This window comes from Vigna angularis, chromosome 3 (assembly GCF_016808095.1).
Source record: "Vigna angularis cultivar LongXiaoDou No.4 chromosome 3, ASM1680809v1, whole genome shotgun sequence".
Lineage (NCBI taxonomy): Eukaryota > Viridiplantae > Streptophyta > Magnoliopsida > Fabales > Fabaceae > Vigna > Vigna angularis.
In genome coordinates, this window is record NC_068972.1 from 24,996,159 (window position 1) to 25,068,247 (window position 72,089).

The window sequence follows — 72,089 nt, forward strand, 5'->3', positions numbered from 1 at the left end:
TTCTTGAATACTACTTGGCAATACTGAAGTTGCCTTGAAAAGTAGTATTAATTTGATAGCTTCAACGACAGCCTATTAATAGGTCTTCCAGATCTTTGAGTAGCCTGCAAAAATAAATAGCAATTACTCAATACTTCATCAAAAATTAAAAAATTGATGAAGATTACAGGAAGTATATATCCATAGTAAAAAGTGAAAGCATCGTGATTCTTACCACTCACTCTTGTTCATGCGCATTGCTCTTAGATTTCAATAACTTATTATTAATTCTTGGATAATATGCAAAAAACAATTTAAAAATATTTCTTAATTGTAGAAATATAACGAAAATGTGTCCAATATAAATTACCTAAATCATACCAAGATGAAGAAAGTAATAACATCGCGCAAGTACGCAAGCATGGTTTGGATTCTTTAAGCCATCATATAGTAATAACATTTCAACTGTCCTTGTGAAGTTAAGAAAAAAATTAACAAGTGATGGGATCACTCCTCTCTCACTAATACCCAACTACCAAATACAGACATTAAACATAAAATATTTATGCATTTTTAAGTTCTGCATCCAAACCAAATGGACTAAGAAATTCATGTCTGCAGCAGAGAGTAAAAACATTTCCCGAATATGTTCAATATAATATTGCAAGGAAAATTAGCACCGGGGCCTCAAAATTTATGAGCCAGCCTGTCCAATCACATCATAATACCACAGTTCTGATTTCCCAAAGAAGCTAAGATGTAGACCAGTTACCCAACTGTTGAGAAATAATCACAAGGACTTGCACAGTTGAATGAGAACCCATTTTACTCCACTCCATTTGAAGATGCAGGAGTTTACATTTCTCTTCTGTTTTGAATGGATTGTTCAACAATATACCTGTTATCATCATAACACCAACCATTATACAAAAAGAAAGGAGAACATATAACTAGAGGTTTGTTTGAGATAACCCAAACAACTCACTAATCTTGGAGACCAAGATTTTTTATATAATAACTGCTATTATTCTAAGTGTAGCCTGCAAAAATAAATAGCAGCTACTCAATACTTCATCAAAAATTAAAAAGCTGATGAAGATTACAGGCAGTATATATCCATAGTAAAAAGTGAAAGGATCATGATTCTTACCACTCCTGTTCATGCGCATTCCTCTTAGATTTCAATAACCTATTATTAATTCAAAGAAGTAAACAAAATGAATATTTCAATTGACGAGAATATTACCATTGACGAGCATATTTCCATTAGGCCGTGAGACATGATGTCTAAGTTCATCTCTATTTTCCTCTCCTCGAGTGGCTGATACCTTCCAATATTAATATATGTTATCAACCACAAGTATAAAACTCTGCATTCATAACTTTGATTCCAGAACAACATATACGTATTAATATTACCAGTGATTCTATCATACACATAAGCCGCGGATTCTCCATCTGGAAATCCGTAGAAGAAACAGCCATAAACCTGTCGAAGTGCCTTTTCCACTCGCATCTTTTCTCTGTTTTGAAAATTCACTTTTGAATCACCAAAAGTATATATTCGTTCCTCTTCTCTCTCGTAAGATTCTCATTGTGCCTGATGATCATAGCCAGTCGGCAGCCATCCACAACGAACCTACCATGCGCCTCCAGCAGCAATCACCGCAACTTAGCACCACCACTAATCATCTTCACCGTCAATGTCGTCGTCATCAAACCCTAATTCGCACCACCACCATCAACACAGACGTGCAATTAGAAAAACCTCAATCAAAAGTCGTCACACTCATCTTCTTCACCAGAAACCTCCATTGACGCACCATCACGAAGCTCTGTTCATCACCACCTTGCGTCGTCGCCAACCTCCATGTTCGTCTCTATGGCGCAACCCCGTTCAACCTCCATTCATCATCAGGCAACTTCAACCTGCAAAATCAAACCAAACCCAAAAATAGATAAATCCCAAATCCCAAATCCCAATTCGCAAACGCTAACCCCTAAATTGCAAGAACAATTTGCAAGCACAGAAACCCCAACTTTAGGCCACCCATCTGCAGAGAAGAACAGAAACCCAGAATCCCAAAATCAAAAACCCTTGCCGCGAAATCGCCTCCCTCCTAGCGAGACCGAACTAGCAACGAGAAGGGAAAGAGAGTCTCCCCTCCCTATGAAAACCGCGTCTGAACGGGAAAAGAAAGAAGGGAAGAAGAGAGCCTCCCCTCTCTTGTCAAAGACGAACTTAAAACGGAAAAAGAAAAAGGAAGAAGAACGGTCAGTGTGCCACCACGAGTCACCACGAACGAACGCCGCCTGGTCGCGCCATCTCCCCAACGTTGTCTTCATCACAACGAGGCCATTGCACGAGCCAGAGATAACCCCCAAGATTGGGTGGTCCGCAAAAAGAAGAATAAGAAACCAAAATTAGGGAAGAAAAAAAAACATGAAGGCCAAGGGTTTCCAAAGTTCTGATGGCTCTTGGGAGGAAATAAAGAAGATTACATAGGGTTAAGAGATCCAGAAAAGTCCCACTACCTCGGCTCTTAGCTTGACCAGTGCCTAAACATTTAAGTAATGCCATTTTCGAAATTTAATTTACCCTATATGCCTCGGTTAGGCGCCCACCCGAAGCCTAAAGACCCTATGTGCCTCGGTTTCAAGAAACCGAGGCCGTATCTAATCTTGGGAGTATCTCAGAGGGAGCAGGTTTTTAGCAGGCATATATGCCTCGATGACTGTAAGAACCGAAGTAGTAGCTTCTTTAGTCATTTCTTTAATCATTTCGCAGTGGTAGCAGGATATAGCACAGGTGTCAGTTGAAAAGCTTGAGTTATAGGCCTCGTTTTTTGGTGATAACTGAGTTAGTGTCTTTGTCTCTCAAAACGTGACAGCTGAAAGAGGGGTTATATGCTTGGGTTAGCCCTAGAAACCGAAGTAGTATGGGTTTTAGGCTGCTAGTCTATAGGAATCGAGGCATATAGAGTGGTTAGAATTACAAGATTATATTGTTATCACAATAAGATTAAACACTTACTTAAGTAAGGTAAATGGGTCACTAGCCTAAGCTTAGGCCTATCCAGGTAAGGGTCCACAAGCATAAAAAATTATATTATAAATAGCATAACGATCAAGGTAATTTATTTATGTTCTCAATAAATACACATTTAATGCTCTGCTAAAGTGAGAGACTGACTTAAGTGTCAGAATGTCTTTTACACGCAAAATTCTCATTCATCTTACGAAAGATGAGTGTTGAGAAGGAGGAGGACAAGCACTTTGGAGATTGAATTTTGGAGACATTAGAGGAATCGTTGAAGTCTTTACAAGTACGTCTTCGGCTCTATAAGAACAATTGGCGTCTACCGTGAGGCCAAGTAGTATTTTGTGAAGAAACTCTTAATTCAATTATGGAAGCAAACACTATGGTATCCACAAGGAGCAAAGTGGTTAGGGATAGAGAGATGCAAGACCCTTCTGCGTTGAAATAGCCACTATAGAAATGGATGCCTTAGAGAAAAGAATGCAAGGTTGAAAACGAGGGATGAGCTCGAGTTCATGATCGACAAGGAAAAGGAGAAAGGAGTTGCTAACAACTCGATCTCGGTGCAAAAAACTCCTTGCACCGTTCCTATCCACGAAAATGAAGAAGATAGTGAGTACAACCTCACTCCCAATATGCACCACTCCTTGATAGTCGAAGGCAACCGCTAACGTCCCTTCATAGATGACATCACCGACACTCCCCTTCATAAGTAATGAAATGCTCTTACTTAAGACCGATATGATGGTAGCACCGACCTAGATGAACATGTGGTTGTCTACATCACTCAAGTTAGTTTGTACTCGATTGACAATGAACTCATGTGCAAGGCCTTCACTTCCACTCTCATGGAGAACAACCCCGAAATAGTTTACTCGCCTCTCCCCTTATTCAATTGACTGCTTTGACATGTTGGTGTCACCCTTCACCACCTAGATCGCCATGAGCCACCATCATCATCTCACCCACCAAACGTCAACATGGAAAGGTAATGTAGGTACCACTACAACAATGGTCACATAATAGGCGAGTGCACCACCCTTAGGGATAAGGTTAAAGAGTTGGTATGAGTTTGACACTTGAAGCGATTTGTTAGGCACCACGACGAAGGGAGCTGCCGCTCCATATATCAGAGCTCGCGCTCCCTACGAATATAGAATTGATTTTCAAATACTTGATTCGTATGAAGACTCTAAAAGATTAGTAAAATGAAATGCAATGCTCAAAAAGGAAAACTGAAAATCTATGCTAATGAAATTAATATTGAAGAATGTTTTGAGTTTAATCGAAGATCAAATAAGAAACTTAGAAAGAATAATAATAAAATAGGCTAATTTCACTGCTTTTTCAAAATAGATTCATCATTGATTCCACATATTATTGTTCAATTAATTATTGTTCGAGTTTCAAAACAATTAAAATACATTCTTAATTAATTTAAGGGCGATCTTACAATTAACCAAAGTAAATTCTCAATCAAAATCATGAACTTTCTAGATTATTCACAATAAATTAAACCAAAGTACATTTTCAACTAAATCCTATTATGTTTAATCATGTCTATTCTTTAATCTCTTAACCAAATTAAAAGTTAATTAATCAAAGTAAATTATGAATTAATTATTATTAAAGTTCTTACCACTAATCAAAGTACATTCCCAATTGGTAGTAAAAATTCATTATATCATATGAAAGTTCCTAAATTTAATCAAAGTAAATTCCCAATCAAATCTAAAAACCTTTGAACTCATATGATTGATATGCATGTAGATTCAAACACCTTATGGTGCAAAAATTATTACTTTTGCCGTGATTGAGAGATGAAAGACATAGAAGAAGGATAACCCAAATCAATAATCAAAAGAAACAAAGACATTTAATTCAACTTAACCTCAAAATTCATAATGAAATTACAGTAGAATAACCCTAGAAGCTTAACCCTCAATGAATGAAGTTGAATACATGATGGAAATAAAATGAGAGGAGTGGTGGATGATTGCTTCCTAGTGGAGGAGTCTAAGTGAATGAATTATGAGTCGTATGCTTCCCCTGAGTCTCTTTATATAGGAATTGATTGAACTTGGATTATGAATATTCTGTTCATAAAATCTTTCAAATTGTAGTGCAATATCTTCCAAATAATTAACAGATTCTAGATAATTATAAAAATATTTAGAAGATATTTTTTGTTGTTATTTTAAGATATAATAATATTTAATAAATTATGATCAACTGAACTTTCCCAAAATTCAAATTTAGCCCTTCTTATTTTGCCCAAAATTCCAGAGAGGCCCATAAGCTTTTCATATTTGCATTTAAACACCATTTTTATTTGACCAGAATTAATCTGTTTGACCAATGAAGACTTGTTGATTGTCCACTTATGGCAGTCCCCTCCTTCCACCCAAATTAGAGTTTTTGATGATTAAGAATGCAAAGGAAGCTTGCATCACAAAAGAGAAGGTGGAGGCGCGACTTGGTCGCGTGAAGAAGCTTACGATGGTGCGATTTCACGGTGGAGGAGATTGGGGATGAAGGTTCACGATTAATGGTGGCAAGCCTTACTAGCGGTGGATTTGATGGTCTGAAGGTTGGCGAAGACTAGCGGTTAATGGCATTGACGATGGTAGGAAGAGAGTTAGGGTTTTTGTGGAAGATGAAGATGACATGGCAGGGCTGATGATGTGGATGCCTTCCATTGGTTGATTTGGTGTGTAGAGGGTCATGGGTATGTAGCAGAATCTGATTAGCTAGGAGTCGAAAACTGATGGTGTGGCCCATTGCTGGAAAAGGGGTTGTATTTGTAAAAGCTAAGGGTATAAGAGAAAATGCTAACTATTTCGGCCCATTTTAGAAAAAGGGAGTGTATGAATGAAAAATCAAGGGTGCATTCAACTCCTTGTATATTGCTTTCTTGAATAAACTGATTTTTGGCCTTATTTTGCAACATTGACAATTTAATTTCTCGCTTTAAACAAATCAATCTTTAATTTAGTTGCATCAACAAACATTAGACTATCCAAAAATAATTTATGCAACTAAAAATCACTTTTTAAGACCTTTTCATTCCCAAACTCGATAAATTCAAATGTCACAAATGTTATTCAAATCAATCATTTAAACACAAGAAGTGCATCAGAAATTTGAAATTCAACCTAAAAGGGTTAAATATGTTTTTAGTCCTTCAAGTATCACACGATTTTGGGTTTCATCCTTATTTCAAAGCTTTGTTCATTTTCATCTTTTTCCGTAAGAAACTTAAATTTTTAGTCCTAAAAAAGTAACGGTGTTAAATTTTCTCTGAGGTGGCTAACGGTATGTCACGTCTAATGCCAGCTTTCATTTAAGTGTGTGCCACATTTATTTTTGTCTTTTAAATAAGAACAGGAGTTTCTTGAAAAATTAGATTCTTTAGTTATCTTCAATCAAACCAAAAAAAAGCTTCACCGGCTTCGACGAAGCCTGAACCGTTTGAAAATTCACTATATTGATCACCTCTGTAATGGACCAACGTTCTTACCTAAATTAGAAGAAAATGTTTCAATCTTTGAAGGTTGATCGCTCTCAGCCTTCGTCATTGACGAAATGGGACTGCTCAAAACGCTCAAGCTCGACAGATTCTCATCCTCATGCTTCACCAGTCATGGTCGTTTCCTCTTCAGAGCTGTAGAGTTAAATCGAAAGGACTGTCATTTCGAAACCAAAAAAAAGTAAAATAAAAAGAAAAAATAAAAACAAAATTGCCGAGAGAAAGTCGCACCATTAGTAGACATGGGCATGGTAGAAGAGCTCGAATTTTGGGGGGTTGGAGATCGGTGACTTTGCATCAGTGGAAGATTTATTGGGTTCTCAGGAATCAAACTTAGAGGATTCGTTGGCGATGATTTCTTGTTTCAACGGTCCCTGAGGTTGTCTCATCATGTCGTACAATATTCTCGGAATTGGTTCTTTAGTTGTGTTCAACATGCTAGCGCTGGCGTTTGGCCAAATTGTTTCTCAGAGGGGACCACTTCAGTCCAGTAACACCCCTTCGATTTGTGCTTGGATAGACCCTTCGGTCGATCACCTTCAGTTTGTGCTTGGATAGACCAACAAGCCATCCTCTACTTCCTCTGATTCTCGCCATTGATTTCAAAAACACATAAAAGATCCCAACTTTGTTTTTCGCGAGGTTCTTTCTCACGACCCAATTCTTAAAATCTCAATGGTGTTCCTCCTTTTTCGTTTCTCTTACTCAGTATTTTTTGTTAATGTTATTTTAGGGCTTGTGGGTTGCATTGAAGATGACTCAGTTGGTAAAGAGAACAAGCTTTTGGAATATTAGGTTGAATGAATTTTCAAGAGAACTCAATTGATAAAGAGAACATTGCTTTTCTTCGTTTAATTCATTGAAGATAAGGAAAGAACCCTAATTTTTCAAGAAACCCCAATTCTGGTTTTAGAAAAAAAATTGAAACGTGGAAAACACTTAACATGAAAGCTGACATCAGGCGTAGCACACCGTTAGCCACGCTCAGGGAAATTTTAACATTACTTTTTAAGGACTAAAAATTAGAATTTCCTAACGAAGAGGATGAAAATGAACAAAGCTTTGAAAGAGGGACGAAACCCAAAATCACGTGATACTTGAGGGACTAAAAACATATTTAACCCAATCTAAAATGTGGGCATAAATGTGTAATCATCAAAGGGATACATAGATGGACGAGAAAAGAGACGAGACAACGCAATGCGAGGATAGGCATTGTGATGCTAGGTATCCTTTGAAGGGCACCATCAACACCATATCTAGAGGGGCCGCGAGAGGAAAATACTCGTCCTCGGATATGAAGAAACATCTCAAGGCAGCACAATCAATGAACATGGTATCTCGAAACTATCGACATAATAACATATCTCCTATCACGTTCACAAATGTGAATTTTAATGCGTAGACCTAGATCAAGACGACCCCATGGTCCTAATCATGGAGGCAAAGAACTTCGTAATCAAAAAGGTCCTAGTCGACAAAGGTATCTCAGTAGACATGCTCTACTGGAAAACCTACCAGAGCTGAAGCTGACCGAGGAAATAGTGACGCCTTTTGACAAACCTGTACGACTTCTCTAGAGAAAGGGTGTCTGCTAGAGGTTACGTTTAGCTCCACACAAATTTTGGTGAAGGAAACCTAACCAAGACCATACCAATCCGGCATTTAGTCATAGATGTCAGCACGTCATACAATGATTTATTGGGTCACCCATCGCTAAACTTGTTGGATGTTATGGTCTCCACCCTACATCTGGCCATGAAGTTCTCGTTCTCATTTGGGAAAATCATCACAATCCACATCGACTAGAAGATGGCTAGGAAGTTCTACATCGCAAGCTTGTGATTCTCAACTCCCTTGCTTAGTACCAATAATGTTGAATGGACAATAACAACCACTGCAATCATAGTAGATGAGCTCGACCCCCAAAATATAGGCAATGATGCAAGGATAGAGCCTCACAGGGATCGACCTAAAGGTAGCCTCCCATAGGCTATCCACATTCAATGAGGCGAGGGTGATTTTGTAGAAGAAGAGGAAGTTGGGAGAGAAAAGAAGGTAAGCTGCCAAAGCTGAGGTTGAAAAGTTGTTGCAAGCCAGTTTCACCAAGGAGGCAAGATACATAATGTGATAGGGCAATGTTGTTCTAGTAAAGAAGGCGATGAAAAATGGTGAATGTGCATGAACTACACGAATTTGAACAAGGCATGCCCTAAATATGCCTATTCCTTACCCAGGATAGACCAGTTGATAGACAAAGCAATTGGCCACAATGTCCTAAGCTTCTTGGATGACTACTTATGATGAAACTAGATTCCTATGGCTAAAACTAAAAGGTTGAATATTGTATTCATCACGGAAGAGACCAACTATTATAATGAAGTCATGCCTTTGGCCTGAAGAATGTTGGATCCATGTATCAAAGACTATTGGACATGTGTGTTCAAACACCTGCTAAATAAGAATGTTGAGATCTACATGAACAACATGGTGGTGAAGTCCCCAACCCCATCCCAACATTCAACAGACTTGTCTGAACTGTTCTCATCCCTAAGAACGTATGACTTGGGATTAAACCCAAAGAAGTGTGTTTCGGGTAAATGGTGGCAAGTTCTTGGGATTCATGTTAACACATAAGGGGATAAAGACGAATCCCAAAAAATGTTAGGTAGTTATTGACATGAAGAGCTTCATGAATGTTAAAGAGGTGCAATGACTCGTAGGAAGGATGACAACCATTTCCCATTTCCTTCCTCGGTTAACGAACAAAATTCAGCCTATGATAAAACTCTTGAAGAAATTCGCGAAGTTAGTTTGGGATGACCAATGCTAAGAGAAGTTCAAATAGCTTAAGCAAATTCTAATTAATATCCCCACCCATCTTGTGCAAGTTGGATACTACCTAACCTCTCCTAGTATGCTTAGCAGCCATAGAAGATGTTGTAAGCGTCACCCTTGTCCAAGAGGCTGACAATGAGCAGAAACTGATCTACTTAATCAATAGAACCCTTTAGGACGTTGAAACTAGATACTAGATAGTAGACGACTCCTCCAATATGAAAGGAGTAAGAGTTGGCACAGTCCTAGAAGGCCCAAATGATGTCTTAATAAAGAAATATCTGCATTTTAGCTTTAAGATATCAAACAACCAGACTGAGTATGAAGTCATCATAGTCGACCTCACCTTGGCGAAAGAGATGGGAGAATAATATGCCAAACAGACTCTTGCCTTATAGTTGGCCACCTCATAAGTGACTACCAAGTCAAAGATGTACTTTTACTACAGTACTACCACCTCGTGAGAAACCTAATTGGCATTGTTGTTGAGGTTAAACTCTAACATATATCCTGGGGAGACACCATAAGAGTCGATTTGCTTTGTAAGCTAGCCAACATTAAAAAGAATGAAAGGTACAAGTCTTTACTATAACAAGTATTATCATCATCATCCATTGATAAAATGTACGAGTGTATGCATGTCGACACTAAGGAAGCAACATGGATGACACCCTATATTCATTACCTCAAGATTGGAGGTATCCTGGAAGGAAAAGACAAGGGCTGGATAAGAAGAGTTGTCCACTAGATGGTGGTGGGTGATATGACCTTTTCAAAAGGGACTATAGTCAGCCTCTCCTAAAATGTGTTACTTTGGAGCAGGCTAAGTACATACGTGAAACACATGAGCGTATATGTGGGTATCACTCTAGGGTGAGAACCATGACGACATGAATTCTTCAAGTTAGGTACTTCTACTATACCATGGAAATGGGTTGTGTTACTTACGTCCCAAAATGCATATCTTGCCAAAAATATTAATAATCTCACACACGACAAACAATAGGAGATACACCATATCTTCTCCTTGTAGCCTTTTGCAAAGAGGGGGTTGATATTCTTGGTCCTTTTGATCCACGCAAAGGACACGTTCTTACTAGTCTACATCAACTAATTTAGTAAAAGGATTGAAGCAGAACTTCTAACTACCATCACGACTTAACTAGTTAACGCTTCATTTGGAGGAACATAAAATGTCGATATGGAGTGTCGCATATTGTCATAATCAACAACGGATGGCAGTTTATAGACATAAAGCTAGCCAAAATTCTATATCAGACTCTACATAAAGCACATAACCAACTTAGTGGAACATCCTCAATGTAATAGGTAGGCTAAAGCCGCCAGAAAAGTCATCTTAGTTTAATTGAAGAAGAGACTAGACTTAACCAAGGATTGATGGCTAAAAGACTTGTAAGAAGAGTTGCGAGCATACTACTACACTTCTCAATCTTCAACCTAAGAGACCCCCTTCAACTTAGTATACGACACCAACATCATGATCCTATGGAGATTGGAAAGTCATCTCTACAACAACAATAATACGATGAATATCATAATCAAGACTTGCTCAACACTAGTCTAGATCATGCATTTGTTGTTGTAGCCCTTGAAATAACTTTATCAAGAAAGAATCTTCATGACTTAGCCTTAGGTTCAATGTTTGAGGTTTCCCTCCAAATTGGGTTTCCTCGTGTGACTCAAGTCTCAAAATTACTGTTTAGCTGCGCCAATGTTAGATTTGTCCAAAATTACTTGGATTTCCTTCATTTTCTTTATTTTTCCACTTTGACTCTCTATAGTAATCAAAATCTGCAAAACAATTCAAATTGGGGTGTTTTCTAAAATTATTTGACAAAATTAAAACAAGATAAGTGCAAAATTGGTCTCAAAATTAACTTGTATTAGGCATTTATCAGCTGTCAAAATAACCATCATTAAAAGTATAAATGATGATGGTTATATAGAAAATTGTCGTTAAAAGTGGCATAGACGAGAAATAACGATAGTTATATAGAGAATTATCATTAAAACTTTAAAAAATGACAATGGTTATAGAGAGAACCATCTTCGAATGTGTATTATTTTCATACAAAAATATGTGCCTCTTTCTCTCGCACGACTTTCATTTAAGTGTTTCCTCTTTCTCCCACACTTTCATTTTCTCTTCCCCCTACCTTTTCATTTTCAATTCCCCTTGCATCTCACAATGGCCACCAGCGGTGAACCTCTGCAGGCCTCCACCAATTGTAAATTGTTCTGCACTATGAGTCTCCTCCTCACTTACGGTTGGTACTTTAGATTTATTCAAGGATTTATTTACTTGTTTCTGATTTATCCTACAACTTCACAAGCAAGTAAATGGTTAACCAATGAAAAATTTATGTGCCTTTTAATACTCAGATGAAGATGTTTTTCTTCTTTACATTGGTAGGTTCACTAAAAAAATATTTAATTTTAGTGGCGGTTTTTTTTCAAGTTACTAGCAGTTTTAACCCCACCTAAATACATTTTCCGTAGTTACGAAAACCGCTGGGGAAAGCAACGTCGGTAATAATTACCGACGATTTTTTACCAGGAGTTTCCAAAACTGCCACGCCAGTAATTACCAGGAGTTTTCAAAACCGCCGGTAATTATAAGGGTTGTCAAAAACCACAGGTAATTACAAGGGTTGTCAAAAACTACCGATAATTATCAGAGATTTCTAAAACCGCCAGTAATTACGAGAGGTTTTCAAAAACCGCCTTTAATTAATAAAATATTTTTTCAATAAAAAATTAATAAAAGCAAAACATGTACTGATGTGATTAATTCCTAACTGGGTAGTCCATTTCACCTATCGAACCGTCTATGAAAAAGCATACATTTTGACTAAGAAAAACAAAGGAGCTTTATTTCTAAACTGGTAAATGACTAATTTTGTGTTTAATATTAAATAATAAAAATTAATCTTAAAATAATATCTTATGAATCAAATAATTCTGTAGTAACAATAACATATATTTTAGATATATGAGACACGGTAAATTTAATTCTTGAAAAAGATAGAAGCTTTTATTTAGTTTTCTAAATTGATATGAAAAGAGTATAGTTTACAAAACTTAATAATAAGATATTGTTACAGGAATTTGGATAATTTTAGAAATTAAAATAATATTTTAAATCTTTTTGTTAAATCAATCATACAAATTCTAGTATATTGATTGAGGACCCAGGCATGAATGTAGATTGACGATCAAACCCCTCTTCCCATTATTGGTCTTCAATATTTTAATCTTTCTCAGAGCAGACACTACATTACTGTTTAAAAAAATCCAAGAATTCCAAATTAACGTTAATCTCTGCCTTTGTTGGATGTTATAGATAATTTGGAATAATCTAACCATGTTTTATGGAATAACATAATTATTATTGAATCTGAGATGAGAATCAGAATACAATACCATATGGATAAACTATGCCAAAAGCTAAACAATGGAGTCCCTTGATACTCTTACAAAACAACCATTTTGTTTAGTTTTCTTTCCTAGTTAGTGTTTGCATCGGTGAGGTTGCAAATTCTAAAATAAAATCTCACTCTGAATCATGTTCTTTTCAATATATTTACTTTTTCAATCATGCTTCAAAAAGTGACATCTTATGGAGTGTTTTTTCAAATACAAAAAACAACTGCGCATTATTTTCTACATTAACCAATATAGAAACAACACTTGGTAACATACATAGCAGGAATATACAAAACAGTCTTTAAGTTTTGGTGTATGCATGCTCTCAAGGATCATAGTCGAACCAAAATTATAAATAATCACAGCCTTACAGCTTCACAAAGTTTGCAAGCAATACAACGTTCCTCCCCTGTTGGATATCTTTTGAGAGCATGTTCACCACGAAAACGACGGCTCAAAGGTCCTTTCTCAAATGGATAATTGATCTGCATTAAAGATGACATTCAACATTTAATTACGACGGTTGCGCAGACATCGCTGACAGGGGCAGGGTGTGAACATCGCAAGATGGAAACGGTGAGACACGAAGGTTGTGAACATCGCAAGATGGAAACAGTGAGACACGAAGGTTGGGAGATGGAAATGGCGAGACACAAAAGTTATGCGAATCACAAGCTTCTCAAAAGCGCCATCAGAGAGCTCCTCAAAAAGCATTCGCAACGTCAGTGAACTCCTGAAGCTTGGGTTTTCAGAATTAGGATTTGGAAGAGGAAAAGGCAAGGAAACTAGGGACGGCAAAGTGACGAAAGATTATGAAGACGAAGAAGTCAAGAAACGAAGGCTGAAGATAAAGAAGTCGAGAGGCGAAAGTGAAGAAGGAAACGACGTTAAGAAGAAATTTAAGAATACCCGAAAAAGAAACGACACGGGGATGAAGATGGAAAACAAACATTTGCGTCTGGAAATATATTTATAAAATTAAATAAATTATATTTAACTGCTATTTTTCTTTAAAATCATCGAAAAATCACGATAAAAAAAATAAAGAAAAAGTTGCTGCGGATTTATACGAAAATGTAGATAATTAGGAGAGGTTTTTAAAACCCCGGAAAACAAACCCCTACTATATTGCTTTATTTTTGTAGTGGTACATTTGTCTTTATTAATCTACACATCATTTTTTTTTTCTTTTATTGGATGACTTTTACCATTGGTTCAAGAACAACATTGTCCATCATCATTTAAGACTTTTAATCACCATTATTTTAGCCTTTGTCATTTTTGTTGGACTTTTAATGACATCGATGTCTATGATGGTTAGAAAACCATCGTTGGATGATTTTAACTATTGTGGAAAGTCCATTCTATAGTATTACAAAACAAATGCGAGAAAGAGGAAAATGAACATCTAAGTAACAAAAGATGCTTCATGAGAACCAAGAATGGAAATGGAGAGAAGAAGAGAACAAGATGTTTCGCAATAAAAAAGGCTTCACGTGAAGAGGAGACTAACAATAGAGAAAAGAGAACATGGGTTTGCACAGTTGCAATAGAGATTACAGGGACACAATATTGTGGCAAGGAAGTAACATTTCTAAAAATTTAACTCTAGACAAAAAATCACAAGCTTCATCCATTTAAACTCATCTTCTTCATTTAAACTTATCTCCAACATTCACATTCTTCTCCTCAATTTTTTCATTTAAACTCATTTTCTTTGTTCATGTTCATCTTCTTCGTCCACATTCATCGATTTCAACTATACTCGTCTTCTTCATATATTATAATTTTTTTTTCTATTTGTTTCATTTATAGTTTTGAACATGAAATTACCACATGAGAATTTTTCATAATATTGTCATTACAATGGTCAAATTAACACCAATTAAACTAATATTAAAAATAGATTTTACTTAACACCAATAAATTTTAAAATAAAAGGGCGTTACGTCGCCGTGGCCATGCTAAACAGATTCAATTAGAAAATCAAAAGTATTAATAAATTATCATCAACTAAGCCATCTGTACTTAGGGTCAATTTTCAAACCAACACTAACCAACGCAAATCCAACACCAATAACTATTTAATGTCTATTTTTGGCCTACATTAAATATCTATTTTGTTGTTTAAAAATCATTGTGTATAAACATATATACACGGTATTATGTGGGATTGTGTATATAAAATCTTTTAGTATTAATAAAAGTGTTTTAATTTAATTTCTTATTGAGAAATTAATCATACAGATTACAAAAATATATATTGAAGAACATTTTACTTTACTGTATCAAGCCAGTTAAATATGGGACCCCAGTTTGTGGAATCCAATTATCCCCAGCCAAGAAGTTAGAGACGGTGAAATTGGATGCATCTGTGGCATTGATGACGTGATAACCAGGCCAGGTGACTCTGTTGGAAGTGTTAGAAGCAGGTCCTGTGTTATTATATTCTGCGTAGTACAAGCTACTCAATGCAAAGTCACCACTCCATTCATGCCAACCAGCAGGGTTTATTAAACTGTCCATAAAGGACTGCATGATAACTGTCCTTGAATATTCCTTCCATGGCCTCCCAAGGTAGGTTTCTACGGTGCCAACAGCTGGAGCCAAATCATCAGCAGCTTTCACAGTTGCATTCTGTATGGAAGTTCCTGTGTTTTGATTCGGATCAGTTCTTCCTTGAGCTGTGATCGTGTTGAATTGTCCTTTCAGAGGGAGACGAGAATAGATATTGCAGTTTTGCAAAACAACGGCAGCATTTCCAAATATGAAGTCAACGGTGCCATATATGTCACATTCTCGATAAAATTGCCTGAGAGAATGTGTATACAATGTATCTTGATACCCTTCAAAGCTGCAGCTATAGAATGTTGACAAATCTGCTCCACTTCTTAGTGCCACTGCTTGACCCTTGCTCGCTCCAGCAGTGTTACGGAAAGTTATGTTAACAGCTACAAACCCTTCAGCAACAACAGCTGCAAATCCACACCAAGCATATGTAATTGAAGATAGATACGGGATAAAACGATATATATATTTTTGCACATACGTATACAACACATTAGTCATAAAATTTATCGTATATGCAGGTGCGTGCAAATTATTTTTTTTACCTACTGTTGCTGAGTTGAATGTTGTAAAATTATCTCCAACACTGTGATTGCCCGTGATGATTGTCCGATTGATCCCATCTCCAACAAGCATTAAATACGTCTTGCTTTTGGCAATGGATACATATTCCTGGTACACTCCCTCAGTGATGAAAACAAGGAAGTACCCATCACCAGCAACTGTGTTGTTTGGTGCAGCAGCAATTGCATCGTTGATAGTGGTAAAGTTTCCGCTTCCATCTTGACTAACAACCACGATGTCACTAATAACAACACTTCCGCCATTATCAGTGGTTAGTAGTTTCCTCCCATGGTGTCTAGCAGAGTCATAAATAGCACGTACTCGATCTGACATGACCAATGGCAAGCGACCATTTTTTAAATTCAAATGTCTTCCATTTTGGGGCCACGATCTGATGATTTTCTTCTCAGGCACCCACCCCTTTAAAAACAAAGCCAATGTAACGCTGTAAAGCTTCAAATCATCAGAGAAAGATGATAACAGGTCATTCTTCACTCTTGCATCTGAAGTTGTACTCTGAAGACCTTCTAAGCATGTTTGTTGGTTAATCAAAACGGCACTGAGATAGTTTTCAAAATCTTCAGCTTGAGAAGTCGGAAGAACAGCGCTAGCTTGGCTAGTAGTGGCATAAATGTTTGATAAGTATTCAAAGTTTTGCTCAGCAAGGTATCGACAGTCTTCAAGAGCACCAATAGTGTATTGAGAGAACGACAAGCTACCTTGAAGATACGAACCCACCAAGTTAAAGAACTTGCGTGTCTGGGACAAGGACTTTTGAAAAGAAATGCGACCATAGTCGAAGACGTTGCCCTTTTGATTGGCAAGCACGGTTTTGCTACAGTAAGTAGGGTCTACGGTGGACCCGCAAATGGTTTCAGGTGGAACAATGGAGGATGAACTGATATCTGCGATGGAGAATGATGCCAAGAGAGAGAAGGAAAGTATATAGCAAAGCGAGAATATGAGGACAGAAATGTTAAGAGCCATTGGATTTTTTGAATGAAGGTTTTAGGTTTGTTGTAGTAGCTAGGGATGAACATAAGGTGCTTGCTAGTTGGGCTTATATATAGAAGGAAAAACATATTTTCTCATTGTAAGAATTTGTGAGAATGAAAGCTTTGCTGGTTGGAAGTCAACTGAAAGAGTTTTTGTTAGTGTTTTTGAGCTTGTTGCCATGGCTACCACGAACGTAGTCAAGTTCCAACCTACCATTTTGAATCTTTTTTATTGGAAGTTTAATTAGGAAGCATACATTAAGTTTAATTACTGCAAACGTGCATGCATGCAAATATTCCTTTGGATTATATTTATTCATATACATTGCTATATTTGGGACATGGTTTACTTGGGACATGGTTTGTTTGATACCTGCGAGACAATTAAATTTAAGTTTGTCAACTGAGTGGTTGGTTTCCAGCATTCACGAGATACAGAAATGGAGAAGGGAAGATAATGACAAAATGTGATGGTAAGAACTTTGATACGGTAACTATTTTTTAATAATTTTTTGACAATAGGTCACTTGTCATTTATTAGTTCTTTTAAATTTATTTTTAAAAATATATTTCAAACGATCAATCAAAAATCACCATATAAACATTGTAAAAAAAAATGGTTAAAAAAACATTTTTCATCTAAGAAACAAAATCACAATTAATAAAGTGAACGACCTTTGTTTTCTCAAATAAATTTCAAAGTAGCTTAATGAAATAAACTTTTTTTTTAAATCTCTTACTGCTAAAAGATAATATTAATTTATAATATAAATAAATGTAAATTTTATTTTATAAATTCTTTTCGTAAGATTTAATTAGTTTTAAAATTTATTTTTTAACATAACTATTTATGTATATTTTAATGTAATTTATTATTTATTAGGTTTTATAAAATTTTAACATAATGATTTAGTCTGTATTTCAATGTAATTTGTTATTTATTAGTTTTTATCAAATGTACCTTAGGTTGAAAGTTGTAATTGAATTAGATTTAAAATATATTTATCAATTTAAAATATATTTATTAATGCTCGGAGGTTGAATACTCTTTTGGCAAAGTTTAAGTCTATTTGAATTATTTTAGTCAAAGTTGTGTATTTGGAAATGAAAAGTCTATTCATGGAACTAGCTGATGGTTTTATTTTCTGATAAACTTTGATTGTGGGTATATCTGGGTAGCATAATCTAAACAGGTTTACTTGAAAATTCTATGCACTACTCCTACCAAGCTCAATTCAAAATTCAATATATTTTACTTTTATTAATAAATTATTAAATCTGATTCAACTAAATTCAATAATTTTTTTTAGTTATAATTGATCTCGATTTAATTTAAATCTAATGTTTTATTATACATTATTTAATAAGAATGAGTACATTATTATGATACAAATCAATTCCCAAAATTTTGAATATCTTTCCGGGTTCAGAATGACCATTTAACCAAGTAATGCTATTTTAAAGACCAATTACCATATGGTATCAAGCCACATGCCCAACTATCGCAGATGATGAGGAGGGTAATAGTAGGGAATTTAAGGGCAGAATGCAAGGACAAAAGAGTTAAGAAGCTGAAGAAAATCTTGAGGCCAGCAGACACAACCAAGGACAAGTGGCACCACCTCATGAAGATGACGTTGAAGGAAAGGGGTAACGTGAGGCAACTAAATGCATGTTTGAAAGGGTGTCTTTGGGAATGACACTACAAGAAATAATGGATTTATATACAGAATATTATATACGGATTTAAATCTGTATATACGATAGATATTATATACGGAATTTATATACGAAATTTAAAAAAAAATTATATACGGATATTATCTACGGTTATTTATATACGGATATTCCGTATATAAAATCCGTATATAAGGTTGGCGCGTGGTAGCGGGAAAATTATCCAAGGATCGGATCCGTATATAAGTTGTGTCATCTGTATGTAGTTAGAACCAATTGTTATCTGCAGATATTATATACGGATCAGAGAAATAATTATTTTTAAAAAATATATTTCTGGTTAAGTGAAAGTTGGGTGTCATTTCTCAACCTCGAGCTTTCCTCACTTTCTCGAACCCTAGAGATTTCTTCTCTGTCGAACCATCACGCTTTCCTTTCTCTTTCAAACCATCTTCGATCTCAGTTCGGTGTCGTTCTTTGGAGCCATCTTCGGTGTGGGTGTTGGTCTGGGTTCTTCCTCGTCTCTCTCTCTCTCTATTATTGTGACCTTCATCAAACACTGTGGTTGGGGCTCATTGTTGGGTGCGGTGCCATAGTTGGGCGATTCTCTAATGCTTAATCGGGTAAGTAAATCAAACCCTAATGCTTAGTAAATTTGGTTCTTCTATGGCCATTCCTTTCATGAAACGATTGTCATCAATCATAGGCTTAATCTCGAACCATCATCTTCGTCGCTGGAACCGTAGGAGTCCCTGCCTTCAATCGTGGTGTTCCAATCGTGGTGCCGTTGTGGGGTAATCGTGTTCGCCGTCAACGCCGCCGTGATGTTCCAGTTGCAGAGGAACCCTAGGACTGTTGTTCTCGCACTCTGATTTTGGGTCGCCGTCATTCCGTCTCGGGGAGAATGTGGTGAGTCCAGAATATTGTTCCTTTAATATATATCTTTATTTGTTTGGTGTGTAGTGGTAATTAAATTTTGTTCATTCCTAAGTGATTTCATTTGTAAAATGAGAAAATCCTAAACCCTTTTGTTCTTTGGTATTTCGGGCACAAAATGGGGTTTGGTTTGGTTGGTGTGTTGCGGAATACTTTGGTGCATTTTTAGGACATTGAGTGAACATTCAGAGGCGTGTTAAGGTATGTTTACTAAATATGTTCTGTGGAGGAACATACCACAGAACGTAAATTGCTTCCTAACTATCCTACTCCTACTCCTAATAATTCTACTGAGTTTCTTCTCTGGTTGCTGCTTCCTTTTATAACCAATTCTCTGACCAACTCCCGTAGGATCCTCCTTGAATTCAGACTAGTTGTTTTGTCTTGTTCTCAATTGGCAGCCTGAATTCCTTCCAGCTTTCACGTTTGTTTTTGTCTCTCCCGTTCCTGACTTCCTTCAACTCCTAGATTTGCCAAGGAAATAGGTGAGGCCTTACATCTCTTGTCTTCTTCTTCATGCCGTGGACACCCTTCTTCTTCCCATTCACACATCTGTTTCATTCTCTGCTTGATGTGAATTTTCTTCCATCCATGGCTCCCTTCTTCATTCCTCTTTGAACGCTACCCATGGGTCCCTTGCTTACTGGATGCGCTGCTTCTGATGTGATCGTGATGGACGCTGCTTTCAAGCTTCTCCTCTCCGGTGATGCTTGTTGGATGGTTGCTGCATCCTCTCATTCTTCCATGACCAAAATGTTGTGTGCTTTGAACGTGGCAGCTGTTGTAGTCCAGCCAAGATTCACGTGAATCTTCTTCTAGTAGGCTCCCTTCACCATTCCATGACAATGAATCAACTCTTCTCCCTTTGGTCCTCCAAAACAATCTTCAAGAAAACATCCAAAATAGCATGCTAAGTGGTGGCTGGATGGTGCTTCTAATGCTAGACCAGAACCGTGGAGCTTGCTGGACTGTGAAGGCCGTGAGTGCTGCTGCCATCTTCCGTCCAAGCTGCTGGGCTTTCTTTTCTCCAAGACCAAGCCGTGACCAAACTTGCTGCTGCATCTCAAAACCGTTTTCTGGACTTCCTTCTTGAAAACAATAAAGAACCGAACACTCTTTCAATTTGTGGGCCATGATGTGCTTTTTGTTTTTCAATTGAAGAATCAAAACCAAGTGGAGTGGAATAGCACCGTAAAACAATATGCAGACATCTCTTCAAGCTTTCTTTTGTGTGGGGCCGTGACACCACTCCCTTTTAATAATAAAATTCAGCACATTTTTGGATCTCCTCTACGTGAACTTTCAAATTGGTGGCCCCTCCATTATGTACTTCTTCTTAATGCTTTCACAATTGTCCAAAACCGTGGCCCTTTTGCAATGTGGTCCCCTTCTTTCATTCCATTTACTTCTTAAAGGATTCCAAGCAATGGCCCGTGAGATGTCTCCAATTTTATTCCAACTTATGCTTTGGCTTACCAAAATGAATTTGAATGGGTCCATAAATGAATAATTAATTGAGTGGAGCTGCTCCCTTTGTAGATGAAACCGTAGCCAATAAAGAAGTACATCATAAAAATTAAACTCCTTCCTTCTTTCCACCCATGATTAGATGTCTCGAGAAAAATTACAATTATGGGTGGCAATAACTGATTTATGATTAAAATACTGTTGTTGGAATGAAATTTTAGTTCCCAATCATGGGTGGAAAGAATATTTAAAGGCTATGAATATTTTTTTATATTACTTAGAATTGAACTTAAAGATAATAATTTATGAATATACTTTTGTTCTCAATCCAGTAAAACATTGTTTTAATAACAAATTGTTAAGTTCATGCGACTTAAGGTTACCTATTTTTGGTTGGAACCTTAGTTAAGATTACTAATGATATATTACTTTATCCATCAAAAGAGATAATAAGAGACAAGGAATGTCTGATAATGAAGTACATTTTATCCAAAGAAAAAAAAAGTAAAAGTTTACAGATTTAGAGTAAGTAAAATATTTAGATATATCTAATAAAATTTTAAACATGTGCATATCCGAGTTTACATTTAATGAGAAGTCTCATTTATTTTTTCTTACCCTATATATGCTATCAGAAAAGAAAAAGGAAGTGAAAGAAAAGAAGGTGAGTAGAGAAAATGAGGCCATGTGAAATAGACTAATAGGGTCCCATGGAGGCAATGAGATAGGGTTTTTAATAATTATTTTTGTTATGTGTTGGTGAATATGAACTAAAGCACCAGGGGGCACCTTGCTATCAGCATATGCATTATCTCTGCACCTTCCCACCTTCTCTATAGTGCATTGTTTTTTCATTGCTTTTTCTGTTTTATTTTTCGTTGACAGGGTAGGTAGTATGTTTTGGAAGTTAATTTTACCTCTAGTTGACGAATGTCTTCTTTATCTTTAAATGTGGAATGACAGGTGAAGTTTGCCTTAGACATTGTGGTCCTGTATTATAGCTTTGCAACAGTTTGGTTCCCTACTTATCCTGTATTAGGTTCCTCCCTCTATATAGTTCATTGTTCTATCATGATCCCATTTCAATTTAATTGGCCATGGAGCTTTCTCATTCTAGTGTCGTCTAATTCTTAGTTTTGGTGCAAGTGTCTGGTTTGAAGTCCATCACATCTAAACACCTGGCATTGGCAAGTCAAGTAATTAGGTATATAACCAGCCATAACAAACCTCTCAAACACCTGGCATTGGCAAGTCAAGTAATTAGGTATATTTCTCCCTTTTTTCTCCAGATTCAAAGATCTGGGTGACCTTTAATGATTTTTTATACTTTCTTCATCAGAATCCTGGTTTTGAATTTAGTTTGGAAATCTGGGTCTGGTTTTTAGATCACATGTTTTCTTATGTATAATAAGCTTTTGGTTGGTACATAAACTTTTGTTTCAAGTGTTTCACATTTATTTTTGTTTGTTCTGGAAACATTCTTTTAGTGATTCATTATAATAGAATATGGGTTGAAACAATTTATAATTTTGGTTATAGAAGTTTGTACTCAAGTTGGATTTGCATGATGACAAGGAAAAGCAGAAGGCCTTCAAAACAGTTTCAACTCTTTCAGGTACTAAATAGTAGTTTTTGTTGTACTAAATAGTAGTTTTTGTTGCTGTTGATCTTGTTCATTTGCTTGTTCTGTTTTGCTTATTCTGTTTTTCTTGTTCCTCCACTATTTTTTTATTATTTTAAATTATCATTTTATCATCTTGAAAATTGAATTATTTAGAATCAGTCAACATGACAGTGGTAGAAGGTTGCACATCTCTTATTATAGTGGCGTCTTTTGTATCTAAAATGCTTTAATATTTAGTTTTATTGGTTTTGAATGAAAGATAACAAAAAACTGAAGAGAAAATAATAATAGCAAGATGCCTATGTTCTTAGATTTGTCATGTATATTTAATTATTCTAACTATTTTATATCAAGCATAAATGTCTAATATTCTGGTATTCTGGAACAGAATGGTGCCTTTTGGTACCAATTGGAAGTTACTCATTATTTTCCTGACATCTTGTATATTGTGCATGGGGAACAACTATATACAGGGTATTTATTTATCTCTCTTCTCACCATTATATACGGATTTATCCGTATATAATATCTGTATATAACTTATATACGGATTTATCCGTATATAAATTATATACGGAAATTATATACGGATTTATCCGTATATAAATTATATACGGATTTATCCGTATATAAGTTATATACAGATAAATCCGTATATAATTTCCGTATATAAATTATATACGGATAAATCCGTATATAAACCTAGCTACGATGGTATTATATACGGATTTTTGTCCGTATATAATCCGTATATAAACACGTATTATATACGAATTTTGGGTCTTATATACGGATTTTTGCTGTATGTAATACACTTTTTTCTTGTAGTGTGAAATTAGTTATATAGCAGAGTGTGGGGTAGGAGAGAGGTGGGCAATGATTGAATAGTCTTCTCTCTTTCTCTGGATGTATTCTTTCTTTTGTTGACTATTATCAAAGGTAACACATTATACTTGTGCTCTTTTCAATTTAAAGACAAACATCGACCCTTAGTCGGTGGTTTTCCTCTTGCATTCGGTCTCGGTGCTTATTTTATGTGCTTATCCTGTTGCATATATTACTATATATTACATTGGTGCTTTCATTACCTCTACCATGGCTGCGAGTACATCTTCACCTAAGCTTGCCCAAATCCTAGAAATCCTTGAGAAACGCAATCGTGACCACTCCCGTGAGCTGACAGAGCTGAGAAATGAAATTGAAGATTTCAAAGCAAATCTTCAAGGTGAGGGGCAGAACTCAAGAGCTTTTACACATTCCTTGCAAGTGCGGAACGTGAAGCTGAATTTCCCTAAATTCGACGGCTCGGAGGTCCTTCAATGGATTTTTCGTGTGGAGCAATTATTCGAGTATTATAACACCTTGGATGAACAACACATTATGATTGCAGCGGTCCACTTTGAGAAGAATGTAGTGTCGTGGTACCAAATGATGCAGAGAACCAGTCCAATCATTTCTTGGAATACTCTGGTCAGGTCACTCGAATTGGAATTTGGTCCTTCTCCTTTTGATTCACCTAGATCAGCACTTTTTAAACTCATACAAACAAGCTCAGTTTATTATTATTATGTGAAATTTACTAGCCTTGCCAATCGTATTTATGGTGTTAGCATAGAAGCTCTCTTGGACTGTTTTGTAAGTGGTCTTAAACCTAACATTAAGCGTGAGGTTATTGCACAAGCACCTAGCTTTATATTAAAAGCCATCTCCTTAGCTCGCTTATTTGAAGAAAAATATATTGTCAAAAACCGATATTCATATGGGAGTTCCAATAGACAGACTCATACATATACCTTCAATCAATCATACACTAATCATGTGCAACAACCCATTTTGGCCACACCAAACACCAAACCAAATGTTGCACCTTTTAGACACAGTACTATTAAGAAAATGTCTCCTACTGAAATGCAATATCAAAGAGAAAGGGGCTTATGCTTTACCTGCGATGAAAAATTCTCTATCACGCATCGCTGTCCAAATAGATAGTACTTGCTTATGCAACTTGATGAGGAGGAGGATGAGAAGGACGAACAGGGACTTGAGGAGGATATGGTTAACCTGGAAGTAGAATTGAAACACAATTTATCCTTTAATGTAATAAAAGGATCAGCTAGTGCGGCTACAATGAGGTTCACTAGAAGGATTGTGATAACGGTTGAAAATACCGTTATCTGTGATGTAATTTTGATACTAAATGCACCCTTTTCTGCTTAGAAACTTGCTTGAAATCACAATTTTCTGTTAAGTTGTGTGAATAAGAGAGTTGAGGTTGAACTTAATGATTTTATGACTAAATTCCCTTGTTTTAGTAGGTCAATGAAGTGATTTGGAAGAGTCAAAGTATGAAGGAGTCGGAACTCAAGGAGCAAGCAGAACTGCAGAAAAAGGGAAAAAAACGCAGTGCTGAAAGAATCCGCAAGGCTTGGCCGCTCCTCAAGGGGGCTTGAGCGCCAGAAGTGCACCGCACATCGCCTGGGCACCCCTTTTGGGCGCTTAAGTGCCAGAAAGTACCGTTTGACACTCGGGCACCCCACTTAGGGCGCTTGAGCGCCAGCGACATGGGCCGGACATCGTTTATATTATGTTTTCGCTCTATTTAAAGGACCCAGACGTCCTAGGTTTTGTATCTTTGGCAGGAGGAGCGCAACAACACACTTTTTCAGTCTCTAGAGGCGGATTTGGATGCGGGAGCTTCCATCTTCTACTTTTAGGGTTTTTCTATCTCATTCTTCTCCATTATTCATCTAGTTTCACCATGTCTATGGTGAACTAAACACTATTTGTTGTTGGGGGATGATGTAACCCTGTGAACTCTCATGTATTTGAATTGATTCTTAATAATATATGCTTTTTCATTAATTATTAGAGTAATTCATCTGTTACAACGCTTTCTTTGTTTAACTCATTCAATAGCATGATTTATGAATTGCATGAGTGTCGGGAGGCTCCTTACAATTTAGGTTCTTGTTGAATTACTCCCAAGAGTAATATTTCTCAGGGATGAGGGTATGAGTCTTGGTCGTCTTAAAGCTCTTGATCTTCACATTTAATTACTAGGAATGCTAGGAATTGCATGAACTAGTGATTAAGGACAGACTTATTTCGCCGAGGGATCGGGTTTAAGTTATTTAGTGAGTGACATTAACATTAATGCATAAAGAAGATTTCTTACATACATGAGAGTAAACTTGGTGAAATCTAACCCCAACAACCTACTCATCTCATATTAAAAACAACATTCGTTCATCATTGTGCTATTCTGCTATTGATCAAACTGCATTCATATTTAATTTTCTGTCTTTGCATCTGAAACCTATGATCTCGTTTTCTTTAAGTCTTAATTAATCGAGTTATCATACGACTGTCTAGTGCCGAGAGTCTCTTGGGATACGATACTTGGTCTTACCATTTTATATTACTTGTGCAATTCGGTAACTTGTCGATCCATCAACAAGTTTTTGGCACGGTTGTCGGGGACTCACGGTTTAAACTATTCTATTTGTGTGATTCTTGATTAACTTTGACTTTATTTTTATTTTTATCCTATTTTTAATTTGTGTTTTGTGTCGTTTGTTTTTGTTTTTGTGCTAATAGTGTTTTCTAGGGTTTTTGTGTCTAGTGCTTGCAAGATGCAATTCGGACAAGAAGTTAACTATATGGACACTCAATTCCACCAAGGTAATTTCAACCAGTGGTGGAAACCTCACTCAAACATGGGAACAAGTCAATATGGACAAGCTGCCGGACAATTCAATAGAGTACCACAACAACAGCAACAACCCTCTCTATCAGAAAGAATGGCTAAGATGGATGATACACTTCAACAGTTAATGCAGATGTCTGATTCTCATCATAAAAGCACTGAATCAACACTCAGAAGGATAGGGAGGCAGCTTGGTCACATACTTCAGAAGCGGGATGATTTTGGGGGCAATACGGAAGTTAACCCTAGGGAGGAATGTCAAGCCATTATCACTAGAAGTGACAAAGTTTTAGATGAGAGAAAAATAGAGAGAAAAGAAGAAAGGTTGAGTGAAAAAGAGAAAGATGTAAAGGAAGAGGAAGAAAAAGAAGAGAGAGAAAGTGAGGTTGAGAGAAAAGAAAAGGGGAAGAATTTGGAAGAAGAGAGAAAAGAAACATAAGAGGTTGAGAGAGAAAAGAAAAAAATTGAGAAAAATCTTTTGTACCCTAAGGAGTGTTCCAAGGAGGAAAAAGAGAGGGAAGAAAAGAAAAAGAGAGAGAAGGAGGATGAGAGAAAAAAGAAAGAATCATATGAAGAACCCCTTCCTCACCCAAAGAAGTATCATAGGAAGGAGAAGGAAAAATAGTTTGAGCGTTTCATGAAAATCTTCAAGAAATTGGATATTAAAATTCCTATGATTGGGACACTGCAACAGGTTCCTGGTTATATTAAATTTCTGAAAAGATTTAACAAAAAGAAAAAAAATATCCAGAAAAGGGAACAATTGAGGCACAAGGCAATTGTAGTGGGTCAAGCTAGTGACGTTAAAGAAGCGCTTGCTGGGAGGCAACCCAGTTTCTGATTTTTTTTTATTTTATTTAGTTGTGTGGTGTGGATTTGATTTTGTTTTGCAATAATGAAAATATCTGCTGATGGATGTTGGACAACATCTACTACGGGATGCTAAAAGGATTCATATAACAACATCTACTGATGGATGCTGCTACGATGAATGATAGCCCATTTTTCTGAACTTTTCTTTTTAGTTGATTTAATTGTGTGGTTTTGATTTGATTTTTTTCTTTGTGTGTTTGAGTTTTTTTTAGGTTAAATGCTGCTTCCGATGGCAATAATGATAGCATCTACTAATGGATGTTGCTATGATGAGGATGATGAATGACAACATCTACTGATGGATGCTATTATGGAAGAGGACGGTGACTAGACATCTATTGATGGATGTTAGGTGATTAGGCATCTACTGATGGATGCCGATGAAGATGAGAAAGATTGGTATCTATTGAGGGATACCAATGAAGATAAGAAATATTAGCATCTATTGATGGATGCTATGTGATTAGACATCTACTGATGGATGTTAGTGATAACATTTACTGATGGATGCTATGATGATGAAGATGGTGTCAAGCTAGTGACGTTAAAGAAGCGCTTACTGGGAGGCAACCCAGCTTTCTAAACCTTTCTTTTTAATCAATTATTTTTTATTGTACTTTGCTTGAATGAACCACACTGCTTTGATTCAACTGTGTTGTGTTTTGTTATGAGTATTGCTTTGTGATATTCTAGTGTATTGATTGATGTTGAGATGATGCATGATGTGCTGATATACAGGTGATGGCTCACAGTGTATGAAACAGGTGCTTGAGGTAAAACTTGATTGAAATACTAAGCAGGGTGTTTTTCTAAATTCTAGGACTTGTGAGTTTACCTGTGTGAGATTTGGGCTTCAGAGTTTTTTGTGAATAATTGCTATTACTTTGGAAGAATGAATGATTTTGCCCAAATTTTCTGTGATTGAACTACTTGCTTGCAGCTTTCATATGATCAAGGCCATCTTTTGTTGTCCCTTATTCTTTTAGCCTTCACATGAATTTTTGCAAACTGAAAAGAGAATAAATTGTTCTAACCTTTGAACCTTGAGCCTTATGTATGTTTGAAAAACCTTTTTTTTGAAAATCTTTACCTTGAGTTGAGTTGAGAACATTTGATGAGGTATTGACGAAGGTTCAAGTTTGGGGTTGCTGGAAAGATTGAGAAAGGAAAAATAAAAAGCATTGAGCTAAGCAGTGAGTACTTGAAAAGCAAAAGCAAAAGAAAAAGAAAAATGAAAAGAAAAGAAAAGAAAAGCTGAATGCAAGGGAAAGCTGGGAAAGAGAAAGAGAGTTTGTGCTTGAATGATGAAATCATAAATGTCCCTCTTAACTCAAGGATTTTGCTGACCAGAAAAACCAATTTCCTTCCTAGCCCAACCATGTTACAAGCCATAAAAAGCCCTTGTGATGAGAACTTGCTTGTGAGTTTGTTTGATTGTGGTTAAATGAAAGACAAAGTTAACTTGTGTGACATTGTGATAGCAGAGTGAAAAAGACACCAACACCTTACTATACACCTTTGAGTTGAGTGATACACTTTTGAGTGCTTGAGTGATACACTTTTGAGTACTTGAGTGAAACACTTTCCTTGGTGAGGAGTAGTTCTTTGAATTTCTAATTACATCTTTGCTTGGTTGATTAATCATTCTTAAGGATAGCATCTATTGAATTATATGAGCATCACATTGATTTTGATTGGATTAAGACATCTGCACATCTTGACTGACATCCTTATGCTAAGTTGATAAAAGTGATTTCTTGTCCTGAAAGAAAAGGGTTTTGAAAAATGTTGAATCATTGTAGTAATTGTTCTGAAAAGCTGAGTTACAATCTGTTTTGCTTGAGGACAAGCAAAGTTCTAAGTTTGAGGTTGTGATAATAGTTGAAAATACTGTTATCTGTGATGTAATTTTGATACTAAATGCACCCTTTTCTACTTAGAAACTTGCTTGAAATCACCTTTTCTACTTAGAAACTTGCTTGAAATCATGATTTTATGTTAAGTTGTGTAAATAAGAGAGTTGAGGTTGAACATAATGATTTTACGACTAAATTCCCTTGTTTTAGTAGGTCAATGAAGTGATTTGGAAGAGGAGTCAAAGTATGAAGGAGTCGGAACTCAAGGAGCAAGCAGAACTGTAGAAAAAGAGAAAAAAAACGCAGTGCTGAAAAAATCCGCGAGGCTTGGGCGCCCCTCAGGGAGGCTTGAGCGCCAAAAGTGCACCGCACACCGCCTGGGCGCCCCTTTTGGGCGCTTAAGCGCCAGAAAGTACCGTTCGACGCCCGGGCGCCCCACTTAGGGCGCTTGAGCGCCAGCGACATGGTCGGACTTCGTTTCTGTTCTGTTTTCGTTCTATCTAAAGGACCCAGACATCCTAGATTTTGTATCTTTGGCAGGAGGAGCGCAACAGCAAACTCTTTCAGTCTCTAGAGGCAGATTTGGATGCGGGAGCTTCCATCATCAACTTTTAGGGTTTTTCTATCTCATTCTTCTCCATTATTCATGTAGTTTCATCATGTCTATGGTGAACTAAACACTATTTGTTGTTGGGGGTATGAGTCTTGTTGAATTACTCCCAAGAGTAATATTTCTCAAGGATGAGGGTATGAGTCTTGGTCTTTTTAAAGCTCTTGATCTTCACATTTAATTACTAGGAATGCTAAGAATTGCATGAACTAGTGATTAAGGACATACTTATTTCGCCGAGGGATCGGGTTTAAGCTATTTAGTGAGTGACGTTAACATTAATGCATAAAGAAGAATTCTTACATACATGAGAGTGAACTTGGTGAAATCTAACCCCAACAACCTACTCATCTCATATTAAAAACAACATACGTTCATCACTGTGCTATTCTGCTATTGATCAAACTGCATTCATATTTAATTTTCGATCTTTGCATCTGAAACCAATGATCTCGTTTTCTTTAAGTCTTAATTAATCGAGTTATCACACGATTGTCTAGTGCCGAGAGTCTCTTGGGATACGATACTTGGTCTTACCATTTTATATTACTTGTGCGATTCGGTACACTTGTTGATCCATCAACGGATTGCAGGAAAGGAGGTTCAGATACTGCTTGACAGTGGCAGCAATGATAATTTCTTGCAACCTAAACTGGCCAAGTTTCTTAAGTTACCGGTGGAACCTGCTTCAGGTCTTCAAGTGTTAGTTGGTAATGTAAACACCTTATCAACTGAGGGCAAGATTTCCGAGCTGCAAGTACAGGTGCAGGGTCAGATTCTCAACCTACCTATGTATTTACTACCAGTTTCTGGTGCTGATTTGGTTTTAGGGGCAGCCTGGCTCGTTACCTTGGGGCCACACATTGCTGATTATAGCTCATTGACCATTAAATTTTACAAAGATAAAAAACTGGTGACATTAGTTGGTGAAACACAGAAACCTATTGGGTTAACACAATTCAATCAGTTGAAGCGCTTGAGCCACACCCAGAGCATTGCTGAGATATTTACTCTGGAACTATGCTCCACTTTTACTTTCCAAGACCATTGGCCAAACTGTCTTCAGAATATGGATCCGGAGATAGCACTCTTAGTATATACTTATAGAGGAATATTTGCTAAACTTGTTGGATTGCCTCCTCCAAGATCTCAGGATCATAAAATTCCCTTAATCCATGGTAGTGATGCAGTGAAAGTCAGACCCTATAAATACCCATACAGTCAAAAACAACAAATAGAGATCATGGTGCAAGAGATGCTTCATAAAGGGATAATTACTCCAAGTTCAAGTCCTTTTTCTTCTTCAATAATTTTGGTCAAGAAAAAAGATGCAACATGGAGATTTTGTACTGATTATAGGGCCTGAATGTCATCATAGTGAAGGATAGCTTCCCAATTCCCACTATAGAAGAACTTTTGGATGAATTGTTCGGAGCTAAGTATTTTTCTAAGCTGGATTTGTGAGCTGGTTATCATCAAATTCTGGTGAATGAAGAAGATCGATACAAAACAGCCTTTAAAACTCATCAAGGCCATTATGAGTGGTTAGCTATGCCATTTGGGTTAACCAACGCTCTTGCAACATTTCAGAACCTAATGAATGACATATTCCAAGGGCTATTGAGGAAATCAGTTTTGGTGTTCTTTGATGATATATTGGTCTATAGTCCATCTTGGTCAGCCCACTTGCATCATTTACAACAAGTCTTGCAGATTCTTGAGGATCATGTGTTGTATGCAAAACTGTCAAAATGTTCATTTGGGCTAGAACAAATTGACTATTTGGGACATATTGTTTCTAGCAGTGGAGGGCAAATGGAAGCCAACAAGGTTAAAGCTGTGTTGTAGTGGCCTGTGCCAAAAACTATTAAACAACTCAGAGGGTTCTTAGGTCTCACAGGATATTATAGACGGTTTATTAGAGGATATGCAACAATTGCTAATCCTTTAACAAACTTATTAGATAAGGATAACTTTAAATGGTCAAATGAAGCATCTAATGCTTTTCTGTCCTTGAAACTGGCCATTACCACCGCACCAGTGTTTCTAAACCATTTGTGCTTGAGATTGACGCATCCGGGTCAGGAATTGGTGCAGTCCTAAGCCAGGACAGACACCCTATTGTCTTCTTTTCAAAGAAATTGTCCCCCAGATTAGCCAAGCAGTCAACCTATACACGTGAATTTTATGCTATAACCGAAGCCATTGCTAAGTTTAGGCATTATCTGTTGGGTCACAAGTTCATAATTCGAATTGATCCAAAGAGTTTGAAATCAGTCATGGACCAATCCTCCCCGAGCAGCAGGCTTGGCTGCACAAATTTTTGGGATATGACTTCACTATTGAATACAAACCAGGGAAGGAAAATTTAGTTGTTGATGCACTTTCAAGATCATTCTTCATGGCTTGTTCTCATGTCAATAATGATCTAATACCAAAGATTCAAGTAGCCTTACCTTCAGATCCAGAGCTGAACTCCATTATTGCTAATTGTTCTCAAGGGCAACTGGTTCATCCTCATTACTCTTGGCTAGGTGGAGTATTATATTGGAAAGAACGAATTTTAGTTCCAAATGAGCCAGTAATCAGAAACCAAATTCTCAGTGAATATCACTCATCTCCAATTGGCGGTTACTCTGGTATTGCCAGAACAATGACAAGAGTTTCAGCTCAATTCTTTTGGAAGAATATGCACAAAGACATTACCGCTTTTGTCCAACAGTGCATGGTCTACCAACAAGCCAAAACTTCAACAACCTTACCTGCAGGATTGTTGCAGCCCTTACTAATTCCTCACCAAATTTGGGAAGACATCACCATGGACTTCATAGTTGGGTTGCCACCATCTGAAGGATTTACAATCATCCTCGTGATTTTCGGTAGATTATCTAAGTATGCACATTTTGCACCACTCAAGTCTGATTTCAATAGCAAAAAAGTAGCATAAGTGTTTCTCTCTACAGTGGTCAAACTTCATGGGTTTCCAAATTCAATTGTGTCCGATAGAGACAAGGTCTTCACTAGCTCCTTTTGGCAACATCTTCTTAAGTGGAACCAAATTAAACCTTAGCACTGCTTACCACCCTCAATCTGATGGCCAATCTGAGGTGGTAAACAAATGCTTAGAAATGTACTTGAGATGCTTTACTTATGAAAATCCCAAAGCTTGGCTCAAATTTCTACCTTGGGTGGAATTTTGGTACAATACCTCATATCATCACAATACTCAAATGAAACCTTTCGGGATAGTTTATGACAGAGATCCACCAACACTTCTCATGTATCAGTACTCATCAATAGATCCCCCTTCAATCCAAGAAATGTTGCAACAAAGAGATACTATTTTGGCTCAATTAAAGTTGAATTTTCTTAAGGCCCAGGAAAGGATGAAGAAATATGCAAATCAGAAGAGAGTTCATCGGGAATTTGAGGTTGGTGATTCGGTGTTGGTTAAGTTACATCCATATAGACAACACTCTGTGGCTTTGCGCAAGAATAAAAAGTTAGGCCTCCGATATTTTGGATCTTTTCCTATTATGCAGAAAATTGGCACAGTTGCTTACAAACTTCTTTCGCCTCATCATGCGAAAATACATCTCATTTTTCACGTTTCTCAGCTAAAACTATTTAAGGGAGCGACTGATGTTGTTTATGTTCCCTTGCCTCTAACGACAACTATAGAAGGTCCTATTTTAACACCATTCAAAGTGCTCAGGCAGAGGGAAATTATCAGAGGTGCAACCACAATCCCTCAGATACTGGTCCAGTGGGAAGGCTTAGGAGAACATGAAGCAACTTGGGAAGACAAGGCAGACATAGTTGCAGGTTATCCAGAGTTTAACCTTGAGGACAAGGTTTGTTTTAAAGGGGGAGCATTGTAACAATAGCAAATGATGAGAAGGGTCATAGGAGGGAATTTAAGGCAGAATGCAAGGACAAAAGAGTCAAGAAGCTGAAGAAAATGTTGAGGCCAGCAGACACAACCAAGGACAAGTGGCACCACCTCATGAAGATGGCGTTGAAGGAAAGGAGAAACGTGTGAGGCAACCAAATGCACGTTTGAAAGGGTATCTTTGGGAATGAAATTAGTTATATAGCAGAGGGTGGGGTAGGAGAGAGGTGGACAATGATTGAATAGTCTTCTCTCTTTCTCTGGATGTATTCTTTATGTTGCTGACTATTGTCAGAGGTAACACATTATACCTTGTGCTCTTTTCAATTTAAAGGCAAACACCGACCCTTAGTCAATGGTTTTCCTGGTGCATTCGATCTCGGTGCTTATTTTCTATGCTTATCATATTGCATATATTACTATATATTACACTAACATGCATCAATACCACTTCTTCTGTGGATCTCAAACAGAAGATATGATGATTCTCAAAAACAAAATAAATGTAATTAGTACACCTAACGTTCAATTGAATTGTATACTTACGTTTATATCATTTTGGTATAAAAAAATAACATATATGCAAATATTATGCACAAGAAATTGTATTTTTTTCATTTTCTTTTTTTATTACAATACCTTTAAGTATGAATTTTGACATCTCAGTTATGTTAATTTATAAAATTCATCAATACTAATAATAAAAATAATAATAATAATAATAAAAATAAAAATAAAAATAATATTTAAAATCACATTTAATATATTTAAATATGTTAAATTATATTAAATTATTAAATTAAATTAAATACTTATTAAAATTAAATAAAAAGCAAAATTTTAAAAAAAATTCTTAATCGGATATCCATATCCGATTGATATATTATCGGATTTTTAAATCTATTAACAAATTTTAAATTTTAATAATTATTTAATTAAACTAATATTTTAATATAATATAATATATTTAAATATTTTTAATTGATTTTGAATACTATTTTTATTTTTATTATTATTACTTTTATTTTAGTTATTTTATTTTACTTTTTTAATAAAATTATTATAAAATATAAATAATATTTTAATAGTTATTAAATTAGAAAAGTATAATAAATAATATTATTATTTTTAATTAAATTAAATATTTATTAAATTTTAAATAAAAAGCTATTAACATATTTTACTGTATCCAATAAATAAGTTTTTAAAAATTTTGTTTTTATTTAAAATTTAATATCTGTTTAATTTATTGTAATATTTTAATATAATTTAATATATTTGAATATATTAAATCAAATTTTATATTATTGTTATTATTATTTTATTTTTTAATTTTATCATTATTACTTTTATTTTAGTTATTTGATTTTTATTTATTTAATATAACTATTATTATAATATAAATCATATTTTAATAATTATTAAAATATAAAATTATATTAAATAATATTTAAATTTTATATTAAATTATTATTAAAATGGTGCAGAGAAATTTTAATAAGAAAAAAAAATGAAAAGATATTTATTAAAGTGTCTTTAATAAGGAGAAAAAAACAAAAATATATTTATTAAGAAATAGAATTTTTAGAAAAGTTAAAGATCAAATATCATAAGGTTAAAAATGAAATTTTTGAAGATGTAGGAAGAGAGGTTGGAGCTGTAGAATGAACCACTCACATATATATTGCCCCACAAATCGAGAAGCTATGAAGTTCACCGATCACCATGTGCCACCGGTCCATGTGACTGACCACCATTCTGCACGCTTCGGGGTAGGCACAGTCGCATGCACAGCAAAAGTTCTGCTCCTCACAGTAATCATCAATACATCCCCGACAACTATTTTGGTCCACAAGTTCTAATCTCAATGCTTTCATTTGACATAGTCTCGACTGTTCGATTCGTAATAAATTTAAATGTATTATCTATTGGAGTTTTTATCGGTAGTTAATATATTATCACTTAAAGTTTTATGTATAGTTAAAATGTATTACTTATTGAAATTTAATGGATAGTTAATATACTTCTCGTTTGAGTCTTAGGAATAATCTCGTTTTTGTTTCATTTGAATACAATAGTTAAGAATATGTTTATAAATTATATTGTTGTTGATTGCATAAACAAAAACAATAACATACTTAAATACGATTTTTCACAAGAGAGATTTATTTATCTATAAATTAGAATCAACGCTAGAAGGTTTGAGTGTCTAAGTGTTTGAAAAAAAAAGAGAGAAAGTGAGATAGTAAATCTTATAAAGAGTGTGTCGTTGTTCAAATTGACAAAGGCAAGCAATTATAACAATTTGAGTCGCCATATGAAGTCTCTTCTTAACTTCCAAGACAATTTGGGAGGTGATGAAAAACGGTTATGAAGAATTAACAAACACCACAAATTGGTTGAATGTCCAAATGAATGCATTGAAAGCATGGCCTATGAAGGATAGGGCTGCTTTGTACATACTGTATTCAGTTGTTTATAAATTCAAATTTGAGAATTTCGCAAGTGTGAAATCTTTAAAAGAAGCATGGGATACACTATAGAAGACTTATTAGGGGGATGATTGAGTCTTCAACTTCAAACACTTAGGAGCAAGTTGAAGTGCATGAAGATGAAGAAGACTTAAGGAATAGTTGAGTACATAACTTGAGTAGAAATCATGGTAAACCAACTTGGCAGAAATGGAGAGACACTACCTACTAGCCAAGTTGTGGAGAAAATCTTGAAGTGGTTAACCGACAACTTTGAGAATGTGGTGCGCACGATTGATCTAAGGACTTGTCAACACTAAGAGCTCATCAAATCTCTTTAGGCGCACAAAGTAAAAGAAAAAGAAGTGGGAGCCACTTGATCAATTACTCCAAACAAATATATTAACTAAAATCATAACACTCAAGGTAGAGGACAAGACCAAGGAGGTATAGGAAGTGGTTCTGGTGGTAGAAGTTGAAGACAAGAAAAAGAGAAAGAATAATCCAGCAAAAAAAAGTAATGCGAAAGAGTACGAGATCCATGAAGAGGAGATCGATAAATAAACTCAAATATTGAGTGCTTTGAATGTGGCAAATATGACCATGCAAAGGAGTGCTACTTGGACAAGTGTTTAGTTGTGTCGATCCAAGAATGGAAGAGAAGAAACAAGCAACTTTCTCACATATGATGTTGAAGAGAAAAATACTATGTTGTTAATGATGCAAAAGTTGGAAATTGGTCTAAGTTCAGGGACCATTCATACAATGCTTGGAGTCGTTCTTAACATGGGTAATAGCTTGGGCACCAAGTACATAGAACTGAACAACTTAGTAAGATATTTGAGTTTCTCAGGTAACCTAGTAAGGCGCATGGATATCTCAATAGCCCCGTAAGGGCTATGGAGAGTTCGATAGAGCACACAAATAACTTGGTAGGGAGCCCAGGTAGCTTAGTGGAACATTTAAATATCATGAATAAGCCAATGGAGTAAGTGGAGGGCTTGAATAACTAGATGATGCGTATGGAAAGCTCAATGATGCATCTATACAACTCATATATCTCAAACATGTACAAATACGAGCTTGTTATTCAAAGGTTAACTTGCAAAAGGTGATTTGCAACATAGAACAGAAAAAGGAGGTTACAGACAATGCAATCTTACATGCAAGCTTATAGAAACAAGCAAGTTTTGCATAAGTGACGCTTGAAACTTGAGCAAGATGTTTCAAGATTGCAAGAATAGTTGCAAGCTAAGAAATATCTTTGAGTTGCATTGAATGAGAAGTGGTGACTTAAAATAGATGAAGAGATCAATGCGATTAAGCATAAAAATACATGAGCGTGGTTTGATCTTTGAAAAGGAGCTCGATCTTATTGGGACAATCAGTATCGCGCAACAGAGTAAAAGCGTTTAATAAACGAGCGTGTTACGGTCAATAACCAAGTTAAAAATAGTGAAATGGTTCTTTTTAAATTCATGATTTTCTTTCAAGACTTTTATTAAATAGTTTGAATGCTAAACAGATACGGTTAAAGAAAATCAACACAGAAAATTTTTATCCTGGTTCGAATAAAAAGATTCTACGTCCAGTCGTTAATCACTCACTATAAACAATTATTAACTTTTGACTAAAATATTAAGATTACAATAGGATGAAATAAAGAGTAAGAACAAAAGAGTAAGAACAGAAAACACCTTCCTTCGAAAAACGAACGGAAGAATCTGCTCAATCAACTTGAAGAGAATTGCTTCGACCTTAGACCCACTAAGCGCAAGCTTCTCTTATTCACAAGACTTGTATGAGCAAACTAACACTTGAGAACTTCCTCAGACAAATTCTGTATTCTCAAAGGACCTAGATTCCTTCTCACTCTCTTCCCTTAGGCACACAGCTCTAATACTCTCAAAATGAAAAGATTCTTTCTAAGAGCTGTGAAGACCTCTATTTATAAGCTTAGGTTCGTGCAGGGTTAGAAACTGAAAAGACATCTCCCAACTGCCAGTGATAATCGATTATTTGTGTCCGTTATGGGGTTTTCAAAAAGAGATAATTGATTATCCTGAGGAATAATCGATTATTTGCACGACTTAGGCAATACTGACTCAGACTGGAATAATCGATTATTTGCGCAAGCAATTCTTTTTCAAATGAACACGTGATAATCGACTATTACACCAAATAATCGATTATCTGTGCAAACTTTCTAAAGACAGGAAAACTTCTAAGTGTTTACATCAACAAAGTTGTTCCTATTACAATTTATTCTACAAAAATGCTTTTAAAATAAATACAACAAGAGTCTTGAAGTTCTTGATCTTGTAGCATCATCAAAACCATAATATCTTTAAGACACCAATGGTCCACATTGGTAACAGATCTATTACAAGAACCTAGTTAATAACAAGTAAGCTATAGTGAGAGTAAAAAAAAAGTTGACTACGGTGAGAGAAAAGAACAAGTCAGCCATTGTGAAAGTGAAGAACAAGTTGACCATCCAGATAGTGAAGAAATCACTATTGATAAAAGAAGCAAGCACGATGTGCGTTTTCATTCATTTGAGAACAAGAAAGTAAATATTAGTGATTGCACATGGAAAGTTGCGATGAAGGATAGAAGAAGTGAGATGAAGGACAAAATAACCATTTAAGTTTACAAGGTAGTTTTGTTGGGTTTCGAATAAACTTAAATGTATTAGGCATTAGAGTCTTTATGTGTAGTTAATTTATTAGCCGTCGGAATCTTATGGGTAACTAGTGTATTAGTCATTGGAGTCTTAGGACACTTAATCTATTAGTTGGTTTTATAAATTTTTGTCTATTAAAGTACAATGGTTAGAAAATCATAAGTCAATAAATTGTATTGTTAATTGTATGAATAACACAACAACATAGATGAATAAGTTTTCTCAAAGGGGAGATTTATTTGTTTACAACAATTCACAGGTAGAGATGGTAAAAATACACACGTCTTTGGATATTTACAACTAAAATCTACTATTGGAAGTAAATGGATAGTTCACACGAATACTCACAAATAATGAATAACAAATAATTTAATACCTGCCTGTAAACGAATTAAATGTGATCATTATATTATCCGTATCTATAACTATTTATCACAAGTAAAAAATTAAAATTAAAATTATATTATATTTTATAATTTTTATAATTTTATTTACATTTCATTTTAAAAATCTATAAATTATTTTTTTTAAAAACCCCGTGATATCATGAATAATCTCAAGTTTTAAAAAATCTATTAATATTTTTAAAGGGATATATGGGTAACGAGAGATTTTAATGTGAGTATGGATAGAAACTTCCCGTATCTGAACTCTTGTCAACACTTACTCACAAGTAGGGAAACATATATATCTATTCGTGTGGTGCTTTTGTTTATTTTATGGACCCCAGTACGCTAACAAGAAATTTTAACAATTCTTTTACAATTTACTACGTATTATTTTATTGGTTCGTATTTTATTTGAAAGAAAAATCAAAAATTACATAACTCGTTGTAAAAAAGTTGTTAAAAAAGTGTTCAGAAGAATATTTTTTTTTATTAATAACTAATAATGCTCTTGGTTATTGTGTTGAGAAAATTAAAATATCTTTACAATATTGAAGAGAAAATGATATAGATGCTATATGGGATGAAGCTTTAAGGATTTTACTCATCAAGTGCAGGTTTCAAGCTAATTGGGTATATTTTTGTGTAAAGTTGACGCGGTGAAAAGAACTCTTTCCTAGAAAATTAAGCTGTGTTTTATAATTGAAGTGTTTCAAGTGGTTGATGTAGGAGCCAAGATGATAAAGGGTCTCACGCATAATAACACGTTGCATACTATGAGTTTAACAGAGTCAGTGAGCATGAGGTCCATGTCACATTAAAAAAGGTCCAGTTTCACACTGTCAACGTGAAACACCCCACTCCATTTTACAAGGCAACCACTCTATTTATCCACAGCTTGCACCCTCCTAGATGCACAAAAATCACACTTACACACACACACACACACAAAAACTAAGTCACCATGAACAACTTCACACTAGCATCCATTTTGACTGTCCTTTCTGCATTACTCTTCTTTGCAACTCATTTGACTAACACCCCAACAAGAGCCACACAGAAACACCTCCATTTCCAAAAGCACATACAAGTAGCTCAATCCACGTGCCAAGGAACACTCTACCCCGAACTATGTGTCTCAACCCTTGCCACATTCCCAGATCTTACCTCAAAATCTCTCCCACAACTCATTTCTTCTGTGGTCAACCATACCATCTACGAGGTAAAATCATCCTTCTACAACTGCAGCAGCCTCAAAAAGAAGATCAGAAACCTCAACCCACTTGATCAGAGAGCCCTCGATGACTGTCTCAAACTGTTCGAAGACACAAACCTGGAACTCAAAGCCACCATCGATGATCTCTCCAAGAGCACCATTGGGTCCAAGCGCCACCATGACTTGCAGACTCTGCTCAGCGGAGCAATGACCAACTTATACACGTGCCTCGACGGCTTTGCTTACAGCAAGGGGCGCGTCAGAGACAGAATCGAGAAGAAGTTGCTTGAGATATCGCATCACATGAGCAACTCCTTGGCCATGCTGAAGAAAGTTCCTGAAGTGAAGAAAACAACTTCGAAATCTGAGGTTTTCCCCGAATATGGAAAGATGAAAAAGGGTTTCCCCTCGTGGGTGTCCCCCAATGACAGAAAGCTTCTCCAAGCGTCTGTGGATGAAACCAAGTTCGATCTCGTCGTTGCCAAAGATGGCACTGGCAATTTCACCACCATAGGGGAAGCACTTGCTGTGGCTCCCAACTCCAGCACAACCAGGTACGTAACATAAAAGTTTTTTCTTTACGTGAAATTGATGTTATCATGAATTACAAAATTGAAACATAAAAATTATGAGAAGTTTAAAAAATCATTGTATAACTTTGCAACTAATAATGTAACTATAAATGTTGACTTTATGCATCATTGTATTATGTTTATTTTCACATAAGATTGAACACGACACAGTTGTTAAACATGTTAATTATATCTGTGTTGTTAAATGTGTGTGATGACAGGTTTGTGATACACATAAAGGAGGGGGCATATTTCGAGAATGTGGAAGTGATCAGGAAGCAGACGAATCTGATGTTTGTTGGAGACGGCATTGGGAAGACAGTAGTGAAAGGTAGTAGGAACGTTGTGGACGGGTGGACAACTTTTCAATCAGCTACTGTTGGTACGTCTTCTTCTTCCTTCCTTCCTTCGGTTAATATCGGATTAATTTTTTAACTTACTTCTGCTTCAGTGGTTTGAAATTGCACCTTAATTTGAAAGAAGAAAGAAAAGAAAAGATAAATTAGGGAAGGCTATAATAATCACTGTGGTATCTAGTTAGATTTAATCAGTAGTTTTGTCACTTATTAAATGGTATACCTGCTATGTCAAAGACAGAAAAAATCATTAGAAAAGGTTGGAACAAGAGAAACAAAATGGCAACTTGATGAGGAAGCCATTTAAAAATTAATAGAAAATTAAGTTGGATAGATGAGTTTGCAGTTAAATTACATGATATAGGAAAATGATTTTAAATGGTTTGAACAGACACCGAGTGGTTGGGTTTGTCAAGTCAGGGTGGTGCAGTTTACCGCGTGCATTGAATTGAAAAGTAGCGTTGTATAGGATGAAAGCAGAGGCTGATGCATTTTGATGCGCTCTGCGGTCCTTAAAATTCAGATATCACAGACTAGTGTCGGCTATATAGCAAATCCTTATTAATGTTACGACAGTTTGTAATTTAGATTCTTGTCATGTACACCAACTTGGTTTTGAATGTCTGAAATAGAAGTAGGGAAATTTGAAAAGATAAAAGGCTTTGCCCGCTTAAAGTATATTGGAAGAATCCGCTTTCCCGTGAATGAACATAATGCTGAAAAATGATAGGTGATTGGTCCATGTGTATTTGTGCTAGCCTTCTTTGATTTAATTATGAGCAGATGATGATACTGATTCTTTTATAATTAATTAATACAATGCTGGCTAGCTACATTCTAAAATGGTTGTTTTTCTTTGCCATCACTTTCCATCAATTATTCCTTTTCTGGGAATACATTACAAGACTCAAGTTTTTGTTTTTCAGTGTTCCTGTCTAACTTTCAATCATCTTGCAACACATCGGGTGATATCAATTGGATTTTCTTTGTATCACATCATAACACTAATAACATTTATATTTTCTTTTTCTATGGGTATTATATGGATATCAGTTATACCATTTTTCAATTAGATTGGTTCATAAGACAAAAATACAAAACGTGAAGGCAGGGGTTAGCATGTGATTATTTTAATTTATATTTTCACGAAAAGTAGAGTTAGCAACATTCTTGGGTCAAATTATAGGGTCCACATGTCTACCCACGCCCAACTAAAAGGGCATTCTATTATTTGGGTTTCCTTGTTATTTCTTCTATGTTTCGCCTTTTGCTTTTCTCTTTTTGCTTTTAACAAGTAAAAAAAGGCTTTAACTTTTTCTGGTGGCTCTTTAACGTTGAATCATGAATGATGACCCAGAATCTAATCCTTACACCTTTGACACTTATGGTATTTTGCAGCTGTTGTGGGAGAAGGATTCATAGCAAAGGGTATAACTTTTGAGAATTCAGCAGGGCCAGACAAACACCAAGCAGTGGCCCTAAGAAGTGGCGCTGACTTCTCGGCTTTTTTCCGTTGCAGTTTTGTTGGCTACCAAGACACACTTTATGTGCATTCCCTACGCCAATTCTATAGAGAATGTGACATTTATGGCACTGTAGACTTCATTTTTGGCAATGCAGCAGTGGTGTTCCAAAACTGCAACTTATACGCACGGAAACCAAACGAAAATCAGAAGAACTTGTTCACTGCGCAAGGCAGAGAGGACCCTAACCAAAACACTGGCATATCCATCTTGAACTGCAAGATTGCAGCCGCTTCAGATCTAATCCCTGTCAAATCCTCCTTCAAGAGCTACCTAGGTCGTCCATGGAAAACGTACTCAAGAACTGTTTATCTAAAATCTTACATGGAGGATCTGATTGACCCAGCAGGGTGGTTGGAATGGAATGAGACGTTTGCATTGGATACACTGTATTATGGAGAGTACATGAATAAGGGTCCAGGTTCAAACACAAGTGCCAGAGTTACATGGCCAGGTTATAGGGTCATAAACAGCTCCACTGAGGCAACCCAATTCACAGTTGCTCAGTTTATTCAAGGCAATGACTGGTTGAACACCACAGGCATTCCATTCTTCTCTGGTTTGAGTTGAGCAAGGATGAGCTTATATATGATAAAGTAGATGTTACACATTTTGGTTTCAGTATGACAGTTAATACGATTCTCTTGTTTTCATTCTCTGTCTTAACAAAGGTTGAGCATTGTTCTCAGTCCTCACCTCAGCAATCACGAGAATTATAAGGTTTACGTGTTTATTATTACTTAGTTCTTAATGTATAGGGCTATAGGCTATGATAGCCCCCCCACTATGTATCCAAAGTATAATCTTGTAAGGGACTGTTCTGTAAGTGACTAATCCCACTGGATATCCCCGTTATGTACTAATTTTCCTTTTTAGAAAAAAAAAAAAATGCTAAATGAAATGCACCCAAAAATAAAACTTTGTTTTTCTTAACAGAAAAAATAGTTATATGTTTCTTTAGAAATATATTCATGTATCTTGTGAGATTTTGAGATATGAAATTCATTTATTAAATAAGAGAAGCATGTGATTTTTTAATCGCTTTTTATTTAAAGAAATCAAATTTTGAAAAAAAAAAACAATTTTGTATATCCAATATTTTAATTTTAAGCGAAAATCTTGTATAAAAAACGGTTTCTTCAAAATAATGAATTCTCAACTAGAACCGAAAAAAAAATAGTAAACTTAATTTCACATGAAAATAAAATAATATATATAGATAGATATAGGGCGATCTTTTGGTATCTTTTTAAAATAAAAAGTTTTGTTGTCGTAAGAGGATTAATTAAATCATAACATGTGTAATAATTAAACCACATTTTCAAAGATTGGTTGAACCTCAAATCATTCAACCTTCTCGTATCACATTTGATAGCAAACAAAATTATTTACAAACATGGATAACTGAGTCAAATAGAGACACATACCTTGCGTCATACATTGATGGGTATGAGTTGCAAAATGTAAAATTTGATTAAAGTTTACTTAATTAGTTTAGTACATATTTATGATTCATGATAGGTCTTATTGGCAACTGATAGTCATCATTCCCAGACAATGCAAAATTTTATGGTTTTGTTTGGTGCATAGGAGGATGAAAAATGACTTGAAAAACATGTTTCAAGGATAAATGTTTCTCTTTCTATGTTTCAAATTCATGTTGACCTTAAATTTTTATGATGAATATAGTTATATTAATATTACCCTATATTTTCAATGTAAATAGTGTTATGGGTAAACCCCGAGGTCAGTTAGTTCAAATCTTGTATCCAAAGATTGTAAGTCATTTATAGTTCTTATTCATTTTTTATCTTATTCTATGATCTACATGTGTGACTATTTAGTTTGTCATTTTAGTGTAACAAACAGCTAGATTTATGAGAATAGTTACTATGTCATGTCTTAGATTAAAATCATCATTCGAGCTGGCATTATAGATGACTGGACTGAGATAATGATGTTTACCTTCAATACATTACAAATAAAATTCAGCTTTGAACATATGCAAACATAATGAATTTTTCTTCGTTTTGCAATACTTCAAGAATACATCTCCTATATCAGAGGAGACAATAAAAAATATACGACAAGAGTAGACAACTTATCTTCTTCAAAGATGGACTTAGGACCCATGCCCATGCCTTTAAGAAAACTTTTATTGTTGTTCAACATTAATTAGCTTTAGTTTAAGTTTAAGTTTTGATAGTTTAAGTTTTGGATTTCTTTTTAGATTTTTTAGTATCTTGTTAACTTGAAACGCATAAATTATATTATATTTTGATGTGCTGGGATCATTTTCTAATTTTCCAGGTGTGATTTTATTGTAAAAATAATTTTTTAAAAAAAAACACAATTTGGACGTCACTTAGTGTTCATCCGATTTCTATGGATGTCTGTTAGTGCAATGTCTGACGTCATCTTTGTTTCAGTGTCAGTTCAGGGATTTTCGTGGTCAGCGCGAGGTAGTGGGCGCTCAGCACTAAGAGACATCGAACATGGGGAGATCCGATGTCAATTTCGACGTCTGTGGTGATGCAATCGACATCTATTGACGTCCACCGAGTGATCTGACGTCCAATTGATGTCACCCAATATGACGTCGGAACGGGATCAAACGTTAAAAGTTCAAAATTACAGACATTAAAAGTCTTTTCTGCAATAGTGTCTCTAGATAATAATAATTTCATGATGTATCTTTAACCACATTTACTTAATTAGATCAGTTTATAATTGACTAATAAAATACAATAACCTTAACAAATTTAATGATTTGTTATATATGTATATGAAAGATCCAAATTTGCTAACAAATATACTACTTATCATTATGTTTATCTCTATCTCATCCAAAATTATGTCTAACTATTCCAAGTTGTCTATCCTTCACACACGTTATGTATGTCAGATTTATGAAAATTTTGAACCCCAAGCAAACAAATTCATTTTCCTCACTGGCGAAAATCCATTGAAAATGAACTTGTTGCTATGGATATTAACTCCTGGTCCATCACCATCTTCCTGTGAAACCTATAAATTGTAGATGGTTCTTTAAACTTAAGTTTCATTCTGATTGCACCATAGCTAAACACAAAGTTAGGGTAATGGCTCGGTGGGTTTACCCAATAATATATAATAGATTTGATGAAAAATTAGATGCGAATCTAATCTCATATTAAGTTGTGAGTCTAAACTACATAATAGTTGTCAAATTTTTTCTGATGATTAGCATCTCATTCAACTAGACATTAAATGGCAGTATTAATGAACATATTTTTATGACTGTTCCTCCATAATACACATATAATTTTACTCCTACATTCAATACGCCTTTAGTTTGTCATTTGCACAAGTCTATATATGGTTTAAAACAAATATAATGGAGTTGGTTGCGTAAGTATCACAGTACTCTTATTTCTTTTGGTTTTTGTCAAACATGATTATTCTCTTTTACAAAAGAAACTGATACTAATTTCACTATTTTTTTTATATGCAGATGATATTGTTCTTGCTAGTCTTAACATGGATTGTGTTCCGGTAGGGTTTGAAGGTTCCCTGCTAAAACACTCCCGGTTGTACTTAAGACTGGATGGATGTTGAAGACCGGACGGACGGACGAGCTCCCTTGTTGTTCTTGCACTCTAAGTTGTTCGTTCTCCCTCCTCCTTCTCCAAGCCGAATGGGCGGGTACCTGTTAAAGTCACTCTGACGCTCAAGTCAATAAAGTGACTAAACAACTATCACAGCAAGTAATCCATGTGGTGTGCGTTATGTGCAGCCTCCTCAGAAATCATACATGGAACTCTTATTTATACTGGTTGTAATGGGCTTTTACCTTTCGCCAGCCTAATGACGGCCTAATCACGCCTTAATCTTCATTAGGGGTTTTAATGAGCTATTATCGTTTGTAATGGTTGGACCGGTGGTTGGTCGGTCTTGGATGGTCGGTCGGCCTGGTTAGCCTGGTGGTTGGTCGGCCTGGATGGTCGATCGGCCCGGTGGTGCCCAGGAGGCCGTACGGTACACCAGCCCCCCAAGCCCAAGCGTGATGTTGATTATGCGAAGGGGTACGACATATGCTACTCCTGATAAAGACGGGTTCTCCGGTTGTTTTTGTTTTTGTCCTCTCCGTTCATTGATCACGATGGGTGGTTGGAAAAATAGGTCTTGCCTTTGTCGGTTGAGCTGGATACGCTACTGATCCTTCAATTAGTCGACGACCTTCGGTGAGACCAACCGGGATTTCCTTTGGTGAAGATCCACAGTCGCCGACCTTCGGTGAGCGACCGAGATTACCTTTGGTGAAGATCCACGGTCGCTGACCTTCGGTGAGGCCGGCCGGGATTTCCTTTAAGGTGTGGCTGAAAAATTGTGTCTGAACACTCGAGGCCAAATTTGGCTAAGTACATGAGGCCGAATGACCGAATAGCTGAGGTCGAAGACTTACTTTGGAGGCCGAATGGCCAAATTGTTGAGCCCAAATTTGGCTAGGCTTGAGGCCGACTGGCCGAGAGGTTGAGGCCGAATGGCCGAGAGCTTCAGGCCTTTGGAGATCGAGAGCTTAAGGCCTTTGGAGGCCGAGAAGTTGAGACCTTTAGAGGCCGAGAAGTTGAGGCCTTTGGAGATTGAGAGCTTGAGGCCTTTGAAGGCCGAGAAGTTGAGGCCTTTGGAGGCTGAGAGGTTGTGGCCTTTGGAGGCCGAGAGGTTGAGGCCAAGACGTTGAGGCCTTTGGAGGCCGAGACGTTGAGGCCTTTGGAGGCCGAGTTGAGGTCGAGGAGGCCGAGAAGAAGAGGCCTTTGGAGGCCAAGTTGAGGCCGAGGAGGCCGAACGGTTGATGCCGAGGAGGCCGTTCACTGCCCGGCCAAGTTGACAGGACCTCTTTCCTTCATCAACTGGGACTTTGAAACGCCTTGGACGGTAGGGTGTCCCGTTCACCACCCGGCCAAGTTGGCAGGACCTCTTTCCCTTCATCAAACTTGGACTTTGAAACGCCCCGGGCGGCAGGGTTTCTCGTTCACCGCCCGGCCAAGTTGACAGGACCTCTTTCCCTTCATCAACTTGGACTTTGAAACGCCGCGCGCGGCAGGGTGTCCCGTTCACCGCCCGGCCAAGTTGACAGGACCTCTTTCCCTTCATTAACTTGGACTTTGAAACGCCGCAGGCGCCAGGGTGTCACGTTCACCGCCCGACCAAGTTGACATGACCTCTTTCCCTTCATCAACTTGGACTTTGAAACGCCGCGGGCGGCAGGGTGTCCCGTTCACTGCCCGATCAAGTTGACAAGACCTCTTTCCCTTCATCAACTTGGACTTTGAAACGCCGTGGGCGGCAGGGTGTCCCGTTCACCTCCCGACCATGTTGAGAGGACATCTTTCCCTTCATCAACTTGGACTTTGAAATTCCTTGGGGAGCAGGGTGTCCCGTTAACTGCCCGGCCTAGTTGACAATACACCTTTCCCTTCATCAACTTGGTTGAGGCCTTTGAGGCCGAGCTGGGGCCAACTAGTTAGTCGAGTACCTGTGAGATCGAACACTTGATGTCAGATTTGGCTAAGTATGTGAGGTTAGGCTCGGGAGATTACCTGAGAAGGTATGGCCAAACGGATGGGTCCGAATGGCCGAATAAACGAGGTCGAGTGGTCGAGTAGTCGAGGCCGAGACGCCAAGTGGACAAGGTCGAGTGGCCAAGTAGGCAAGGCCGAGCGGACGAGACCGAGCGGACGAGGCCGAATGGTTGAGTTGACGCTCTTTTAAGGCACCACTCACTGGTTCTTTGTGGCTAATATGGGGAATACTAGCTTGGCCCCACAGTGGGCCCCAAAATATTCCAGTAGGGTTTAGAGGTCCCCTACTAAAACACTCCCGGTTGAACTTAAGACTGGATGGACGTTGAAGACCGGACGGACGGACGGACTCCCTTGTTGTCCTCGCACTCAAAGTTGTTCTTTCTCCCTCCTCCTTCTCCAAGCCGAATGGACGGGTACCTGTTAAAATGACTCTGATGCTCAAGTCAGTAAAGTGACCAAACGGCTATCATAGTAAGTAATGCATGTGGTGTGCGTTATGTGCAGCCTTCTTAGAAATCATACTTGGAACTCTTATTTATACTGGCTATAATGGGCTTTTACCTTTCGTCGGCCTAATGACGGTCCAATCACGCCTTAATCTTCATTAGGGGCTTTAATGAGCTATTATCGTTTGTAATGATCGGACCGATGGTTGGTCGATCCTGGATGGTCGATCGGCCTAGTTAGCCTGATAGTTGGTCGACCTGGTTAATCAATCAGGTGATAGGTCTAGGTGGTCGGCCTGAATGGTCGATCTACCGTTAGTGTTGCCATAAACAACATTCAGCTACGACTTGCATAATTGCTTTACCATTTTCACTGGAAGCTTCTCGGCAATATGCGACAACATGCAAAATGAATAACTTTCACTACAAGAATCCGTCCAAATAGCCACCACAAAATTGTGACGTACCAAAAATGAAAGATAATTGTGTCGGTCAAGCCACGACCATGGGAAGAAATAAAAATTAAAATCTTAGAGTGGGTTCAACCGTCTCTAAAACATTTATTAAATTTAATAAAATAAAAATAATTACAAAATGCTCAATTGGTGAATAACAAATATCGGAGAATACATTATTAAAAGCACAGGGTTGCTTTAGCCTACGGTAGAATATATAATAAAAAAAATTATAAAATTAAAGAAAGATTGAGCTGGACCGATACTAAAGGGCCTAAAAAGAGAGGACTGGCCGGAGACTATGAAAGGGCCTAACATGTAATAGAATAAAAATTAGCAAAAAGTCCTCTCAAAAGAGGACTGGATAAAAAATTACAGAATAAAAAATTAAAAATTTATTTAGAAAGAACCCAAATTACTCTAAGAATTAATAAATTAAAAAATAAAATAAAAATATATTAGAGAGGGCTCAGCTCACACTTATAATTAATAAATAAAAAAACATACGTGGTAATTGACGTATCCCTTAATCATAATCAAGCACATTCAAAAAAGTTGAAGTCATGTGTAAAAGATGGACCTAGACTTTTTTTCTTGGGTCATCTCAAGCCATTGTGATGATTCTAGTAGAGTAAGAATAATTTTGGGCCTTGTATTGTGGGTCAAGTAGTCTATGATTTATTTGGACTTTGTATTGTGGACCTAGTAGTGTAAGATTTTCATTTAGACCTTGTATTTTAAACCAAGTAGGGTAGGGTTTTGACCACCTAAGCAACAAAGGGCCAAAAGTCCAATATTGACCAAGGTGGGCATCCAAATCTAGAGTTGATCAAAGGTCAACATTTTTGGCCAAGCTTGGAGGACAAGGAGTTTATTTTCATCCTATACATGTGTGTCTGAGTTTTTCTCCCTAATTAATGATCACATGTCACTCTATGAATTGAGAATTTTTTTATAGGTAATGGCCACATATCACCCTCTTATTTGAGAAGATTTTTCCACTTGTTTCCTTTCTATTAGAGAGGATTTCTCCTTAAACACTTTACCCTTCACCACACAATCCATCAAAATCATGACATGATCAACCCACTAGTAAAAAAAAAGCATTTAAACTCGCACAATAGGCTTCGGTTTAGGAGAACTTATATGCCTCGATTCAAGGGGAACCGAAGCATATAACCCATATGACCTTGGTTAAAATATAAATCGATGCCTAAAACTGTAAAAAATTCCACTTGTCCCTCCACAAAGCTGACTTTTTGCCTGACACTTTTTTGATCTTGACCTACTTCTTCGGTTCTCTAGCAAATCGAGGCAGTATGTCCTATCCAGAACTGACAGGTTTGATTATTAAACGTTCCAATTCTCTTTGTTCAACCTCTACGGCTTTGGTTCATTTAGAACTAGTGTGAAAAGGGGTTTATGCCTTGGTTGCCAGCGAACCGAAGCGTATAAGTTGAATATAATTTCAAAAATGTCATTTCAGAATTTATTTTTATCTTTTTTAGGCGTATAGGCATTGGTTGCCTTGTTAACTAAGACATATATTGGTCTAGTGCCTCGGTTAATGGTAGAACCAAGGTAGTATCTCTTTCGATAACTTCCCCAGGGTCAAAAATTTTACCCTACTGTTCATTATTGTTCTTCCTCGCATTGTTGCTTCTTCTTCCTAGCATAAGCTTCTCTACAGCCCTCGTACTCGTTGCTCCATTTCTTTCGCTAGTGCCTTTGTTTCTCTCGCACTCGTCCAAAGTCTGTCGCGCATTGGTGCCTCTACCTCCATTGCTCTCGCGTGGGTTCCTCTATTTGACTCATCGACACCGCTGCACCGCCCCTACTGAACCGCCCGTGCTGCACCGCCCTTGCTGCACCGCCTCTGCTGCTTTACCCCCGCTTCTCTGCCCCTGCTGCACCGCGCCTCGTTGAACTGCCCCTGCTGCACCATTGGCCTTGGCGGCTTCCTCCATGACGTTCATCTTTCTCGTCGTGTCTTCTTTGTGGTAAGTTTTTTGAAAACTCCTCCACTTTTCTCTTTGTATATGGGATATGTATTGATGATAGGATGGTGATGGGAAAATTTATGTATATGTAAATGTGTTTGTATTGATTTTGTTTGTATTATAATTGGTTGAATTAGGTGTTATATAATTTCTGTATGTAAATTTTGAATTAGGTTTTATATAATTTTTGAATAAAATGTGTTTGTATTAATTGGTTTATATAATTTTTGAATTAGGTATTGTATAATTTTGGATTGTATTTATTGAATTTGTTGATAATGTAAATGGTTTGATAATGTATAAATTAGGGAAAAATAATTTTGAATTGTTAGGATTGAATTGGTTGATGATGTAAATTGGTGTATAATTTTTGAATTAAAGATATAGAAATTAAGGAATATAATTTTGAATTGTTTGTATTAAATTGGTTGATTTGGTGATGAAATAAACTTGAAGGTTAGAAATCATGAAACCAACTAATGTGTTGTTTGTTTTTGTCTAGATATTGTATTTTTTTGGTGAGCTTTTATACGCAGACGTTCTTGATAGTTGGCCGACTTTCACGTTTCCAAGTTCTTATTCTTAATATTTTCCTTTTAATATGAACATACAATTATTTGTTCACTTCAATATATTGTTTGGTTGAATATATTTTATGTTGCATATGTAATTATTTGTTTGCTTGAATATATTGTTGTTGTGAATTAGCCTTAGTTTTCTGTTTGAGATTCAATACAAAAATTATTTACTATCTCCAAATTTTTTTGAACAAATGTACTTTTTACAAATGAATAAAGAGGAGATGGTAATAATAATTTACAAATATATAATCTTGAATTGTCTGGTTGGACCGTTTACGAAGAGTAATAACTTTTTCATAGTTTATTAATACATATTAATTTTAATATACATGTCTTAAGTTTCATGAAAATTTGTAGTTTTGTTTTGTATTGATCTTCGGGTGCATATTTGATTGTGATTTATAATCACTTTCATTTCGTGTAACCTAAAGACCAATGCGAAATGCTGGCAAAATTTCATGAAATTTTAGATATGTTGTTTAAAATTTTTATGTTTAATAAACTAAAAAAAAGTGAATATTCTTGAATGGGATATGGTCACACCTTGAATACAAAAACAATCAAAGTAATAATTCAAGATTATTGAAATTGTGTAAACAATTTCAGTAAATATGCGTACGGATCGACATTGGATTAATTCACCACGCAACAGTGTGGAGTACGAGAGAGGGGTAGAAGAATTTATACAGTTTGCGCAACGTAATGCGAGTACAAGTGATGATGAAGTCAAGTTTAGATGTCCCTGTGTCAATTGTTTAAATAGGAGGAAGTTGAACGCAACCAATATTAGAGAACATCTTATCTGTGATGGTTTCGTACGAAGTTATACAACATGGATATGGCACGATGAATTAATAGACTTTCCAACTGTCTCTCCAAATAAATATGTATTTGATTCCACAATGGAAGATCGACCGAAAGAAGACAACTTAGAGGACATGATCTGCGATGTTGGCGCAAAAACTTTTTCCCAAGCGCATGTATATGAAACGATGTCCAATGATGCGAAGAATCCTTTGTATGTGGGTTCAACAAAGTTCACACAATTGTCATCGATGTTAAGACTCATGAACTTAAAGGCGACCAATGGATGGATTGATAAGAGTTTTACAAAATTGTTGTCGCTATTGAATGAAATGGTGCCAAATGGAAATACATTACCCACTCGTAATTATGATGGAAAAAAAATTCTTTGTCCGATGGGTATGGAGTATAAACGGATAAATGCATGTCCGAATGATTGCATATTATAAAGGAATGAGTACGAAGGTTTGACAAAGGGCCTAAAATGTGGGTTATCAGGATACAAGTCAAAAAACAACAATGAAGATAGTGGGCACACAAAAAATAATGGTTCTACTTTGAAAGTAGTTTGGTACCTTCCACTCGTGGCCAGACTTAAGCGTTTGTTCGCGAATTCGAAAGACGCTAAAAACCTAAGATGACATGCAGATGAGAGAACAACTGATGGATTGTTTCGTCATCCAACTGATTCAAAGCAATGAAAAATTATTGATAAAAAATTCCCCCAATTTGGTCAAGAATTTAGAAATCTTACGTTTAGTGTAGCTACTAATAGAATGAACCCATTTGGTAATTTAAGTACCAATCCATTATATTGATATTTTATAACTTATCTCCTGGATTGTGCATGAAAATAAAGTACATGATGTTGTCAATGTTGATATATGATCCAAAGCAGCTTGGAAATGACATAGATGTTTATCTTAGGCCACTAGTTGAAGACTTGAAATTGTTGCGGGTTGATGGGATTGAAATATTAATGCCATATTGTGCCTCCTACAGGTAAACTTAATTATCATTTTTGTTTATTAATTTACTTTTGTTATAACCTAACATTCAATTTGAAAGGTAGAAACGGCAAAGGAAGTTGTTCAACTGTCGGTGTCCTAGGGGACGACATGGACGACACTCGTCCATGTCAGCTATATGTTCTCTCTCCTACAGGGACCATGCTAGTGGCTCGTGGAACAGTCTATGAGGTAGCCATTGTAGTGCATGGTATGGAGCTAGGAGAAGATGAGGTCAAGGTCACAAACGATGAATTTGTCGTAACAGATGCCTTTGTTCCTGTGGCTACAGAGGACTTTGTCACTATGGCACAGACATTTAAGTGCTTCACCGTTTGGCCAAGACATTTGGTTGGTGTTGTATCTGACCCACCGGTAAACACTCCTACTATATACTTCTCAATTTAAAACTTTACTTCTTATTGACGTCAGAACATAACTATTTTTTCAAGTAACAATAGACAGGAAAATAGGGAAGTCCTACACCGAAGAAGACTAATTTATTTGAGGACGACCCTCTTGGTGCGTTAGATGAGCTTTGTAACATCATTGCAGATGCACCAATGATTGTACCATAGGATTCTACTACATTTGGAAGACACGCTGAGATCCCATTGTACTTGTATCAACAAGATGTTAAGGAGCTTACGTCGGGGAGAGAAGAGATTAATATTTAACTCGTTTAGTTGTGGATGATGTAAGTTTATGAGAACATTTTTATATAAAATTTATTTATCAAGTTACTTATATCAGATCATTTCTTGATTTTAGGTATATTTTTGGTGTAACTAACAAGATGGGGTTTAATGATGTATTGTTAAGATGTCGGCAAGTGTACCGAATCGTATCAAGTAATAATAATTGGTAAGACCAAGTATCATTTCCCAAGAGACTCACGACACTAAACAGTCATGTAATTACTTAACTAATTAAGACTTTGAAAAAAAATTTTAGGATTTTGAATGCAAAAACAAGAAAGTAAATATGAATGCACTTTTGATCAATTGAAGAAAACACAAAAATGAATGGATGATATTGAAAATATGAGATGAATATGTTGTTGGGGTTTAGATTTCACCTAGTTTACTCTCATTCATATATGAATTCATCTTCTTCATTAATGTTAATATCACTCTCTAAATTACTTAAAATTCGATGTCTCGGTGAAGAAATCCTATTCTTAATTACTAGATCACAATGTCTTGTATCACTAGTAATTAATTCTGCATTACGATTAGAAGCTTAAGATAACCAAAACTCATATCTCTATGTCTAGGCAATACTGCTTTTGGGAGCAATTCTCCATATCTAGGTTTCCCCGTATGTGTCCATATCACGAAAACCAATTATCATTTCATGAATGAGTTAAACATAACAAGCATAGAGCAAAGAAGAATAACCCTAACAATTAATGAAAGAAGCATAAATAAATTGGAATCGATTCAAATACATGAGAGTTCACAAGTTTACATCATCCCTCAACAACAAATTAAATTTAGTTTCCCCTTGTCATGGGAAACTAGATGAATAATGGAATGCGAATGAAAGATAAACCCTAAAAACCGAAGAAGAGAGCTTCCACATCCACTTCTGCCTTCAGAGTGTTGGAAAAATCTGAATTTGTGTCAATTCTATCAAAAGATACTCCCTCTAGGACATCCAAGTCCTTATATACAGCTGAATTGGATCATGGGCCAATGTTGACACCACTTAGTGCCCCAACTTAGGGCGCCTAGGTGAGCTTGCGAGAGGAGTGGCGCTCAGCGCCCCATGAAGGGCACTGATACGACTGTCGCGGTCATACAAATTTGATACAAAAATTTATGCAGTATAATTACTAGGAAGTGACTCCTAGGTCGTCTCTCAAGGACCAATTTATGTGGTTCAGTCTTAGATTTTTGACACGAAGTGGGGGGGGGGGGGGGGGGGGGGGTTTATGGTGTTTTTGTGAATGCAATAAAATAAAATTGGAAATTAAACGAAAATACAAAAGCGTTGAAATAATTTCAAAACGGTAAAAACTGAATGGTAAAAGATATCAAAATAAAATAAACACATGAACAATAAACTCGCAGTAAATTAGAAAATGACAGTGATTTGATCAAAGCTTAAAACGTGCAGTCGAAATTGTAAATGAAAGGTAACTCGCAGATGAAAATAAAGTTTTATCAACATCAACTGAAAAATGAACTGAAATTAACATTCAATTGAAACTGGAAAACAAATCCAAAACCCTCCCCAAAGGGGAGGTGGAAAAATGAAAGCCAGAATGTAAATTCTCTCCTAACTCCTACTCCTAAATTCTAATTAAAATCTGATGCTTGCTGTCCTTCTTTTATAGCCAAAAATTCCAAACATGTATGTCATTTCTTATTCCAGCCAGCTTTCCCGTGACTTCTCCATTTCAGCCAATGTTTCCATCAAGCAAATAAAATAAGCAAGGGCCTTCATTTGTTTGTGTAGTGTGCTTTTCTGTTGCCAAATTCTTTTGAAGTGTGGTGCCCACATTCCAAGCTGCTGCCAAAACAGAGAAAACCCGTGAACTCCTACCGTGACTGTGGCTGCCTCCTGCTTAGTTCCCTTGCACATGACAACATCTTCTCTGCTGGAATGCAAACGCTGGATGGATGTGTCAAGATGGCTGGGAGCATTAAGTCTTCTTCTCGTTTCCAATCAGCCGTAGCCTCCGAGCTGCTGGAATGCATTTGCTCTCTGCTGTACCTACCGCTGGACTCTTCTCTAACTTCATTGCTGGACCGAAAAACTTCTCAAGCTGCTGCTTCTTCCACTTCTTTTCTTGCTCCAGCTCATCTCCGGTGGTAGCTCCTAGTGCATCCAGCCGTGTTTGCTTCTTCCTCCAACTCAGCTGGACATGAGCTTCTGGATGTGATGGATCGAGAGTGGCTGCCCACCATGAAGCTTCTCGGACGCTTGCTGGATCAGCTGTGGCAGCACCTCCAAAATCCAAACTGTGACAAGTCTTCAAGGAGGAGCTGATTGTCGTGAGCTTGTTGTTGTTTTACTGACTACACGGAAGGCATTCTTCAAGGCTAGAAGTGTTAAAATTATTTCCGTGGGGCACATGTAATAATGCTTTTGTTTAAGAACTAAAATGAAAGCAAATGTGTTTCCATTATTCTCTGCCCGTGACAAAGGAAATAACTTTTGGTTATAGAGAAAAAGAAAGAATCAGAATGTAAGGTGTGCCATGAAAATAACTTTTTCACTTTTGCCATTTCCGTAAAAAGACTTCCATGTGCTTAATAATTTGGAATGTTTACCCCTTTCTTAAAAGCAATCTGAGAAATTACCACCATACCACTATTATTCCCATTTAATCAAAATATCAATTATCAAAGAGAGAAATGAATTGCTACAACCTTCCAGCCACCACAAGTATCAAACAATGCAAACAATTAAGAAGTCACTCAAACAGTAATCACTAGACTGACATAGGAGAGTAAAATAAATACTGGGAACAGCACAAAAAGAATTTGAACAAAGTAAAAACTATACGTGAAAATAGACATCCAGACGAAACTATGAAAAAAAATTGCATGCAAAACGGATAAGAATTGAACTCAAACGAAGACACACAAGTTGACACAACATTCACGCAGCACTGGTAATCGTTTACAACACTCCTGTAAACGATTACCCGAGAGGAATTGGGAATTTGTACAAAAAGTCCAACACAGGTACTCAGGCAGGTGAACACAGGTCACCATTGGCAAAAAAAACTGACTTTTAGGCACTTCTGCCCCTGTAAACGATTACCCGAGAGGAATTGGGAATTTGTACAGAAAGTCTAAATGTCCAAAAATATTTTCCAAAATTTTTCATGCACTCAATAATGTAAATAATTCGTTTCAGATAATTCAAATTAATTAAAATAAGAATTTCTGATCGGATTAGGCTCAATTCAGTAAAATGGGAAAATACTGGACAATTAAGCACAATTCCCTGATTAATTCTAGCACAATAAACTAAATGAAGTGAATAAAATAATGATTCATCAAAATAGACCACACTTAGTCTTTTGCACTCCTGGGCAAAATTAAGACGCAAATCAGGGAATAGTTCAAAGGACTTCAAAGGACTGACACAGACGCAGCATACAGAAACATAAAAATTCGCAAGAAAATAAATAAAATTTACATAGTTCTCAAGAATTCTGGACAAATAAAAGAAGTAGAAATTATCCAACACAAAATCAAGAATAGCAGATACTTACAGAAATCATCCAAGCAATTCAATACATAGCAAAATGATTAATTAGTTCAAGAGGTGATTCAAAAATAACAAAACCTCACAGATGCACTCACAGTGTTTCTCTCAAGTGTCTAGGGTAAATCAATGTCACTCAATGCACTCAAGAAAACAAACACAATTAGACTTGGCAAGCTTCTAATATCAACACTCAAAACATATGCATGTTCAGATCAAAAGGTCTTTACTGGGTTGTAATGGGGCCAAGGACAGGGGAGGATAAATTTGGATAAGTAGCTATAGCTCAGAAGAAATAGAGGTGCACTAGGGAAAAAATGTAAACACAGTGAAATCTCACCCAAACCTCTAATTCAATCCTCTTCTCGACTCCATTATTCACAAAATTATTTTTCAATTTTTCTCTTTTTCTCATCATTTTTTTTTATCCTGTTTTTTTTTTCTTTTTTTTATCACACAACAGGATATAAATTTTCATTTCAAAACATGATGAAGAACCAACTAGCCAATTCATCAGAATTCCCAAGGAGACCACACTTATTCACAAAATACTTCTATAGCTCCAGACCTTCCTAAGGTTAAGGTAATCATTTGTTTTTCACTTAGGATCAGTGTATGAGCTTTAAACAAAGAAATGAATACAATATAGGCTCAAAAGGGGTATCAAAGGATAATAACAAGGTAGGCTTATTTGGCTAAAGAGGCTCAAGAATAAAAATGCCTTTATCACGTCTGAACATGCATATCAATCAAGTATATCAAAAAGAATCAAGCCAAGGCATATGTGCAAGCATTCAAGATACATATCACACACAAGAAAGAAAATTAAATGGCTCAAATCTCACGCAGGGTGTTCGTCACAATCAAATCAACCTCTCAAACGTATAATCATCTTTCCAAGCAAAGAAAAGCAAGGATTAAAATCTATAAGTAGTAAGTAAGTGAAGGAAAAATCTACAACTTAGATAATCCAGAAATCAAGAGAAAAATGTAAAATTTATTGCACTCAAGACACACTAAAACAACTTAAAACAGAAAAAAAATTTAGCACACAAAAACAAAAAATTTAACACACAAAATACATACTAACATAAACTAACAGAAAAATCAAAATTTCTCCCCAGTAGACCACACTTAAATCACACAATGTCCTCAGTGTGTCACAATCATCAGATTATCAATTTCAGAGCAGTCAAATAATATAGACAAGTGCAACAAAAGATTAGGAAAAAGGGAAGAAATTTTTCAATAACATCCATCAGTAGATGTTATCATTGACATCCATCAGCAGATGTCTAAATCACCTAGCACCCATCAGTAGATGCTAATTTGTTTTTTTTTTTTTTTAATTTTTTTTTTCTGAAAAAGGAGATGACCGGTACTGTGACAACAGTTTCGGTGGCAATGACCGAAACTGTTGCTACAGTGGAAACAATTTGCCTATAAATAGGCCAACTTCAGCTCCCGAGCGGCATTTCCTGACCTAGCCTCTCTCTCTGCTCCTCCCTTCTCTCTCTCTTCTCTCTCTATTCTCTCTCTACACTCTCCCCTCTCTCCCGAGCGTCTGGATCTGTGAGGAAGCTCTACCCCGCGTCTCCGAAGTCTAAGATCTGCGCAGAGCCTCTGCCCCCCGCGTCTTCAGGTAAGTCCTCTACACTCTCAGATCTCCTTTTCCTGCCTTTTCTCCTTCCCGCTCCATCTTTCCTTACCTGCTTCCTCTTTTTTTTTTCTTTCATTTTTCTGCTATTCATTTTTTTTTTCTATTTTATTTTTATTTTCTGCATTACCTGTCCTCTCTCCCTGCCCCCTTTTCCTGCTTTCCAGTTATTCCCTTACTAATATTTTTGTATTTTTTATTATTATTTTTTATATTCGGCTTTTCCAGTTTTCTGCTTATTATTACGCACACTAAAAACAACTAAAAATCAAACTAAAAACAAAAAGAATGGACAAAACACAGGACCTAGATCCGTTAGGACCCTTTGCGAGGATCTGGACCTAAACATGGACAAAACTGATGGACCGAAAACTGGAAAATGGACAAACCTGAGACAAGACACTGAAACAAAGACTGACAGGACAAAATAAATTTAACGGGAAACAAGAACAAATAAAGAAAACACAGAACTAATCTAAATTTTTTTATGCTTTATATTTTTCTGTTTTTTATTTTTTTCTGTTTTTGTTTTTTTGTTTTTTTTTTTGTTTTTTTTTTTTTATGTTTGTGTTCTTTTTATTTTTATATATTTTTTTATTTAGAAAATATGATGAGCGAGATGGAAATCGAGAGATACACCAGTCAGCGGTGGCGTCCAACAGATGATCAGGTCAAGATGATGACCAACATCTTCAACTATGGGGTCACTCATCCAAGCCGAGCGCAAGTCGTCGAGATCACATCTCGACTAAGGACCTACGGAGATGCCAACGAATACAACGTGCACTGCTGGTTCAACAATCACGGCAATCGGGTCAGGCGCTGGCAAGCGGAGATAGACCCCACTGGCACTCAGTTTTCACAACTGCCGCTATACATGTACGGTAAGAGCTCTCATCAGATCTCACTTTTTATTGAAATATTTTTTTTTTTTTTATTATTATTAACACAATTTTTTTTTTTTTTTTTTGGAAGAAAATGGCTGGGTGGTAATGAGGGCACCGAGGCTGTTGGACCTCTTCCCTATTCCCATCATAATCGACCCAGAAACAGAGATTCCTCCGCCTCCGCTCGTGACTTTTCGTACCAGAGCTCCCTCAACAGAGCTCTCCCTTAGACCATCACAACCAGCTCGAGAGTTCTTTCGATTTTAATGTTTTATGTTTTTTTTTTTTATTATGTTTTTATTGGCCAAGTGTGGCCAGAAAAAGGGTTGTAACATGAACACTTTTTTTTATGTTTTTATGTTTTTTTTTATTTGGCTTGTAATATTAACGATCAGAAATGATCGACCCCCGAACAACTTTATTTTCATCTATATCTACTGCAATTTTATTTTCAGATCTGATAAATTTCCAATTTTCCATTACTGTAATTTTTGCATTGATGAATGAAATATTTTCTTAGTCTAAACAATTTTTCAATCAATAATCCGTATGAAGACTAAGAAATTATATTTACAGTGAAGGAAAATAAGGAAAAATAAGATCCGAAGTGAAAATTTTTATTAGAATGAAATAATAAGATACTGAGGGTCGAAATAAAATCAAGGAATACGTAAAACAATTTTTGAAATTTTTTTTTAATTTGAAAACTAAGAAAAGAAAAAAAAATAATAAAAATAAATAAATAAATATCTATATCACAATACATAATTGGCACACTTAAAACAAAATATTTTATCACAAAGTTTTTTTTTTTTTTTTTAAATATTTTTAAATTTTTTTTTTTAAATAACAATCCGAAAACTAATAAAGAAAATTAAGAATTCTCCCCTAATTCGCAAACTAAGAAAATTAAGGGAAGAAGGAACAAGAAAACTCTCCTGGTTATGGTGGCAGTTGCCAAACTTGGATTATCAGGGAGATGTCTTTTGCCTCAGGATCCAGCGATGAAATTTTGAGGAGAAACTGCTTCATCAATATTGCCCTGTCATTCACAACAAGATTTTTCTTCTTTCTTTTCACAGCAATCTGTTTCGACAATATCTCTCCTTCATTAATCATGCATTCCTTACTGTCAGCAACTGCATTTTCTTTTAACTCTGCATTCTTGTCCTCAAACTCACATTTAATAGCATTTGTAATAAACTTAGAGTCTGACTGTAACACATATTCAATTTCAGCACAAATGGAGCAAGAACCAGATTCGCAATCACATTCAAAATTTTCAGAAAACTGTGTTAAATCAAAGTTTAGTCCTGACTCTATAAAATCATCAGATTGCACAATTTCTCTTTCAAAATCAATATTGACGCAACTTTTACCAATGGGTTCAATGGCTGACACTGATTTAAAAATTTTAGATTGGTCAATCGAATTTGTATCAATATCAGTCATAAACCCTATAGAATCAATGTGCGTCAAATCACATGCATTTGAATGTGTAGGCAAATCAGGTAAAATTGGAATCTCAGGTTCAGAATGAACCTGTTTTTGCTCACTGAGAAGTTTCTTACCAAACTCCAAGTTATCAGCTGCATCCTCAGGGCTATCAGTGTCAGAATGCAGAACAAGCTGCTTAGGTTCTTCCTTTGCTACCTCAATTGGACTTTCACCAGCCAGCTTGCAGAGCAACTTCCTCGCTTCTGTTGGGGTCATATCCATCCAACATCCACCAATAGCTGCATCCACAAGTATCCTTTCATTGTCTAGGAGTCCTTCATAAAAATAAGTCAAGAGTAAATGCTCTGGAATTTGGTGGTTTGGACAAGTTGTGCAGAGCCTGTTAAACCTCTCCCAATAATCTGCCAGGCTTTCTTCTTGAAACTGCTCAATGGCAGTGATCTTCATCCTAATGCTGGTCACCTTTGCTGCTGGAAAGAACTTGTCGAAGAATTTTTGTTGTGTTTCCTGCCAACTATTAAAAGGATACTGGTATATGAACCAGTCTCTTGCTTCATCTTGAAGGGTCATGGGAAACATTTTTATCAACACTATCTCCTTTGAAACACCAGCAGGCCTCATAGACAAACACACCAAACGAAACTCCTTGAGGTGCCTGTATGGATCTTCATGTGCCAACCCATTGAATTTGGGAAGACTCTTGACTATCTCATACATCCAGTCTTGAGAATCTGTCATCTCCTCTAGTGTAGTGCAAAACCTGTCTCAGACTTGGACTTCCTCTTCAACAAAGATTAAGCCAAACATATAGAAACATAACATGGGGAAAACCAATATTTACATCAATTGAAATTTCCAAAAACAACCACTAAACAAAACACAACACATTTATACATGTTATACGCACACAAAAGACAGAACATAATAATAAAAAAAAATTTAATTTTTTTTTTTTTAATTAACACACATAATACAAAACACAACACAACAAAAATATAAAAGACAAAACATATATTACAACCATGTAATAAAACAAAAACAATAAAAATCTAAAACAAGAACCTGGACTGAAGTGACAACGCCGCCAAAATTTGCTGAAGGTGTCGTTGTCACCTACAAATATATACAAGACAAAACACACAAAACAAACATATTAATAGAACAAAACTTTATACAACAAGAATCTAAAACCAAACCTTCATTGGTCCCCGGCAGCGGCGCCAAAATTTGATACGACTGTCGCGGTCATACAAATTTGATACAAAAATTTATGCAGTATAATTACTAGGAAGTGACTCCTAGGTCGTCTCTCAAGGACCAATTTATGTGGTTCAGTCTTAGATTTTTGACACGAAGTGGGGGGGGGGGGGGGGGGGGTTTATGGTGTTTTTGTGAATGCAATAAAATAAAATTGGAAATTAAACGAAAATACAAAAGCGTTGAAATAATTTCAAAACGGTAAAAACTGAATGGTAAAAGATATCAAAATAAAATAAACACATGAACAATAAACTCGCAGTAAATTAGAAAATGACAGTGATTTGATCAAAGCTTAAAACGTGCAGTCGAAATTGTAAATGAAAGGTAACTCGCAGATGAAAATAAAGTTTTATCAACATCAACTGAAAAATGAACTGAAATTAACATTCAATTGAAACTGGAAAACAAATCCAAAACCCTCCCCAAAGGGGAGGTGGAAAAATGAAAGCCAGAATGTAAATTCTCTCCTAACTCCTACTCCTAAATTCTAATTAAAATCTGATGCTTGCTGTCCTTCTTTTATAGCCAAAAATTCCAAACATGTATGTCATTTCTTATTCCAGCCAGCTTTCCCGTGACTTCTCCATTTCAGCCAATGTTTCCATCAAGCAAATAAAATAAGCAAGGGCCTTCATTTGTTTGTGTAGTGTGCTTTTCTGTTGCCAAATTCTTTTGAAGTGTGGTGCCCACATTCCAAGCTGCTGCCAAAACAGAGAAAACCCGTGAACTCCTACCGTGACTGTGGCTGCCTCCTGCTTAGTTCCCTTGCACATGACAACATCTTCTCTGCTGGAATGCAAACGCTGGATGGATGTGTCAAGATGGCTGGGAGCATTAAGTCTTCTTCTCGTTTCCAATCAGCCGTAGCCTCCGAGCTGCTGGAATGCATTTGCTCTCTGCTGTACCTACCGCTGGACTCTTCTCTAACTTCATTGCTGGACCGAAAAACTTCTCAAGCTGCTGCTTCTTCCACTTCTTTTCTTGCTCCAGCTCATCTCCGGTGGTAGCTCCTAGTGCATCCAGCCGTGTTTGCTTCTTCCTCCAACTCAGCTGGACATGAGCTTCTGGATGTGATGGATCGAGAGTGGCTGCCCACCATGAAGCTTCTCGGACGCTTGCTGGATCAGCTGTGGCAGCACCTCCAAAATCCAAACTGTGACAAGTCTTCAAGGAGGAGCTGATTGTCGTGAGCTTGTTGTTGTTTTACTGACTACACGGAAGGCATTCTTCAAGGCTAGAAGTGTTAAAATTATTTCCGTGGGGCACATGTAATAATGCTTTTGTTTAAGAACTAAAATGAAAGCAAATGTGTTTCCATTATTCTCTGCCCGTGACAAAGGAAATAACTTTTGGTTATAGAGAAAAAGAAAGAATCAGAATGTAAGGTGTGCCATGAAAATAACTTTTTCACTTTTGCCATTTCCGTAAAAAGACTTCCATGTGCTTAATAATTTGGAATGTTTACCCCTTTCTTAAAAGCAATCTGAGAAATTACCACCATACCACTATTATTCCCATTTAATCAAAATATCAATTATCAAAGAGAGAAATGAATTGCTACAACCTTCCAGCCACCACAAGTATCAAACAATGCAAACAATTAAGAAGTCACTCAAACAGTAATCACTAGACTGACATAGGAGAGTAAAATAAATACTGGGAACAGCACAAAAAGAATTTGAACAAAGTAAAAACTATACGTGAAAATAGACATCCAGACGAAACTATGAAAAAAAATTGCATGCAAAACGGATAAGAATTGAACTCAAACGAAGACACAACATTCACGCAGCACTGGTAATCGTTTACAACACTCCTGTAAACGATTACCCGAGAGGAATTGGGAATTTGTACAAAAAGTCCAACACAGGTACTCAGGCAGGTGAACACAGGTCACCATTGGCAAAAAAAACTGACTTTTAGGCACTTCTGCCCCTGTAAACGATTACCCGAGAGGAATTGGGAATTTGTACAGAAAGTCTAAATGTCCAAAAATATTTTCCAAAATTTTTCATGCACTCAATAATGTAAATAATTCGTTTCAGATAATTCAAATTAATTAAAATAAGAATTTCTGATCGGATTAGGCTCAATTCAGTAAAATGGGAAAATACTGGACAATTAAGCACAATTCCCTGATTAATTCTAGCACAATAAACTAAATGAAGTGAATAAAATAATGATTCATCAAAATAGACCACACTTAGTCTTTTGCACTCCTGGGCAAAATTAAGACGCAAATCAGGGAATAGTTCAAAGGACTTCAAAGGACTGACACAGACGCAGCATACAGAAACATAAAAATTCGCAAGAAAATAAATAAAATTTACATAGTTCTCAAGAATTCTGGACAAATAAAAGAAGTAGAAATTATCCAACACAAAATCAAGAATAGCAGATACTTACAGAAATCATCCAAGCAATTCAATACATAGCAAAATGATTAATTAGTTCAAGAGGTGATTCAAAAATAACAAAACCTCACAGATGCACTCACAGTGTTTCTCTCAAGTGTCTAGGGTAAATCAATGTCACTCAATGCACTCAAGAAAACAAACACAATTAGACTTGGCAAGCTTCTAATATCAACACTCAAAACATATGCATGTTCAGATCAAAAGGTCTTTACTGGGTTGTAATGGGGCCAAGGACAGGGGAGGATAAATTTGGATAAGTAGCTATAGCTCAGAAGAAATAGAGGTGCACTAGGGAAAAAATGTAAACACAGTGAAATCTCACCCAAACCTCTAATTCAATCCTCTTCTCGACTCCATTATTCACAAAATTATTTTTCAATTTTTCTCTTTTTCTCATCATTTTTTTTTATCCTGTTTTTTTTTTTCTTTTTTTTATCACACAACAGGATATAAATTTTCATTTCAAAACATGATGAAGAACCAACTAGCCAATTCATCAGAATTCCCAAGGAGACCACACTTATTCACAAAATACTTCTATAGCTCCAGACCTTCCTAAGGTTAAGGTAATCATTTGTTTTTCACTTAGGATCAGTGTATGAGCTTTAAACAAAGAAATGAATACAATATAGGCTCAAAAGGGGTATCAAAGGATAATAACAAGGTAGGCTTATTTGGCTAAAGAGGCTCAAGAATAAAAATGCCTTTATCACGTCTGAACATGCATATCAATCAAGTATATCAAAAAGAATCAAGCCAAGGCATATGTGCAAGCATTCAAGATACATATCACACACAAGAAAGAAAATTAAATGGCTCAAATCTCACGCAGGGTGTTCGTCACAATCAAATCAACCTCTCAAACGTATAATCATCTTTCCAAGCAAAGAAAAGCAAGGATTAAAATCTATAAGTAGTAAGTAAGTGAAGGAAAAATCTACAACTTAGATAATCCAGAAATCAAGAGAAAAATGTAAAATTTATTGCACTCAAGACACACTAAAACAACTTAAAACAGAAAAAAAATTTAGCACACAAAAACAAAAAATTTAACACACAAAATACATACTAACATAAACTAACAGAAAAATCAAAATTTCTCCCCAGTAGACCACACTTAAATCACACAATGTCCTCAGTGTGTCACAATCATCAGATTATCAATTTCAGAGCAGTCAAATAATATAGACAAGTGCAACAAAAGATTAGGAAAAAGGGAAGAAATTTTTCAATAACATCCATCAGTAGATGTTATCATTGACATCCATCAGCAGATGTCTAAATCACCTAGCACCCATCAGTAGATGCTAATTTGTTTTTTTTTTTTTTAATTTTTTTTTTCTGAAAAAGGAGATGACCGGTACTGTGACAACAGTTTCGGTGGCAATGACCGAAACTGTTGCTACAGTGGAAACAATTTGCCTATAAATAGGCCAACTTCAGCTCCCGAGCGGCATTTCCTGACCTAGCCTCTCTCTCTGCTCCTCCCTTCTCTCTCTCTTCTCTCTCTATTCTCTCTCTACACTCTCCCCTCTCTCCCGAGCGTCTGGATCTGTGAGGAAGCTCTTCAAGTATAACTCCTCTTCCAATTCATCCCAGTTTCCTACAAAATCAAGGGAATTTAGCAATAAAATCTTCAAGTATAACCTCAACTCTCTTATTCACCAAAATAAGCTAAAAACAAGAGAACAATCAAGGTTCTAAGTCAAAAAGGGTTCATTTATTACCCAAATTTAATCATAAATAATGGTAAAATCAACCGTTATCATGTATATGGGTTCATTGACCCCTAAATGACTCAGAAAGAAAATAAATTTGATGACATTCAAGCATACATCACCTGTTATTTTGCAACGAGGAAGAAGCTATATTTTCTCCCTTATATACTTGGGTAAGTGAAGTTTGTTAATTTTAAAGTTGCATTTATGATTTTAATATATGACAATTATGTTATTACCAATTTTAGGCTTCATTGGCAGCTACTTGTGATCTCCATACCGGAAAACACTGTTGTATGATTTTGTTCATTGCATAAGTCTATTCCCAACCCTCAAGTAGTAGATTGGTAAGAACCTCAATGTTTGAACTTTCTTTGTTATATAAATGTATGCTAAAGCAAATCTTTTTTAATAGTTCCCTTGCAGCACATATGATGTTGTTTGGGAGATCAACTGCTAAAGCTAAAAAGCTTGCATGGTTGGCCCTTAAGGTTTGGTATTTTAGTCCATACTTTGTTACATTTTGTACCATTCCAATGATGTTACTTAACATTTTACAATTATGATGATATATTGTAGGGAAATAGACAAACCAGGTCATATGAGTGTGATAGGTATCCAGAATTCACTAGATAGATGAATAAATAAATTACTCAGAATAACTTAATTAGAACACCGCAACTGTTATGCCCAAGTGATAAAAATAGAAGAACTTCAACATACAATGCTCCAGGTCTTTCGAGAGGACCGGTCTCTCCCTAATTTTCCTTTTAAAACCCACTAAAAACTACTTACTATCATCTAACATAAAGAAAATATAAAAGATAATTACACACATAACTACAGGAGGTTATAACTACCTACTAGGAAGTTATAACTACCTGCCTCCTCTATTTCTTCTCACATAAACCTGGCCACTAAACCTATCAATACCCCCTCCATGAAGTTTCACCTTGTCCTCAAGGTGAAAAGCAGGAAACTCTTTGCTAATGGTAGCTGCTGTTTCCCAACTATTTTCAAAAGAGGGGAGATGCTGCCACTGGACTAAAACCTCCAAGTCACCATCCTTATTGAATCGGGTATCCAAAAGAGCTTGCGGAGAAACATCAAGGATTAATTCCTCTGTTAGGGCAGATGGGAGGGCCTGAATAGGAGTTGTTGGGTGGATTGCGCGCTTGAGGAGAGACACATGGAAGACTGGATGGATTTTGGAGTGAGCAGGAAGTTCTAACTTGTAAGCAACTACCCCTATACATTCCAGCACCTTGTAGGGGCCATAGAACCTTGGACTTAATTTTTCATTTGGTCGTCTGTCCAAGGACTTTAATCTATAAGGCTACAATTTAAGATAAACTCATTCACCAATTTGAAACTCCACATCCCTCCAATGCTTATTAGCTTGAACCCGACTCTGTTGTTGTGCTTTGCATAGATTTACTCGTAACTCCTGCAAGAGTGCATCACGTTCCTGTTGGAGTTGATTAACACTTTGAACTTTAGATGGAATAGTATTGCCCTTGAAAATTAGCGGAGGGTCACGGCCATAGAGAGCTTTAAAAGGGGTCATTTTTGTAGAGGGACTATAATTAGTATTAAACCAGAATTCAGCCCAGGACAACCACTGTGGCCATTTTCTAGGTTGAGACCTTGTCATACACCTTAGATAAGTCTCCAAACAACGATTAACAACATCCGTTTGGCCGTCTGATTGGGGATGGTAGGCTGTGCTAAACTTTAGCTTGTCTAAATAATTCACGCCAAAAAGTGCTTAGAAAAAGCTTGTCACGGTCATAAACTATTGTGGAAGGGAACCTATGTAGTTTTACCACTTCTTTGATGAATAAGTTAGCCACTTAAACTACTGTAAAAGGATGAGCAAGTGCCAAAAAGTGGGCATATTTGGTAAGCCGATCTACCACAACCAAGATAGTATCCTTGCCTTGTACCTTGGGTAGACCCCCAATAAAATCCATAGAAATATCTGACCAGACCTGTGTAGGAATGGGTAGTGGTTGTAAGAGACCTGCAGGGGCCAATGTCTCTGTTTTATGGCATTGACATACTACACACTGCATCACAAACTCCTTGATATCTCGCTTCATCCCTTCCCAATACAATACCCCTGCTACCCTTTTAAAAGTCCTAAAATATCCACTGTGGCCTCCTATAGGAGACTCATGCAGCTCCTTGATGATACTAGGAATGCGAGAAAAGTTCCTAGGTAACACCAATGTGCCATGGTAGAACAACCTTCCTTTCTTCAACTCATACCCCTCACGAGCTTTTGGATTTAACAATAATTCTTGGATGAGAGCAACCAGCTTAGGATCATGTTGGACTTCAGCTTCCCAAGTCTCCCATTCATCCGTTTGAAACAAAGATACATCCATAAAATATTGTCTCCTGGACAAAGCATCAGCCACGTGATTCTCCTTGCCAGGGCGGAAACGTATCTCAAAATCATAGCCAATTAGCTTGGAATCCCACTTAAATTGTTGTTCTATTAGTAAGCACTATTTAGTGAGAAATTTCAAGCTCTTTTGGCCTGTAACGATAACAAAATGACTGCCCATGAGATATGTTTCCATTTCTGAACTGCTTGAACTACAACCATCAACTCCCGCTCATAAACTGATTTTTGCTGACCCTTGTCAGACAAGGTTTGACTCCAAAAGGCCAAAGGCCAACCCTCCTGCAATAAAACAGCCCCCAATCCTTTGTTAGAAGCATTTGTTTCCAAGGTGAAAGATTTGGAAAAATCTGGAACAACCAATACTAGCAATTTAGAAACAGCACCCTTTAATGCATCAAATGCACGTTGGGCCTCATACGTCTAACAAAATCCATCCTTAATTAATAATTGTGTGAGAGGTTTGGCAACTTGACCAAACCCTTTCACAAATCTTCTATAATATCCGGTTAACTTCAAAAATCGCCTCAAAGCCTTGGCATTTTTTGGAACTGGCCAATTGGTCATAGCTTCCACTTTAGTTGGATCTGCAGCCACACCATCCATGGAAACAATGTGACTCAAATACTCCAATTGTAGTTGGCCAAATATACACTTCTTACGATTAAGTTTTAAATGATGACACTGCAACAACTTTAAAACCTCATGTAGATGAGTCACATGAGTAGCCATAGTAGGGATATAAACCAGTATGTCACAAAAAAAACAAGGACAAACTTCCTTAAAAATGGTTTAAGAATCTGATTCATTAAAGCCTGAAAAGTGGCTAGAGCATTACTCAAGCCAAAAAGGCATAACCAAAAACTCATAATGGCCTTCATGGGTGTGAAAAGCAGTCTTTTCAATGTCCTCCTCTTTCATGAGAATTTGATGATAACCAGATTTTAAATCCAATTTTGAAAATGTGGTTGCACTAGCCAACTTATCCAACAATTCCTCTATGACAGGAATAGGAAATTTGTTGGGAATAGTGATCTTATTGAGAGCCCGATAGTCTACACAAAACTGTTACCCTCTATCTTTCTTCTTGACCAATATGATGAGGCTTGAATAAGGACTGATGCTTGGTTTGATGATTCCCACCTGCAATATTTCGTTGACTAAGCTTTCAATCTCATTCTTTTGTTGATGAGAGTATTTGTAAGGCCTAAGATTAGGAATAGATGCTCCCTCATGAAGATGTATAGCATGATCATAAAGGCGACTGAGAGGAAGGCCAACTGGATCTTGAAAAAGGTCATTATGGGACTCCAAAATGGGAAGAAGTTGTACAGGAACAGTACTACCATTCTTTTCCTTCTCTTGGTCCCATTTAATTACATAACATGAGTCGTTGTTCTTAAAATCACGCACCAACTTTTTCAAAGAAGATTTTGATTTGGAAAGAGTGGGATCACCCACAAGGATGTGCTCGTCGTTCCCCTTACCAATTGTTAATCGTAAATTACCAAAATCAGCCCTTACCTCACCTAGAGAAGCCAACCATTCTAAGCCCAAGATAACATCCGCACCCCCCAATGTGAAAAGAAAAAATTCTTGTTGAATTTTCAGGCCTAGTACTTCTAGAATAAAACCATGACATTTCCTCTAACAATGCACCTTATGTCCATCACCCACCTCTACCACATATGGAAGAGTGGTTCTTGATGTAACCAACATCTGGCAATCAGATCTGGTGAAATAAAACTGTGTGAGGCTCCACAATCCAACAAAACCACTTCTTTCTCATGCCCAATCGTCCGTTAAAGTTTCCAAGACTTCCTGGTTGTAAGTCTCACCATGGTACATTGAGATAATTGTAAAATCTGACCTATCTCTTTTGTCCCTTCCTCTTGAATATCAATAGGAGGTTGAAGGGTATCGAGTCCAGATAAGTCCTCCTCAAACATAAGCAACATGTGCAATTGTTTATTTCGACAAATATGACTTGGACCAAACTTCTCATCACACCTGAAACATAACCCTTCTTAATCTAATCATGTATTTCCTCCTGAGACAATTTCCGAAAAGGCGCTCGATTTGACTGATTTACACTACGAAACGTTCCTAAAGAAGCACTGTTGTCCCCCCGACCACTACTGGAATTATTATAGCCTAGTGAACTACCCCCGTCCTTTGAATAATTGCAAGTCATTGAAATAGTTTTGTAGACATTGTTATTGCGTTGAAGATGGAAAGGGCCACCTTTTGAGATGATTCGAACCTTTGCCTCCACCATTTGAGCCTTCATCATTAACTCTGGAAGAGTGCTAGGTTCATACAACTTAACTTCAGCCTTGATTTCCTCTTTCAACCCATTCAAAAAAATGCCAACCAAATAATCTTAA

General features: G+C 36.5%; 2 protein-coding genes and 1 long non-coding RNA gene across 3 annotated transcripts; 2 read left to right on the forward strand and 1 right to left on the reverse strand.

Moving 5' to 3' along the window:
- Positions 1 to 15,113: 15,113 nt before the first annotated feature.
- LOC108344001 (pectinesterase) lies at positions 15,114 to 16,952 on the reverse strand. The gene is made up of 2 exons (XM_017582463.2): positions 15,947 to 16,952; positions 15,114 to 15,808 (listed from the first exon to the last, which is right to left on the reverse strand). Exons 1-2 carry the CDS (start codon positions 16,950 to 16,952, stop codon positions 15,114 to 15,116), a joined length of 1,701 nt encoding a protein of 566 aa, XP_017437952.2.
- A 5,392-nt stretch (positions 16,953 to 22,344) lies between these two features.
- Positions 22,345 to 23,142, forward strand: LOC128195999 (uncharacterized). Its single transcript, XR_008248026.1, has 3 exons — positions 22,345 to 22,458; positions 22,580 to 22,655; positions 23,053 to 23,142. It is a non-coding gene; the product is annotated as an uncharacterized LOC128195999 (long non-coding RNA).
- A 16,863-nt stretch (positions 23,143 to 40,005) lies between these two features.
- Positions 40,006 to 43,711, forward strand: LOC108343929 (pectinesterase). Its single transcript, XM_017582380.2, has 3 exons — positions 40,006 to 40,914; positions 41,154 to 41,314; positions 42,687 to 43,711. Exons 1-3 carry the CDS (start codon positions 40,109 to 40,111, stop codon positions 43,379 to 43,381), a joined length of 1,662 nt encoding a protein of 553 aa, XP_017437869.1. The 5' UTR covers positions 40,006 to 40,108; the 3' UTR covers positions 43,382 to 43,711.
- The last annotated feature ends 28,378 nt before the right edge of the window (positions 43,712 to 72,089 follow it).

Bases quoted from the DNA above. Each gene is read 5' to 3' on its own strand.
- LOC108344001 (XM_017582463.2), bottom strand. From the start codon at position 16,952: ATGGCTCTTAACATTTCTGTCCTCATATTCTCGCTTTGCTATATACTT. The intron at 15,809-15,946 runs GTAAAAAAAATA...GTGGATTTGCAG, and splicing joins ATTCAACTCAGCAACAGTAG to CTGTTGTTGCTGAAGGGTTT.
- LOC108343929 (XM_017582380.2), top strand. From the start codon at position 40,109: ATGAACAACTTCACACTAGCATCCATTTTGACTGTCCTTTCTGCATTA. The intron at 40,915-41,153 runs GTACGTAACATA...GTGTGATGACAG, and splicing joins CCCAACTCCAGCACAACCAG to GTTTGTGATACACATAAAGG. The intron at 41,315-42,686 runs GTACGTCTTCTT...GGTATTTTGCAG, and splicing joins TTTTCAATCAGCTACTGTTG to CTGTTGTGGGAGAAGGATTC.